This window comes from Hyla sarda, chromosome 11 (genome assembly GCF_029499605.1).
Source record: "Hyla sarda isolate aHylSar1 chromosome 11, aHylSar1.hap1, whole genome shotgun sequence".
Taxonomy (NCBI): Eukaryota; Metazoa; Chordata; class Amphibia; order Anura; family Hylidae; genus Hyla; species Hyla sarda.
In genome coordinates, this window is record NC_079199.1 from 106,972,304 (window position 1) to 107,044,392 (window position 72,089).

The 72,089-nt window shown below is 44.9% G+C and overlaps 1 protein-coding gene across 3 annotated transcripts; it reads right to left on the reverse strand.

Annotated features, from left to right (window-relative positions):
• Positions 1-8,711: 8,711 nt before the first annotated feature.
• On the reverse strand, positions 8,712-45,642 carry CGN (cingulin). 3 transcript variants are annotated; one of them, XM_056546002.1, is made up of 22 exons: positions 45,600-45,642; positions 21,921-23,037; positions 21,751-21,833; positions 21,599-21,668; positions 21,335-21,433; positions 21,064-21,212; positions 20,474-20,612; positions 19,913-20,125; positions 19,491-19,639; positions 18,196-18,337; positions 17,890-18,102; positions 17,295-17,507; positions 16,984-17,190; positions 16,523-16,780; positions 16,275-16,445; positions 14,399-14,560; positions 14,137-14,226; positions 11,291-11,374; positions 10,539-10,657; positions 10,204-10,312; positions 9,961-10,124; positions 8,712-9,733 (listed from the first exon to the last, which is right to left on the reverse strand). In XM_056546002.1, exons 2-22 carry the CDS (start codon positions 23,019-23,021, stop codon positions 9,616-9,618), a joined length of 4,053 nt encoding a protein of 1,350 aa, XP_056401977.1. In that variant the 5' UTR covers positions 23,022-23,037; positions 45,600-45,642; the 3' UTR covers positions 8,712-9,615. The 3 variants fall into 3 exon arrangements, with proteins under 3 accessions (XP_056401977.1, XP_056401978.1, XP_056401979.1); XM_056546003.1 differs by lacking the exon at positions 45,600-45,642 and adding an exon at positions 29,720-29,942; XM_056546004.1 differs by lacking the exon at positions 19,913-20,125.
• Positions 45,643-72,089: the final 26,447 nt, after the last annotated feature.

The window sequence follows — 72,089 nt, forward strand, 5'->3', positions numbered from 1 at the left end:
CCCTTTAAGGACCGGGGTTTTTTCCATTTTTGCATTTTCGTTTTTTGCTCCTTGCCTTTAAAAAATCATAACTCTTTCAATTTTGCACCTAAAAATCCATATGATGGCTTATTTTTTGCGCCACCAATTCTACTTTTTAATGACGTCAGTCATTTTGCCCAAAAATCTACAGTGAAACTGAATAAAAAATCATTGTGAGACAAAATTGAAAAAAACGCAGTTTAGTAAATTTTGGGGGCTTCCGTTTCTACGTAGTACATTTTTCAGTAAAAATGACACCTGATATTTATTCTGTAGGTCCATAAGGTTAAAAAGATCCCCTACTTATATCGGTTTGATTTTGTCGGACTTCTGGAAAAAATCATAACTTCATGCAGGAAAATGAATACGTTTAAAATGGTCATTTCTGACCCCTATAACTTTTTGCTATTTTTCCGCGTATGGGGCGGTATGAGGGCTCATTTTTTGTGCCGTGATCTGAAGTTTTTAGCGGTACCATTTTTGCATTGATAGGACTTATTGATCATTATTCATTTTTTTATGATATAAAAAGTGACCAAAAATGCACTATTTTGGACTTTGGAATTTTTTTGCGCGCACGCCATTGACCGTGCGGTTTAATTAATGATATATTTTTATAATTCGGACATGTCCGCACGCGGCGATACCCTATATATTTTTTTTTATGGGAAAAGGGGGGTGATTCAAACTTTTAATAGGGAAGGGGTTAAATGATCTTTATTCACTTTTTTTTCACTTTTTTTTTGCAGTGTTATATATAACACTGCACACACTGATCTCTTATACTGATCATTGTTATCCCATAGGGACCTATAACACTGCACACACTGATCTCTTATACTGATCATTGTTATCCCATAGGGACCTATAACACTGCACACACTGATCTTTTACATTGATCACTGGTTTCTCATAAGAAACCAGTGATCGATGATTCTGCCGCTTGACTGCTCATGCCTGGATCTCATGCACTGAGCAGTCATTCGGCGATCGGACAGCGAGGAGGCAGGTAGGGACCCTCCTGCTGTCCTGTAAGCTGTTCGGGATGCCGTGATTTCACCGCGGCTATCCCGAACAGCCCACTGAGGTAACCTGCACACTTTCACTTTAGACGCGGCATTCAACTTTGAACACCACGTCTAAAGGGTTAATAGTGCGCGGCCACGGGTCTCGGCCATTGTTAGAGGCCGGGCCCGACCCGCTATGACCCGGGCCACGTCGTGGCCCCGCGTTATAGATCGGGAGCGGACACATGCCTTTCCAGTACGTCATGTGTCCTTAAGGGGTTAAAGGGGTACTCCACTGGAAAACTTTCTTTTTTTTTTTTTTTTTTTTTTTAAATCAACTGGTGCCAGAAAGTTAAACAGATCTGTAAATTACTTCTATTAAAAAAATCTTAATCCTTCCAGTACTTATAAGCTTCTGTATGCTCCAGAATGTATGCTTTCTTTTTTAATTTCTTTTCTGTCTGACCACAGTGCTCTCTGCTGACACCTCTGTCTATTTTAGGAACTCTCCAGAGTAGGAGCAAATCCCCATAGCAAACCTCTCCAGCTCTGGACAGTTCCTGACATGGACAGAGGTGTCAGCAGAGAGCACTGTGGTCAGACAGAAAAGAAATTCAAAAAGAAAAGAACTTCCTCTGTAGCATAAGACAAGGTAAAAAGAACAAAAACAAGGCGCTCTCTTGTGTAGTATTGCGGGATCGAGTAGACGTGTCCCACCACCATACCTGTGGTGTCATACTAACCTGTTGAAGTTGTGCAACAGAGCAGGCACAACACTGTGATAGGCTTAGGGTGGAGCCAGTATATGCAGTTTGCAGCTCAATACCCCCTATCTGTATCCCCAAGGGTACGGAATATGGAACCCGGATAAACAGACAAAAATGGGGAATTGGTAGAGAACTACTGCTGGCAAGGAAAGGACTCTGAACGCCACAGATGCACAGGTCGGTTTATTAAAATAAAAGATAATGAACAACGGGTTTAGGCGCTGGCACGCGCCTTCCTCAGGTCCACAATTAATTAAATCTGATGCGTCCTGAAGTGTCTCCTGTGCGTTGGTGGCATGTCACACACCCTCCAACAGACTTGCATTGAGGAGGCGCATGTATGTGTTATATACTGTATGCCACATGTATGCATGCTATATACTGTATGTCACATGTATGCATGCTATATACTGTATGTCACATGTATGCATGCTATATACTGTATGTCACATGTATGCATGCTATATACTGTATGTCACATGCATACATGTTATATACTGTATAGCCCATGTATGTATGGATGTTATATACTGTATGTCACATGTATGTTATATACTGTATGTCACTTGTATGCCTTCTATATACTGTCACATGTATGTTATATACCGTATGTCACATGTATGTTATATACCGTATGTCACATGTATGCTATATACTGTATGTCACATGTATGCTATATACTGTATGTCACATGTATGTATGCTATATACTGTATGTGGCATGCAGGTATGTGTGTGTGTGTGTGTGTGTGTGTGTGTGTGTATATATATATATATATATATATATATATATATATATATTTGCTGTCCAAGTCACGGCAGTGCAACAAAACAAACCCCTCCCCAAATAAAAGTTTGAAATATCCCCCTTTCCCATTTTTGTAATAAAATAATGTAAACAAAAATAAACATAATGTAATCGCCACGTGCGAAAAAGTCCAAACTATTAAAATATAATGTAAATGACAGTCAGTGGTGTTAATGTAAGTCACTTTTGGTCACTTTATGTGTGAGATAAAAAAAATATATAAAAAGCTAATAAAATGGTCCCAATAAAATCTACAGCTCATGGTGCAAAAATGAGCCCTCATATGGATATTTAAAGAGCTATAGGTGTCAGAAGAGGACAATTCTAAACATGCTCATTTTATAGTGGGACATTTATCATTTACATTTATCTTTTTTTTTCTTTGCTTAGATACGTGCGACAATTCATGAGGTCCAGAACTTATGAAAGTGCTCTACGTGGGGAGATTTAGGAATTTAACTTTGCAGTGGTAACAAATTTATCAAATGTTACTTCTTCCGCATGAAATGTCGCACACCCAATTAAAAACACTGTAAATCTGCACCAGCCCTGACCTGGCTTACAAAACTACCTTTGGAGAGCAGTAAAAAATTCTGAAAAGTCGCAGAGGAGGAATCATACGAAATGGTGCACTGATGTCATTTATTGTTATTTTTATTACGGGAGTCAAATTCATCAACCCCCAAAGATCCAATAAATAATGTTCATGTTGTGCTCCCAGTACGATCAATTTTTGTATTATTCTAGTAATCAAGTTTTGTTTTATGACCCTAAAGACCTGAGTGTTCTGGACCTGAGTCTTCTTGTTCTGGCTCATTTACCCAGACATATTTTTTTGTAATTGATGTATCGGACCTTAGTCTTCTGGTTCTAGCTCATATACCCGGACCTATTCCTTTGGATTTGATGTATCGGACCTAAGTCTTCTGGTTCTGGACCTAAGTCTTCTGGTTCTCGACCTGAGTATTCTAGTTTTGGCTCATTTATACCTGGACATACAGTGGTCCCTCAACATACGATGGTAATTCGTTCCGAACGACCCATCGTTTGGTCGAATCCATCATATGTTGAGGCATCCGTGCAATGTAAAGTATAGGAAGCTGTACTCACCTGTCCCCGCCGCTCCGGACCAGGTCCTCACCGCTCCCGATGCTGTCCCGCTGCTCTTCTTCGCGATCCTCCGGCTTCTTCTGCATCTTCTGCAGGGTCCGGGCCTCGCTTTCTGGTGACGTTATTACGCTGCTGCGCCGGCGCGGCGTGCGTAGTGACGTAATAACAACGCCGGAAAGCGAGGCCCGGACCCTGGAGAAGATGCGCAAGACACCGGAGGATCGCGAAGTGGACCCGGAGCAGCGGGAATAGATGAGCGAACCTGCCAGGGATGCTTAAACTGCTATCCGACAGCAGCTTAAGCATTTTGCGCTGTCAGATAGCAGTTAATGCGATGGCCCCGACATATAAAAGCATTGTATGTCGATTTTATCATATGTCGAGGCCATCGTAGGTCGGGGGGGTTGCTGTATTCCTTTGTATCAGATGTATTAGACCTAAGTGTTCTAGATCCTGAGTCTTCTGGTTCTGGCTCATTTAACTGGATGAATTTCTTTGTATCTTATGTATCAGACCTGACAATGAAATGTTTTTTGATTGTAACCGTGTTGTCTCCAGTAAAGTCCTTGTACCGAATCCTTTGTGTCCTTTCTTCTTGGTAGTTCATTTGGATCTTGGTGTCTAAGGTTTGCACTAGAGTTGTGCCTGTGTTTCCAAAGCACCAATACATAAGCCTACAACCTGTTCAAACCCTCTTCATTGTGTCAGGTTTCACCCTATGGTGCACTATTTTTGGGTTATTTTGGCTTTGTTCCCATGTACCCTTATATAGCAGAAATCCCATTTATTGGTTGAAGCACCGCCATATTTACGTAATTCATTAATTTACGTAATGGCGGCTCTTAATTTATGCGGTGAACCATTGGTGCCAAGTAAGTGAACCCTGGAGAACAACACACAAACTTTCTAAGAAAAGGAAAATTCTCTGAAAAAAGTGTCAGCACCGTCTCCCCCCCCCATGTCTGCTGCGCTGTATTATGGGGGATCACAGAGTACAGCAGGATAAAGATTGTCCAAACAGTATGCTGCTGATGGACAAGAACATTGCAGTTTGTGCTTCTTTGCAAATAGTATTGCACATAATAGGATTAGATACAGATGCTCAGTAGAGAGTTTCACGCGTAATAGGATTAGATACAGTAGCTCAGCAGAATGTATCACATAACAGAATTAGATACAGATGCTAAGCAAACAGTATTACACATAGATGTAGATACATTTCAGCAGACAGTATCACACAAACTAGAATTAGATACAAAGGCTCAGCAGACAGTATCACACAAACTAGAATTAGATACAAAGGCTCAGCAGACAGTATCACACATACTAGGATTAGATTCAGCGGCTCAGCAGACAGTATCACATATGGTAGAATTAGATACTGCAGCTCCACAGACAGTGTCAGATAATAGAAATATAGCATCACTAAGATGGCCTTAGATACAAAATGTTGCTCTTGTGAATGACTGTAGAATGATATTCAGTAAGACGTTTTAGGATTGGCTGTACATGAATCACTTCTGAGATATTGGGACATTTACAGCAGAAGTTCAGGCACTTCACCTCTGGAACTTTCTTTGGTAGTCTGTTGCCCACTTGTTGTCCTGGAGCTGGGCGGCCCTGGGGGTGACCTCAGGCTTCTGGAATGTAGAAGAAGAAGCCCTGACCTCATGTCGCACCTCCCCTACTGACAACTCAATCTTCCTCATCTCTCTCAGCTATAGACTTGTGTTAGTAGCTGTTCTTTCCTGCACAATGTTGCTGGGCCTTTTAGTGCTCCAAGATCAGAGAGTCTTGTTTAGATTACAGCTTTGATCCATAGCAATCATTTTTTCCTTATTCTGTATATATGTACGTTGCATGGGGTGCATTCCTATGTGGTGTAGTATAGAGGATCTCTCCTGTCGGGTGTAATATAGAAGATCTCTCCTGTGTGGTGTAATATAGAATATCCGTCAGCGCTCCTGTGTAGTGTGGTATATGTGATCGCCCCTGATGAAGCTGTGTAAGGTGCAGCAATATGCATTGGGGATATCACCCTGAAAAAGCTGTGTGAGTTGCAGCGATGTGTGTGAGGCATCTATCACCCTGATGAAGCTGTGTGAGTTGCAGCGATGTGTGTGAGGCATCTATCACCCTGATGAAGCTGTGTGAGGTGCAGCAATGTGTGTGAGGCATCTATCACCCTGATGAAGCTGTGTGAGGTGCAGCGATGTGTGTGAGGCATCTATCACCCTGATGAAGCTGTGTGAGGTGCAGTGATGTGTGTGAGGCATCTATCACCCTGATGAAGCTGTGTGAGGTGCAGCATCTATCACCCTGATGAAGCTGTGTGAGGTGCAGCAATGTGTGTGAGGCATCTATCACCCTGATGAAGCTGTGTGAGGTGCAGCGATGTGTGTGAGGCATCTATCACCCTGATGAAGCTGTGTGAGGTGCAGTGATATGTGTGAGGCATCTATCACCCTGATGAAGCTGTGTGAGGTGCAGCGATGTGTGAGACATCCATCACCCCAATAAAGCTTTGTGAGGTGCAGCCATATGTGTGAGGCATCCATCACCCCAATAAAGCTGTGTGAGGTGCAGCGATGTGTGAGGCATCTATCACCCCAATAAAGCTGTGTGAGGTGCAGCAATGTGTGTGAGGCATCCATCACCCCAATATAGCTGTGTGAGGTGCAGCGATGTGTGAGGCATCACCCCAATAAAGCTGTGTGAGGTGCGATATGTGTGAGGCATCACCCCAATAAAGCTGTGTGAGGCATCACCCCAATAAAGGTGTGTGAGGTGCAGCGATATGTGTGAGGCATCTATCACCCTGATGAAGCTGTGTGAGGTGCAGCGATGTGAGGCTTCGCCCCAATAAAGCTGTGTGAGGTGCAGCCTTATGTGTGAGGCATCTATCACCCCAATAAAGCTGTGTGAGGTGCAGTGATATGTGTGAGGCATCTATCACCCTGATGAAGCTGTGTGAGGTGCAGCAATGTGTGTGAGGCATCTATCACCCTGATGAAGCTGTGTGAGGTGCAGCAATGTGTGAGGCATCTATCACCCCAATAAAGCTGTGTGAGGTGCCGCAATGTGTGTGAGGCATCTATCACCCTGATGAAGCTGTGTGAGGTGCAGCAATGTGTGTGAGGCATCTATCACCCTGATGAAGCTGTGTGAGGTGCAGTGATATGTGTGAGGCATCTATCACCCTGGTGAAGCTGTGTGAGGTGCAGCGATGTGTGTGAGGCATCTATCACCCTGATGAAGCTGTGTGAGGTGCAGCGATGTGTGTGAGGCATCTATCACCCTGATGAAGCTGTGTGAGGTGCAGCAATGTGTGTGAGGCATCTATCACCCTGATGAAGCTGTGTGAGGTGCAGCGATGTGTGTGAGGCATCTATCACCCTGATGAAGCTGTGTGAGGTGCAGCAATGTGTGTGAGGCATCTATCACCCTGATGAAGCTGTGTGAGGTGCAGCAATGTGTGTGAGGCATCTATCACCCTGATGAAGCTGTGTGAGGTGCAGCGATGTGTGTGAGGCATCTATCACCCTGATGAAGCTGTGTGAGGTGCAGCAATGTGTGTGAGGCATCTATCACCCTGATGAAGCTGTGTGAGGTGCAGCAATGTGTGTGAGGCATCTATCACCCTGATGAAGCTGTGTGAGGTGCAGCAATGTGTGTGAGGCATCTATCACCCTGATGAAGCTGTGTGAGGTGCAGTGATATGTGTGAGGCATCTATCACCCTGATGAAGCTGTGTGAGGTGCAGCAATGTGTGTGAGGCATCTATCACCCTGATGAAGCTGTGTGAGGTGCAGCAATGTGTGTGAGGCATCTATCACCCTGATGAAGCTGTGTGAGGTGCAGCGATGTGAGGCATCTATCACCCTGATGAAGCTGTGTGAGGTGCAGTGATATGTGTGAGGCATCTATCACCCTGGTGAAGCTGTGTGAGGTGCAGCGATGTGTGTGAGGCATCTATCACCCTGATGAAGCTGTGTGAGGTGCAGCAATGTGTGTGAGGCATCTATCACCCTGATGAAGCTGTGTGAGGTGCAGCGATGTGTGTGAGGCATCTATCACCCTGATGAAGCTGTGTGAGGTGCAGCAATGTGTGTGAGGCATCTATCACCCTGATGAAGCTGTGTGAGGTGCAGCGATGTGTGTGAGGCATCTATCACCCTGATGAAGCTGTGTGAGGTGCAGCAATGTGTGTGAGGCATCTATCACCCTGATGAAGCTGTGTGAGGTGCAGCAATGTGTGTGAGGCATCTATCACCCTGATGAAGCTGTGTGAGGTGCAGCAATGTGTGTGAGGCATCTATCACCCTGATGAAGCTGTGTGAGGTGCAGTGATGTGTGAGGCATCTATCACCCTGATGAAGCTGTGTGAGGTGCAGCAATGTGTGTGAGGCATCTATCACCCTGATGAAGCTGTGTGAGGTGCAGCAATGTGTGTGAGGCATCTATCACCCTGATGAAGCTGTGTGAGGTGCAGCAATGTGTGTGAGGCATCTATCACCCTGATGAAGCTGTGTGAGGTGCAGCAATGTGTGTGAGGCATCTATCACCCTGATGAAGCTGTGTGAGGTGCAGCAATGTGTGTGAGGCATCTATCACCCTGATGAAGCTGTGTGAGGTGCAGCGATGTGTGTGAGGCATCTATCACCCTGATGAAGCTGTGTGAGGTGCAGCGATATGGTTAAGATCTATCACCATGAAGGAGATGGGTAAGGTGCAACGATAGGTGTGGGGCATCTATCAACTACATGGCTTTGTGTAATCCTAACAACTGATCTCCATATTGATTTCTGGATTCCCTAACCTGTATATATTACACATTATCATTGTTAGGGTAGTGTTATTTATTGCATGAGATTTGCCAGTGGGTGTGGGCCCTGACCTTTTTGTAATTGTTTTACTAATGTGTTTATTGTACTGTACGAGATATTCCTATATACATCTTTCTCACATGTTGGCAACCAATAAGACCATGTAGAAAATCAGAGGTTCTTTTATTTAATGCATGACGTATACATCAGCAAAGAGAGCAGCACTCCTGGATCCGATACAAAACCAATTCCAATATACAAATAATTCCTCTGTAGAGAAAAAAAAGCAGTTCTCCTCAGGACACCATGCAAGACAAGGAGCGGTCCATGTCACCCGAGAGGTGCAAAACATGCAACCCCCTTCCCCAACATGAACTCCGCACCTCTGGCTGATGAGCTATATATTATTATATGCATTTGATTTATAGATCTTTACCCTCATGGATATGCAGGAATGTGCTTATCCCATCACCCATATATTATTTGCACTTTATAAACGCCCCTTTATAGTAACACGGATTGCACAGTCATATTACACACACCATTAGAAAATAACACACATGCAGCACACATGGCTCGGGTAGGTAAGTGTGAGTACAGACAGTAGCGGAGGCTCTTCTGGCCTCTACTCGCAGTCAGTCGTGCAGTGGTATAGAGGCACTCATTGGATGTAGCTGGATACGTGGCATCTAGCACCTTATAGGTTCCTATACTTAGGCACGACAGGTCATGTGTAGGGCCAAACGCAGCTGGACGGCCTCGAAGCTTTTAGAGAGTGCGGTTATGGATTAGCAGAGTGTCCAAAGACTTAGCAGTGGAAACCCCGCCTGGAAAGGCACGGTGGGCTACATTCTCCACAAGTCCTCCTGCCATACACCTGTACAGCAGATGTGCAGACAATAAAGATCTGGATGGAGGTACCATCCCACCATGCAGCATCACATGACAGTAATATCCAGGAGGGGCCGATCTCATTGCAGGCTCCTACATGGATGCACATGGAGGCAATGTAATACTCGGGGATCCACAGCAGGGTCACCTCCTGTCTGACATTAAAGCTTTATGTCTTTCATATGGTCAGCAGGAACTGGTCTGAAGGTTACTCTCGGTGAGGAGGGAGGCGATGGAGCTGGGATCATACGACCCATCATCTGAACTGAGGTCATCATCTGCAGCAGGACGGACTGGCTTACGACTGTGAAGGAGAAGAGTGGAAGTGAATGTTAAGAAAGACCATAAAGAACAAACTCAACATTGTCCCTGAATCTCTGTTTCTCAGGAATTGTTTCCATGGACAGCGAGTAGTTGGTGACTGCGCAGCATGTTCCATCACCTTCGCCCTTTCATATTGACCCACTTGCATTTACTCTTCTGGACCCAGATGCCAGGTGGAAGACATGCCAGGACGGGCACAGTTCTTACCGTGACTCTTTCTCCATAGCTTTCAGGCGGCCCTGGAGCTGCTCATTGATCTCCAGCTGCTCCTCCAGCTCTCGCTGGGCTTTCTTCCTAAGCGCCTCCATTCTCTCTATCTCCTCCTCGGCCTCATCCACCTGCCTCTTCAGAGCCTTCACCCTCAGGTTGAGCTGAGAAGACAACATGGAAGAAGCCAGTTATTCCTGGGCTATGCTGAGAGGATAGCACTGGAGGGGGTATGCGTCCTACCTGGTCCTTCTGGTCATTGACATGGAGTCTTTCGTCTTCCAGCTGAATGTTTAGCTCTTTCAGCTTCCTATCTAGTTTGCGGTTCGAGGATTGTAATGTGTTTTTCTCCCTGGAAAGCAACAGAAATGACAACTAAATTAGGCACCTTTTATGATGTAATATGCAATCCTCCATATTATCCCTCCTGAGCCATAGCCTGATATATGAAGCATTATAGGGGGCGACACTGTGCTGCAAGAAGTCGCTGCCTATCCTATTCTATCAGAGAGGTCACAATTGTTCATGAATGGTCATTGGTAAAGCCAGGCCATTACACCAAATAGAAACCCCAGTACCTTTCTTCCATCTGCAGCCGCTCCTGGACCTCCTGCAGTTTGGCTTCCAGGTGGGACAGACTGGCATTGGGTTTCTGCTGCCCCTCCACGTCTGCCAGACGGTTCCTTAACTCTTTGTTCTGAGAGACAAAGATCAATGGAGGGTAAGTATATAAATGGATCAATATGCACTTTACATGCCACAAAACATAACTTAAACCTAGAAAGCAGTGATCCATCCCCAGGGCAGTCACTATCACCTAGCATCCATGGCGCAAGCCCAGGATGTTACCCTGTGCCCCAGATCTACATGCACATGGCGCATTACACTAATATTCTGCAGAAACGAAGGCCCAGGGGGTATCACGATTGTCTGGAGGCACCTGGCGCATTACACTAATATTCTGCAGAAACGAAGGCCCAGGGGGTATCACGATTGTCTGGAGGCACATGGCGCAATACACTAATGTGGACACCATTCTCTGCCTTAAAGCTCATGCCCCGATCTTAAGATCCTAGTAACACCCCTGACAGGTCAATAGCACTGAGCCTTCGTACGGTCACTGACCGCTAATATCCTTAAGGGGTGGCAGTAACTCACTGGACTAGATCCCAGATTTCTCGCAAGGAGACGTAATATGGGATGGAATAGTTTTCGATTAGGTAATGGATGCCCACATGGTGAACACTTCTGTAGCACTACCGCCACCTACAGGTAGAGACCAGTATTGTGGTTTCTAGAAAGTTCATACACATAGTTGACAGCTTCTCACCTGTCTCTCCAGGGAGATCTTGTCACACTCCAGGTCCTGGCTTCTGGTTCTCTCCTGCATGAGCTCCCCTCGAAGCTGCTCCATCTGTAGAGGACAGTAAATGGAACAGATATGGACTCACCACAAGGAAAAATTATTAGGGTCAGGAATAAAAGGGTTAAAAAGTTGTGTAGCTGTCTCTAGGGAGCCGTCCTAGACTGACATACATGAGAATTCACAGACATTCTAGGTTATCAGATAAATGCTAGGAGTCGGCCAGCTGTCCTACACCAGTGTTTTCCAGACAGTGTGTCTCCAGCTGTTGCAAAACTACAACTTCCAGCATGCCCAGACAGCCTTTGGCTGTCTGGGCATGCTGGAAGTTATAGTTTAGCAACAGCTGGAGACACACTGTCTGGAAAACAGTGCCATACACCTTCAATAGAAGCCAGGCAACAGGTATTTCTTCTGATTCCTCCCATATATATGCATGCTCAGTTTAGCCGATCATGTATGTGTTCTCAGTCTCTCTCCAGGCCCCTTTGGCAGCAGTTCACCTCCCACATAAAGCAAAGGATCTGTCCTAAAATTTGCCATGCTCAATCCTTCTCTCCTTCACACCTCCATACACGAGGTAGCCCCAGAGTCAGTGAGTTTGGATAACTTTGCTCTTATGTATATATGGCCACTTTTATATGACCCCCCATGTCTGTGCAGATGTGATTTTTTTTTTTTGTACCTAAAATCACACCTGCACAGACCATCCATACCCTCTGCTAGAATCACACCTGCACAGACCATCTGCTAAGATCACCCTGCACAGACCATCCATACCCTCTGCTAAAATCACACCTGCACAGACCATCCATACCCTCTGCTAAAATCACACCTGCACAGACCATCCTTACCCTCTGCTAAAATCACACCTGCACAGACCATCCATACCCTCTGCTAGAATCACACCTGCACAGACCATCCGTACCCTCTGCTAAAAGCACACCTGCACAGACCATCCATACCCTCTGCCAGAATCACACCTGCACAGACCATCCTTACCCTCTGCCAAAATCACACCTGCACAGACCATCCTTACCCTCTGCTAAAATCACACCCGCACAGACCATCCGTACCCTCTGCTAAAATCACACCTGCACAGACCATCCTTACCCTCTGCCAAAATCACACCTGCACAGACCATCCTTACCCTCTGCTAAAATCACACCTGCACAGACCATCCGTACCCTCTGCTAGAATCACACCTGCACAGACCATCCTTACCCTCTGCTAAAATAACACCTGCACAGACCATCCGTACCCTCTGCCAGAATCACACCTGCACAGACCATCCGTACCCTCTGCTAGAATCACACCTGCACAGACCATCCGTACCCTCTGCTAAAATCACACCTGCACAGACCATCCGTACCCTCTGCCAGAATCACACCTGCACAGACCATCCTTACCCTCTGCCAAAATCACACCTGCACAGACCATCCTTACCCTCTGCGAAAATCACACCTGCACAGACCATACTTACCCTCTGCTAAAATCACACCTGCACAGACCATCCGTACCCTCTGCTAGAATCACACCTGCACAGACCATCCTTACCCTCTGCTAAAATAACACCTGCACAGACCATCCGTACCCTCTGCCAGAATCACACCTGCACAGACCATCCGTACCCTCTGCTAGAATCACACCTGCACAGACCATCCGTACCCTCTGCTAGAATCACACCTGCACAGACCATCCTTACCCTCTGCTAAAATCACACCTGCACAGACCATCCTTACCCTCTGCTAAAATCACACCTGCACAGACCATCCGTACCCTCTGCTAGAATCATACCTGCACAGACCATCCGTACCCTCTCCTAAAATCACACCTGCACAGACCATCCGTACCCTCTGCTAGAATCACACCTGCACAGACCATCCATACCCTCTGATGAAATCACACCTGCACAGACCATCCGTACCCTCTGCTAGAATCACACCTGCACAGACCATCCATACCCTCTGATGAAATCACACCTGCACAGACCATCCGTACCCTCTGCTAGAATCACACCTGCACAGACCATTCGAACCTCTGCTAGAATCACACCTGCACAGACCATCCGTACCCTCTGCTAGAATCACACCTGCACAGACCATCCGTACCCTCTGCTAGAATCACACCTGCACAGACCATCCTTACCCTCTGCTAAAATCACACCTGCACAGACCATCCGTACCCTCTGCTAGAATCACACCTGCACAGACCATTCGAACCTCTGCTAGAATCACACCTGCACAGACCATCCGTACCCTCTCCTAAAATCACACCTGCACAGACCATCCATACCCTCTGCTAAAATCACACCTGCACAGACCATCCGTACCCTCTGCTAGAATCACACCTGCACAGACCATCCGTACCCTCTGATTAAATCACACCTGCACAGACCATCCATACCCTCTGCTAAAATCATACCTGCACAGACCATCCATACCCTCTGCTAAAATCATACCTGCACAGACCATCCTTACCCTCTGCTAGAATCACACCCGCACAGACCATCCGTACCCTCTGCTAAAATCATACCTGCACAGACCATCCGAACCTCTGCTAAAATCACACCTGCACAGACCATCCATACCCTCTGATGAAATCACACCTGCACAGACCATTCGAACCTCTGCTAGAATCACACCTGCACAGACCATCCGTACCCTCTGCTAAAATCACACCTGCACAGACCATCCGTACCCTCTGATGAAATCACACCTGCACAGACCATCCATACCCTCTGATGAAATCACACCTGCACAGACCATCCGTTCACACTATGCGGTCAGCACACATGACAATGTCAGCAGTACCTGGTCCCGGCTGCGGTTGACCCGGTCAGTGAGAAGCTCCACAGAATTCTTCTCCTCATCGAGCTCGGCCTCCAGACGCTTCATCTTGTCCTGTACAGAACAAACAATTCATCAATATCCACGTCTTTCAGTATCTCCAGGCTGATTACCCCATTCAGGATACTCCACAGCCCTGGTGTATACCCTCATCTGGACCCAGGTGTTGCTGGGGTACCTGTACCATCTGACTTTAAAGAGCACAAAAGAGATTAATCTTACCCACCTCCATGACTTTCACCTGCCTGGATCGGTCATCTTGAAAGCGTTTCTTGGTGTCGATGTCCTGCTGTATACTCTGTAGCCTCTGACTAACCAGCTCCTTATCCAGCACGGCACTCTCCTTCTCTGCCTGAGTCTCCTGAAGTGCTTGCTTCAGACGCTGCACCTGAGGATATAGTTAAACGTATACAGTCATGGCTGTAAATGTTGGCACCCCTGACATTTAAAAAAAAAAAAAAATTTGTATTTCTCACAGAAAAGGATTGCAGTAACACATGTTTTGCTATATACGTTTAGTCCCTTTGTGTGTATTTTAACTAAACCCAAAAAAAGGGAGGAAAAAAAAAGCTAATTGGACATAACGTCACCAAACTCAAAAAATGGTCTGGACACAATTATTGGCACCCTTAACTTAATATTTGGTTGCAAAAAATAAGTGAAATCAGTGTTTTCCTATAAGCATCAATAAGCTTCTTACACCTCTCAGCCGGAATGTTTGACCACTCTTCCTTTACAAACTGCTCGCGGTCTCTCTTATTGGAAGGCACCTTTTCCTAACAGTAATTTTAAGATCTCTCCACAGGTGTTCAATGGGATTTAGATCTGGACTTATTGCTGACACTTCAGAACTCTCCAGCGCTTTGTTGTCATCCATTTCTGAGGCTTTTTGACACGTTTGGGGTCATTGTCCTGCTGGAAGACACAAGATCTCGGAAGCAAACCCAGCTTTCTGTACAGTGCGACCCAAAATCCATTGGTGAGCCTCAGATTTCATGATGTCTTGTACACATTCAAGGCCCCCAGTGCCAGAGGCAGCGAAACAACCCAAAACATCACTGACCTCCACCATATTTCACTGTAGGTACTGTGTTCTTTTCTTTGTAGGCCTCAATCCGTTTTCGGTAAACAGTAGAATGATTTGCTTTACCAAAAAGCTCTCTCTTGTCTCATCTGTCCACAAGACGTTTTCCCAGAAGGATTTTGGTTACTCAAGTTCATTTTGGTAAATTGTAGTCTTGCTTTTTTCTGTCTCTGTGTCAGCAGTGGAGTCCTCCTGGGTCTCCTCCATAGTGGGGTCCTCCTGGGTCTCCTCCATAGCGTTTAATTTCATTTAAATGTCGACTGATAGTTCGGGCTGACACTGATGCTCCCTGAGCCTGCAGGACAGCTTGAATATCTTTGGAACTTGTTTGGGGCTGCTTATCCACCATCCGGACTATCCTGCATTGACACCTTTCATCATTTTTTTTTCTTCCATCCACACTCAGGGAGATTAGCTACAGTGCCGGGGGTTGCAAACTTCTTGATAATGTTGCGCACTGTGGACAAAGGCAAATCTAGATCTCTAGAGATGGACTCTTAACTTTGAGATTGTTGATATTTTTCCAAAATTTTGGTTCTCAAATCCTCAGACAGTTCTCTTCCCCTCTTTCTGTTGTCCATGCTTAGTGTGGCACACACAGACACAATGCAAATACTAAGGGAACTTCTCTCCTTTTCATTTGCTTTCAGGTGTGATTTTTATATTGCCCACACCTGTTTCTTGCCCCAGGTGAGTATAAAGGAGCATCACATGCTTGAAACAATCTTATTCTTCCACAATTTTGAAAGGTGCCAATAAATTTTGTCCAGCCCATTTTTGGAGTTTGGTGACATTATGTCCAATTAGCTTTTTTCCTCCTTTTTTTGGTTTAGTTCAAATACACACAAAGGGAATAAACGTGTATAGTTAAACATGTTACTGCAATCCTTTTCTGTCAGAAATATTTAATTTTCTAGAAAAATGTCAGGGGTGCCAACATTTACAGCCATGACTGTATATCTTTACATAGCAGAGCACCCCTGAGCACCACTTCACCATTATACACACTCCACCTTACCTCTTCCTGCAGTCTGCTGATATTAATCTGCAGTCTCTCGGCTTCGGCTGTTTTTTCCTTCGCTTGTTTTTGCGAGTCGTTCATCTCCTTGCGAGACTTCTCCTTGTATTCTTCTAACTGCATCTGCAGGATCTGCAAGGAGTCTCGCGATTCATTTGACATATTGTCCAGCTGTGGGAGAAGAGACGGTGGTCAGGGAAAAGCTCTTCATTCTACACCCCCCAGGGTCGCTCCTCACCAGCCCTCACCTCTCTGGTCAGTTTATCCATTGCCTTGTCCAGCAGCCTCTTCTGCTCTTCAAGCTCATTCTTGGTCTTCTTGAGCTGGTCCTTCTGTTGTATCTCCTGCTGGTAACATTCCTGCAGCTCTTCATACTCCAGCGTCAGACGTTTCAAGTTCCTTTGAGCCTCGTCCAGCTTGTTCTCCAGATCCCTTCTCACTAGTGCAAACTCTTGGCTCTGGTCTGTGGCTTCTCCAAGAGTCTCCTCCATCCTCTGCCGCTCTGCCTTGAATGGGAAAACCAAACATTTTACTACCTCTATAGACCCTTATGGAAATATCTGTGCACAGAGTACAGCATGAAGAACTTTAATCTCATCTATCAGCACACTCATAACAGTGCTCTATACATGTGTCACACTGACAGGCTTCTAGTGCTTGACCCTCCACATCTGGCCTCCTCCTTCCCCACAGTAAAGACCACACTCACTTCCATTCTTCCGATTTTGTCCTTGACTCTCGTCTCTGCCCTCTGGAGATCATCACAAAATGTTTTCAGCTCCTTCACCTGCGCCTCCAGCCCCAGAATCTTTCTGCGGAGATCATCATTCTCATCGCGAGTGTCCTGCAGGGTGTTCTCCACCACTTGTCGCATGCGCTCCGCATCAGCCTTCTCATCCTCCACCTTCTTCTGAACCTGAAAAGAAGAAAATCTCTTCAGCCATCATATCTTCCACCACCGGACTTTTCTGGTCAGGGGATTCCTCACAGAACTCCCAGTGTTTGAGCTTGATTCCTCACCTTGAAAAGCTCCTCATAGTCTCTCTTGGCTTGCTGTAGTTCCCTGTTGAGCAGTTCGCGCATCTTCTCTGCTTCACGGTCCTGACCGGAAACTTTATCCTTTAGCACCCCCTTCAGAGCAGATAGCTCCCTGTCCCGTTGGAAGAGAGTCTCTTCCAGATGGTGTTTCTCCTGCATCAGAGGCTTTACTTGGTCCTGGACTTTCTGCAGCTCCTGTGGGACATAGCACAGAAGCATTATCATAAAGCATGCCACTAGAGTCCTGCATCGGAAGTGGGATCTCACAGAAGCCAATAAAAAAACCTGGCTGGCGAGGGTGGTGGTGAGGTTGTTGCGTCACAGAACATACAGCTGGTCCCATAAAATTCGGCAAACCTCTGAAATTCCACAGGGGGCTAATGAAATGGAATGGAGGGTAATATTTCTAAAAGCTGTGACAAAATGTTTGCGGGAGCGGGTGGGATTGGACACACGTGTTGCAGGAACGGGCGGTAGTGGAACACACACCTCAAGAATTAAGAAATCAATCCCACGCAGGGCTCCACATGCCGCATCACATACCTCGGTGCCAGGAGTGACCAATGGAGCTCCTTACCCGCATGTGCTCCTCATACTCTTTCTTGGCCTGTTGTAGCTCTCGGCTGAACTGTTCGCGCAGTTGTTCCAAGTCATGGTCGCGTCCAGACACTTCATCCTTCAGCGCCCCCTTCAGGGCAGACAGCTCCCGGTCTCGCTGGCGCAGAGTCTCTTCCAGTCTTTGCTTCTCTTGCATAAGCTGCTTCACCTGCTCCTGAAATCTCTGCAGCTCCTGAAGGTAAATACAGAACAATGATGAGAACTAACCTGACTAGATAAAAGCCCGTCCCTGTACTATCCTCCTGCAAGCAGGAAAACAACAAACCTTCCTGGCGAACTCTGCTTCCCCGGCGTTCACGGAGTCCTTTTTGACTTGGCCCAGCTCAGACTGCACCAGGGAGAAGCGATTCTTCATCTCGTTCAGCTCATCTTCAAACTCTTCTTTCTCCAGCTTCAACTGCAAAACCCTAAAAACAGAGAAAGTACTGTGAGATGACACCACTACAACCATATGTCTACCAAGGACTTGTGGGAACTGCCATCTTTACTAATGGGAGATTGTGGAAAAGTTTTAGGGTAAATTGACCAGTGTGGAACTTCACACAGTAAATCCGCAGCAGATTACTGTAATAGCAAATTAGATGCAAATTTATAAATTTCACACAGTGGAAAATTTTCCGCCTGAGATTTTAAAATCTGCAACGTGTCAAGTTATGTTGCAGATTTTCCCTTTGAAAATCAATGGGGAAGGTAATATCTGCACCAAATATGCATATTTATTTCTGCAAACAATCCATCTAATGCAGTGTTTCCTGACCAGTGTGCCTTCAACTGTTGCAAAACCACAACTCCCGACATGTCCAGGCAGCCAAAGGCTACAGCTGGAGGCCCCCCTGGTTCGGAAACACTAACTCTTGACAAAAATGTAATATTTCTAGCTAAGCTACTTGGCTTCAGGGCAGCAATTACATTGCGATTTTTGCAAATTGTGACATGCCGATATAGCTCCCTGGGAAAAATCTGCGATTACCTGAGAAATAGTAGGTCAGTGTTTTTCAACCAGGGTGCCTCCAGCTGTTGCAAAACTACAACTCAATGCTGGGAGTTTGTTTTGCAACAGCTGGAGGCACCCTGGTTAGGAAACACTGGTCTAAGTAGTAATAAACCTGTTGCTCACCTAGTCCCTGTCCCCCTAGATCTGCCGCAGATCCCGTTCTCCTCCCCGTGTGGCCCCGGTATCTTATCCCGACAATCAGCTGGTTCCAGGACCTTTCCTGTTCAGCCAATGGCCGCAGCAGTGTCAGGTCAGTATCAGATTAGCTGAGCAGGAAGGTCCAGTAAGCAGTAGAATGGATCTGCGGCAGACCTACAGGGACCAGGTCAAGGTGAGCGTCAGGTTTATTCTGTTTCCCCTGAGCCCCGGCACAACATTAATGGGGGGGGGGGTTGGTTGGAGTGACATGGAATCAGGGATAGAAATTAAATGGGGTAGACTGGACATGAAATTGGGGAATTTTATTATTTGTTATATTGCAATCTCACATTTTCCCTACTCAACTTTAGTAATAGGTATTGTAGTGTGACGTGGGGTCTTACTGCCCGCCTCTCAGTCATACTTACTCCTCCTTTGATTTGCGGAGCTCCTCTTTATTCTTCTGGAACATTTCCTTCCATTGGTTGATCTCTTCGCTGCTCTCCTCCACCTCTCGCTGCAGGTTTCTCACAACCTGGTTTATCTTCTGCCGTTCAGACTCCAGACTCAGCTGGTCCTGTGGGAGTGAACATAATTGACTACAGCCGGGGACAAAAGACGGATACACAAAGCAGTAAAACGAACATACATTGGATAAAACATTCAAAAGGATGAGAGCCAAGGAAGGAAGAATGGCTGGATGCAGAGTAAGTGTTTAGTGGAGTAGATAGAGGGCAAGGAGAAGACAACTAGAGAGGACACCAAACACACTGCAGTATAGTGCATAGCCCCCCGCACCAGTACAGGCCACACATATATGGGCAGGTGTATGCCTGTCTCTCGCTGGTACCTGGGATACGTTGTCCATGTTTTTCCTTAGTTGCTGCATGTCATTTTGGTACTGCTGCCTGACTCGCTCCATCTCCTGGTCATGATTGGCCACCTCGTCTTTCAGCGCCCCCTTCAGGGCTGTGAGTTCTCGCTCCTTTTGTCTCAGCAGATCATCCTGCCTGTTCCGAATCTGCAGCACCGTATCCAACTCCTCCTGCATTTCTTGCAGCTCCTAAAGGGGCGGATTGAGTTTGGTGGGACCTGACATGTGTAGATGGGAATTTCATACAGATGTCACCGATCGGCCCAGTCCACCCAGATGATTAGACTATCCAAGGCCTGACATACATTGGTCACAATCTGCTAGGCTTTTACATTTTATAATCTATGGTTGTGGAGAATTAAGCATAATGTAGACGATATATGGGCCCTTAGAACCTTAAGGCTTTATATTAGTGAGGATGCATAGGCTCTGTTTTAGCCAGCAATGTAAAACAGGCTTTAGTATCAGCAGCTCAAGCAAGCCAAAGTGTGACCAGGAAAAGCTCAGAAGGAATAAGTATCAGGAGGAACAGATTACCTTCAGCAGAGCATGCTTATCCCCGCTTGCTCCTTTTAATTGCATTTGGTTCACCTCTTCCTTAGTATCTTGAAGTTTTCCTTCCAGGGACCTCAGTTTAGTGTCCACCTGTTCTTTGCTCATCCGCACTTCAATCAACCTGTATAACCGAGAGAGGAAATCAACAAGATGATATAGCCCCTCCCCCTTTGCAGGTACAAATCAGTGCTACACTTTATTCCCACAATAAAAGTCTACAGAGATCTCCGGTCCAACACAGGAGCATATTAGCACCATAGACCATAAAGTTTCATGATCTGAACACCAGCAGTACACATGAAGTGCCTACAGGTGGTGCCACAGACCATATAATACACACTACTAGCATGGATCTCTACTTGGTGATTTATGAGGCATAAAAGTGCATAGAATATTGACCAGGGGACAATCGAATCCATTCACCCAGGAAACTGTAAATGTCTATTCTTTTCCCATTAGTAGGGCATGAGACAGGTTTATATGACTAGACAGTGATAATACTAGCTCCGCCCCCTCATTTATATACATCAAGTGACGTCTATAGGCCACAATATACAGACCCCGTGACTTACTCCTGAGACATGGCGTTCAGCTCATTCTTCTTCTTCTCCAGAAGCTCCTTCAGCTTCTTACATTCCTCTACTGATTCTTCCAGCTGGATCTCCAGCCTCAGGGTCGAGGCCCTTGGACGTTCTTGAGAAGCTTCTTGCCTCAATCTTTGCTGCAGAAATGACAGATTTGAGACTGTTAGAGTCACTCGGTATTGTCTGGACTGTGCAGACACATCTGGATGTGTAGAGGGCAGGAGCAAGTGTTAGTAGTTGGGCTGTTCTTGGCTCTTACCTTCATCTCAATGTCCAGTTGCTGCTGAAGCTCAGAAACTCTCCTTTCCAGGTCCTTCTTCTGAGAGACCAATGTCCTGGTGTCCTCTCCTGGTGAGGCCTACAGCGAAATTACAATATCACCACCAGCAGCCAAGCTACAAGTCATACAAATGGGATAAGGCCTAGGCTACAAGCTAGTGAAATAACCAACTTTGTATTGGAAAGGAAGTCCGGGAAGATCATAAAGGTGAAAGGTTTGCAGACAATGTTCTCTCATACGTACTTGGAAAGACTGAATTTTTTCCAGGAGGAGACTGGTCTTCTTCCGCAGAAAGATGTCACTCTCATTAGACCTGAGTAGATCAAAAACATGCATTTAACCTGGACACTTCTGACACATGTAACAGAGTGGAGGAATCACTCAGAAGCACTGACCCGTCCCGGAGGATGCTGTAGATCATCTCACGAGTGGGGTCATCTTGCTGCTGGTCCTTCAGGAGGTCTGGTGTGCTCTTCAGCTACGAGAGAAAAACAGGAAACAGTCAGGGAGATGTGATTAGTAACAATTATATAATAATACTGAGCAGGACAACAAGTCATGATACCTGAAGTTCCGCCTGGACCGTCCTCTGCTGTGACTGAGACAATGGATCTTCCAATGTCTGCGCCAACCATTCTTTGGTCAGCCTGGGCTTGTTGACGCTCTCTCTCTCTAAGGAAGCTCTATCATACGACATGTCTAAGGGGCGGCTCTGTGTGCGCTCCTGCTGCACACTTCTTTCTGTGGTCTGTACTTCTCTGTAGTCAGCAGTGTCTTGGTGAGAACTCCGTCCATCAAGGCTCTGTGATCGCTTACGTTCATCTTTCAAGGCCTGACTCCTTCTTGCTGTCCTTCCTCTCATCTGGACCTTAGTATCAAATTTATTGATAAGAGAATCTACAGAGGAGAGTGGCTTGGTGTCGATGTCTTCACTTGGCAGCTTTGGAGAAGAAGACGTTGAGAGGCCACTCTTCCTCTGTAGGGAAGTTGAGAAGGAGGTAGGTTGTTGACTAGTTGCCGGCTTATATTTTCCCGTTGTCACCTCTCCATTATCTGCAGTCTTCAGGCTTCCACGGCTGCCTGATGATTGGGAGTATGTAGTGTCCAGGGTGGAGGAACGCTCACTGTAGTGCCCATCATAGCCATAGGAATCCTCTAATTCAGCATCTACTAAAGAACCATGGGACTGGGACCTCCGGAGCTCCTCCCTGCGTGCAGGCTGTAGGGCCCGTGGCTTACTGCGCGGTCTGGAGTTCTGTTCCTCGTCCGAAGTACTGCTGTACTGAGAACCGACTTGGGAGTAGGTCCTATTGCCATAGGGGTTTTCCGGCACATCCGACTCTGGACTTAAGGAGTGAATTGTCCGGCTTGCCTTGCTGGCAAGTCCCTGGTAATCAGGTGTGGGGTTGGCGGAGGAGTTCCCATAAGCATTGTTAGTTTTGATCTGAACCCCATATGAAGATTTGGATTTGTCTCCGCTGTTAAGAACCACAAAAGGTTGCCCATCGATGCCCTGAACACGGATGGCCACTCCGTATGAGTCATGCTTGGACCTTATGCTCCTTGGTTTCTTGTTCTCTTTCAGGTCATCAATAAAACGGATTTGGACACCCTGACCCACGGGCAAGTGCTGCTCGGCCATGTCTCCATGAACTCTCCTTTCCATTCACCACAGGACTTGTCTGCAAAAAGAAAAATAGGACACAATGAGAATGACAGCAGGCAAAAGCAATACACAAGGTGCTGGCCATCATCGTATGGGACGGGAAGGAAAAAAAAAAGGTGAAATACCAGAAATATTCAACCAACGTAACAAGAGGCTCCAGGGAGAGTGTGGCTCCGCCTCTTACATGATGGCTGCTCCATGTGGGAGGAGCCATTTACAGCTACAAACTGGGCGTGCTGCATTTTTTCCCCATATTGTATTGCTATCACCTGTGACCTGGAATCACAGGTGCATTCTCAGTACTATTATACACACTAAAGAACCAACATGTAAAACCTGTGCGTGTACTTTGGTCCCATGTAAGGACCTCTTTGTGGTTTAGCTGTCCACCATCGTCTGTCACCTGCACCAAAGGTTTAGGCAGATACGATATAACGCAATATCTTGGCACCTCAATGTGACTCCTCGGGGTGTCCCCAGCAGGTGACTGGATGCAGCAAAGTCTTATATTAAATTAGGACAGCGGTAGCAAGTGCCTCACTACATTGTCCTCCATCAGTGTGGATGTCTTATTACCCTGTTCTTGCCCTGTGATCCACATGTTTTTGACCAGAAAACTGTTCGCTGCAGCGATTTCCATATAAATGTAGAGTATGATGGGCTGCACGCCTGCCGTCAGGAGAGGATATTTGTGATGTTTGCAGCTGCCGATGGTAATTAAATACGTGAAGTCGTCATTATCCTGGTGTCTTTTCTCTGTCTTTAGCTTGTGCTATAAAATAAATGACTGCGGCTGAGAATGAGCAGGAGGCGCCCGTTGAACCCTGCGCACAGTGCGCCGCTAAAGTCATAGTCATGTCTAAGGCTAATATAGAGAAGGAAAACGGTACAGAGAAATGTCTCACCATAGATGGGGACTATGTCACACGTGAGGGCACCACAGTCAGTGGCCACTCAGAGACAGATCTGCTGCAAAGTAAGGTCTATATTCCGATTTTTGCAAACTGCAATATATCATCCCTGTGAAAATTTGCAATGACCTGCGGCCAGCACTATATCACGAACGCATGCAGGGTCTGGGCCGCTGCAGAAATTCAAATGCTTAGTCAGTGTTTCCCCACCAGGGTGCCTCCAGCTGTTGAAAAACTACAACTCCCAGCATCCCCGGACAACCAATATTTGTCTGGGCATGCTGGAAGTTGTAGTTTTGCAACAGCTGGAGGCACCCTGGTTGGGAAATACTGTCCTAAATAATAATAGGATCGTGGGGGAAACATAAAAACTTGATACTCACCTAGCTCCAGTCCATGTAGGTCTGCCGCGGGAGAGGGGATGTGACAAGGGGATGGACTGACATGAAATAAAGGGTGTGGACGTGTGGCTATGAAATGGGGGAGTTGTGATACAGAGGGAGGGAGATGCGACATGGAGGACTGACATGAAATGGGGGAGATTGGACATATAATTGGGGAATTTCACCATTTATTATATCGCAATATTAACCTCCATAATGGTAATCGCACATTTTCCCCTAATTGTGCGCCATACTGCAAACATACATCTCAGTTTTATAGAGTTACTTGCCACCTTTCCCTCCCTAAGAATCTTGTATACAAATCACCTCGAGTGGCTTCACAATTGCCCCTTGGCCAGACAGCGCAGTAACATTCACCAATTCCTCTCTCTAGAGAAAATAAACTGTATTCACCCGTCCTACAGTCAGCACCTCCAAAACTCCCAGTCACAAGAACTACAACTCCCAGGAATGAAGCTGGCAAGACTTACGTGAGGTGATCCAGACACTGATGTGTGGAAGGTGAAGGTGCATTGCACACTCCTCACATTCCGAGCACCGTCAATCATTAACCTGCTGCACTCCGGAGAGGAAGTGCGAGCAGATCTCACGCCTCCGCCAAGATGAAACTGCTCGGCATGTTCTATATCCCTTTCACCAGCCTAGAGCCTGAAATGTCAACACAAGCGACCAACACTGCCAAACCTCAGTAGAGGAGATCGGTCACCTGAAGCCAGGGCATTTGTCGTCTCGTGGGTCAGCATCAGAAGGAAGCTGTACACTTGTTGGTGCGTGCTAGCGCTGCACGATATCGCAATTGCATCACAATTTTTTCAAATTTACGACTCGGCACCATATCACGCACGCATGCAGGACCTAATTCAGTGTTTCCCAACAAGGGTGCTTCCAGCTGTTTCAAAACAACAACTTCCAGCATGACTAGACAGCTGTTGGCTGTCTGGGCATGCTAGGAGTTGTAGTTTTGCAACAGCTGAAGGCACCCTGGTTGGGAAACACTGTCCTAAGTATTAAAACCTGATTGCTCGCCTAGCCCCGGTCCCCGTAGGTCTGCCGCAGATCCCATTCTCTTCAATGCAATCCTGGTATCTTCTCCGACAATAAGCAGTTCTAGGACCTTTCCCACTCAGCCTAATCAATGGCCGCAGTGGTGTCATGTGTCAGGCCAGTTATTGGCTAAGCAAGAAGGTCCTGTAAGTCCCAGAAGACACTGGATTGCATGGAGGAGGAGAACAGGATCTGCGAAAGATCTACGTGGAAATTGGGCAAGGTGAGAAGCGGGTTTTATTACGTTTCTCCTGCGCCCGGCACAACATTAATGCAGAGGGATGTGACATGGGGAAGACTGGACATGAAATTGGGGGATTTCACCGTTTATTATATTGCAATCGCAATATTCACCTCCATAATCGCACATTTTCCCCAAAATAGTGAAGCCCTAATAACAAACCAAGGAGTATGCGAATAAAATAAGAGTCTACATCATAGACACAACCCCTGGCAGTACCCGCACGAGCCCAGGACATCACCCAGAAACTCCATACCAGTCACCACAACACTCGCAGAACACTAAACAGCTGGCAGCCCGGTCCTGAGGTCTCAGCTGTGTAAACCTGCAGAACGAGCAGTGGATGCCACCCTAAGAGTCACACCATGGCACCAGGGCCCCCCCATCAACAGCGGCAGCTCCCCGACCTGTATGCAGAGGGTTCCATTCTATAACACGTCTTACCCAGCAGCAGCCATGAGACGCTCTGCCAGCCTGGCCACAATCCTGCTCTGCTGAGAGATTATTTACCTGCTCATATTGACAGAGCCCAGCCAAGCATTTAACCCCTCACATTCCAGTACAGTCCGCTCTGCTCACCTTACAGCAGGAGAGATAACACTGAGGTGCTGATCAGCCTCTGAACATCAGGCACTGAACATGGTAACGCGTGAGCTCTTATGTCACAGGGAGCTATATATCAATGCAGGGAGCTATATATCAATCCCTGGTTAACCATCTACATCGAGTCCATCTTTCCTTGGAGCCACAAGGGCGAGGCGGCCATCAATCACTACACCCGCCACTGGCCGTGCCAAACAACAGCAGCCTGAGCACATGAAGTCTGTTGTGGTTTGTAGGAGTTGGCAGCGGCTGAATAGAGGCCGTAGAGAGTGCTCAGTATTAATACTCCATCGCTGTGATCTCCAACCTGCTGCTCTCCAGCTGTTACGCTACAACTCCTAGCAGGCCCCAACACCTGAAGGCATTTGGGCAGGAAGTGGTTACATACAGCGCCAACTCCCCTGGACTCCTGGAGTCATAGAACTCTACATACAATGCGGATTATGGGATCTACATTAACCTGGAATGTACTGGCCAGAACAAGTGTACGATGAGAACCAGCCTGCAGCAGATCATCCGCCATGTGCCAAACCTCCAGCAGATCATCCGCCATGTGCCAAACCTCCAGCAGATCATCCGCCATGTGCCAAACCTGCAGCAGATCATCCGCCATGTGCCAAACCTGCAGCAGATCATCCGCCATGTGCCAAACCTCCAGCAGATCATCCGCCATGTGCCAAACCTGCAGCAGATCATCCGCCATGTGCCAAACCTGCAGCAGATCATCCGCCATGTGCCAAACCTCCAGCAGATCATCCGCCATGTGCCAAACCTGCAGCAGATCATCCGCCATGGTCTAGAGGTGTAGTAGATTACCTGCTATGGTCCAAAACTGAAGCTGTTCAGATCAGTCACCACCATATAGCAGATGTACATATATCACAGAAAATCCAGTCCCAAGATACAAAGACCAAAATGTATTAGATTGGCTAACATTACATATGGGAGTCTCTACATTACAGATAAATAGGGGGTAGACTGTTCAACATTACATATGGGGGTCTCTAACCAGGTAGACAGTAGTGGGTGATCCCCAACATTACAAAAAGGGGTCCCTATATTATATATAGATATGTAGAGTTGAAGGATCCCTAGACTTACATATGGGGGTTTCTTTTACAGATAGGTATGGTTGGGGTGGATCTCTAAAATTACATATGGGGGGTTTCTACATTACAAATAGAGGGTTGGGTGATTCCTAGCATTACATATGGGGATCTGTACATTCAAGTAGGCAAGATTGGGGGGGGGGGGGGGCCTAACATTGCCCCTGGGGGTCTTCACGTTACACATAACCATACTGATGAAGGGATTTCACTTCCACGGAAATTCTTTCGCTCCCGATTTGGAGACCTGTCATGAGTCACCATAAATGTTTAATGTGTGAGGAATTCACCCTCGCTGCTCTTATCCAGGCCGCCGCTGATAAAGGATGCGGAGTAACACTATATCTATACTCCACCCAAACCTTGCAACAGGAGAACAGGGGGAGGGGAAGAATACTCTGCATTGCTGAACATTATCATACAATACATTATTTCTCTGGCTTCACACCACCTGTAATAGATCAGCGGTTGTCAAGTATGGTCGACAACCAGAGGGGCCAGCTTGGCCAAGCGCGCCTATATTTTCATTGGGGAGAGTGAGCGCCTCATGACTGCTTCGATCACCATCTGATAACATTATGCGTCCCCCCATTGTGGTGTGGTCTACCTGGGTAGCATGTGACTATGTGAAATACACAGTATCTCCTTGTCCTGTCTCCCCCCTCCAGGAAACCTGCAATTAACCTTGGCCGGGTGTTTATCTGCTCCTAATCTATCATTACACACAGCATAATAACCTCCAGGAAGATGAACAACACACACAAGGGCCCGGACTGACAAGAGCTGAGGTGTCGTGTCAACCAGGCGGCGGGAACAACACAGCAGCTAAGTAATGCAGCAAAGTAACCCCCCGGGGATATATGAGGAGCCTTCACCTTTGGTAACAATGTCGTCCATTGATAGAATTCATGGAGGTCGTCCCATTGGCCCCCAAACGTTTACCACAAAATACTCAAGATCAGTTGGAAGCCGTAGGAGTTTTTTGGTGCACAACAATAATAAGCAGGTCCATGGTATAAGTAATGCGCAGTTGCCACCAAAGATTTGATCAGTGGTAATTTCTCCCAATGTTCTGCTCTTCTGCGACGTTGCGTTGCTCTATGCAGCCGCATGGGAGGGAGCACTGGGAGTAAGTGACTTTCCTTCCCTAGCCAGAATGCTTTCAATTTTCATCCTACAGACTTATGAGGCTTATTTTGTGTGTTCACCAATTGTACTTTGTAAGGACATCACTCATTTTACCCCCAACATCTATGGTGAAACAAAAGAATAAATATAAATATAAATAAATATATATATGTTTTGGGGAGAAATTGAAAAACTACTTTTTAGCAAATTTTTATTTTTGTGGGGGGGGGGGGGGTTATTCTACAGAGTGCACTGTTTGGTGAAAATTACACATTGGGGGGGATTTATAAAGACATTTAGAAAGCTTTTAAACAACTTTTTTGTCGCACAATGTGTCTGTGCGACTTTTTGTGCGACAATTGCTTTAGAAACGTTTCCATGATTTTTACCCATTTAGAGCACTTTGTGCAGTGATCACTGATTTGCTATGTGCGAATGTTACAAAATTGTCGCAAGGTCCCAGAAAGACAGTTTTTCAGGTCAATTCAGCCCTGCCCTACATTTCCTGTGTATTTGTGCCTTTTCACACAAAAGTCGCATGTCTGCACAAAATCTGCAACGTTTTTAGCTTTTTAAGTTGCATCAGCAAAATGTATCAAAGTCTGTGTGCTGTTTGATAAATCTGGCGCAAGTCCGCAACTATCACCGCAACTTTTGTGCTCTAAAATAGTTAAAGAATTTACACCACTCTTTGTAAATGCCCCCTTATCTTTATTCTGCAGGTCCATACAAATTACAACAATACCTAGTTTATATAGGTTCAGCTTTAATTTACTACCTAAAAATTACACATTTTTTGTAATGAAAAAAAAAAAAAAAAAAATTAGTATGCTTAAATTGTCCCCTTCTGACCCCTATAGCTTTATAATTTTTCCATATACGGGGCTGTATGGGGGGCTAATTTTTTGTGCCGTGATCTGTACTTTTTTTCTTGATACCACATTTGCGTATATGAAACTTTTAAATCGCTTTTTATGAATTTTTTTGAGGAATAAATTGTGACAAGAAAGCTGCAATTTTGGATTTTGTTTTACGTTTACGCCGTTCGGGATCATTAACATTATGGGGGAGATTTATCAAACCCTGTCCAGAGGAAAAATTGCTGAGTTGCCCATAGCAACCAATCAGATCGCTGCTTTCATTTTTCAGAAGCCTTTTCAAAAATTAAAGAAGCGATCTGATTGGTTGCTATGGGCAACTCTGGACAGATTTTGATAAATCTCCCTATATATTTTGATAGTTGGGACATATACGCACGTACCTGTCCTCCGAGCATTCACTTGAGAGCACTCCCTGCCCCCCACCATACCAGCCAATCAATGACTACATCAGTGTATTGAAAGGGCAGAAGAGCAATGGCTCATAGTGGTGAAGGTTCCCTCAGATGTTATATAGACTGCACGGTCCCTGTATCTTTTGGAGATCTGAACCTTCTTTTGCCTTCAGAACCACAGCAAATGATAGCAGATAGATCACACTAAGTGGTGAAATGGATCGGCAGTAGTTCGGCCCATGTGGACAGGATCACTTCTCATAGCAGATGGAGGTGCTGACACTCTCAACAGCCCGTCCTACCTCATCCCAGAGATATCAATAGGACTAAGGCTCCTTTCACACTATGAGCATTCATCCGTTATTAAACATCAGTTTTCTGTGTAAAAACGGATGTATAATAACGGGTGCTAAAGGCTGAATAAATATTCATTCATCTGTTAAGACCCGTTATAACATCCCTCCTGTACGGCCGCTTTAACACCTCTGCATACGGACTCCCACGGCTGGGACTACTACTATTCCCATCATAGAACAGACTTCTATCCATGATGGGAGTAGCAGTTCCCTGGCTGCGGGAGTCTGCCGGTGGCTGGGGAGGCTACATTAGTGTTTGTACTACAACCCCATCGTGGAACAGACTGTTCCATGATGGGGGTTGTAGTACAGGGGCTGAGGGATTGATCGCATCTCATCAGAAGTGAGACCCGATGCAATTAGAAGTTATTAAACAGGGGAGAGGGCGGCATGCTGCGCTCCCCTGCGATGTACAATGTATTTACTGTACTTTCATTTTTAAATTCCCCGCTGGAAGCCCTTAATGGCCGGTAATGAGGAGCCATTCAGGGCTCCCGGTGGGGTTTTCAAATAGAAGCACTGTGGTGGGGGTATGATATATAGAATCGCTGGGGGGGTATATATCTTGTCCCTGCAGCGCGTGCGTGTATAATTATATAGTCCCCCAGGGACTTATGATAGCACTTACCTTGCTCCGTCGCGTCCGATCGGCGTTTGATTGCTCAAAGCCTGAGCTACAGGCTTGAGAAATCAACCCCCTATTACACTGATCCCTGCAAAGCTATGGCTTTGCAGTGATCAGGGTAAAAGATCAGTGTGTGCAGTGTTATAGCCCCCTATGGGATAACAATGATCAGTGTGTGCAGTGTTATAGCCCCCTATGGGATAACAATGATCAGTGTGTGCAGTGTTATAGCCCCCTATGGGAGCTATAACACTGCAAAAAAAAAAAAAAAAAGTTAATAAAGGGCATTTAACCCCTTCCCTAATAAAAGTTTGAATCACCCCCCTTTTCCCATAAAAACAAAACAAAAAAAATGTAAATAAAAATAAACATGTGGTATCGCTGCGTGCATAAATGTATGAACTATAAAAATATATAGTTGGTTAAACCGCACGGTCAATGGCGTACGTGCAAAAAAAATTCCAAAGTCCAAAATAGCGTGTTTTTGGTCACTTTTTATATCATAAAAAAATTTAATAAAAAGCGATCAAAAAGTCCTATTAATACAAAAATGGTACCGATAAAAACTTCAGAACACTGCGCAAAAAATGAGCCCTCATACCGCCCCATACACGGAAAAATAAAAGTTATAGGGGTCAGAAGATGACAATTTTTAACGTATAAATGATTAATGATTTTTTTCAGAAGTACGACAAAATCAAACCTATATAAGTAGGGGATCATTTTATTCGTATGGATCTACAGAATAAAGAGAAGGGGTCATTTTTACCGAAAAATGTACTACGTAGAAACAGAAGCCCCCAAAAGTTACAAAATGACATTTTTTCTTCAATTTTGTCGCACAATGAATTTTTTTTTCCGTTTCGCCGTGGATTTTTTTTGTAAAATAATGTCACTGCAAAGTAGAATTGGTGGCGCAAAAAATAAGCCATCATATGGAATTTTATGTGCAAAATTGAAAGCAATATGATTTTTAGAATGTTATGAGGAAAAAAATTTAAATGCAAAAACGGAAAACGCTGAGTCCTTAAGGGGTTAAAACAAAAGATGTTAATTAGTTATGGGAACTGTATGCGTTGTTTTTTCTTAACTTAAACCTCAGTATTTTGATTTAATTGCTGTGCTGGCACTTGGCGTGCAAAAGTTGGCGTGCATTACGGTTTGGGCACTCGGGCTCAAAAAGGTTCGCCATCACTGGTCTAAAAGTGGGCCCTCAAGTTACAATATTAATTGGTTCCAGGACGACCATTGTATGTTGAAACCAGAACTCTATGGAAACCTGGTAATTGGTTCTGAAGCCCCAAAATGTCATCCAAAAATAGGAAAAAGTGAGGATTAAAGGGGTAGTCCAGTGGTGAAAAACGTATCCCCTATCCTTAAGTTTGAGATCGCGGGGGGTCCGACCGCTGGGGCCCCCTGTGATCTCTCTGTACGGGGCCCCGGCTTTCCGGCCAGATAGCGGGTGTCGACCCCCGCACGATGCGGCGGCCGACACGCCCCTTCAATACATCTCTATGGCAGAGCCGGAGATTGCCGAAGGCAGCGCTTCAGCTCTGCCATAGAGTTGTATTGAGGGGGCGTGTTGGCCGCCGCTTCGTGCGGAGGTCGACACGCCCCCTTCCCGTGGGCTGTCGGGGCTCCGTACAGGAGATCGCAGGGGGCCCCAGCAGTCAGACCCCCCACGATCTCAAACTTATCCCCTATCCTTAGGATATGGGATAAGTTGCTCACCACTGGGTCACCACTGGACTACTCCTTTAAAGAAAATAAAGTAGATAATAAAGCAAGTCCTTACATATAAAAGTAAGAAAGATCTGCTGGGAGCTGTAATCACTGTGTCAGTGTTTCCTAACCAGGGTGCCTCCAGCTGTTGCAAAACTACAACGGGAGTTTTAGTTTTGCAACAGCTTGGGGGCACCCTGGTTGGGAAACAATGGTTTATGTAGAGGACAGGAGCTTCTTCAGGGTCCTATACAGTACACACAGTGTCCCAAATGGAGCCACTAACCCTGGCACAGGTAAGGAGTAGTACAGAACTTGTAGTTCCTCCCTGTACTGTAGGGGGCGCTACCAGACACCAGTCAGTGCTTGTACTTCAGTAATACAGGTGATTTACCAGTAAAATGCCCATTCTTATTGGTCAGTTCCTCCAGTTGTGACACGTTTCACAGATCTGGACTGTCCGGAGCATTGTATGTTGAGTCTGGTTTCAAGTTACAATGGTCCAGAAAAGACCATTGTATGTTGAAACTATTGTATGTTGAGTCCATTGTAAGTTAAGGGATCACTGTACAATAAGAGCAGGACATCACCCTGAGCCCACAATCACCTGCCGGGGGTCTGAAGTGAGGGCAACGAGCAAAAAAAAAAGGTAAGAAGCAATGGCCCAGTGCACAGGTAAGTGTCCCCAGGAGAACACGTGACCATCAGCAGTGAACAGGACAGACGGGATGTTATTGGCCTAGATCTGGCGATCCATGGTGGAGGTGACTGCACCCAGAGGAATGCTCTGCAGATGACACTATCAGGACAGACGGGATGTTATTGGCCTAGATCTGGTGATCCATGGTGGAGGTGACTGCACCCAGAGGAATGCTCTGCAGATGACACTATCAGGACAGACGGGATGTTATTGGCCTAGATCTGGTGATCCATGGTGGAGGTGACTGCACCCAGAGGAATGCTCTGCAGATGACACTATCAGGACAGACGGGATGTTATTGGCCTAGATCTGGTGATCCATGGTGGAGGTGACTGCACCCAGAGGAATGCTCTGCAGATGACACTATCAGGACGGGCAGGGATGTTATTGGCCTAGATCTGGTGATCCATGGTGGAGGTGACTGCACCCAGAGGAATGCTCTGCAGATGACACTATCAGGACAGGCAGGGATGTTATTGGCCTAGATCTGGCGATCCATGGTGGAGGTGACTGCACCCAGAGGAATGCTCTGCAGATGACACTATCAGGACGGGCAGGGATGTTATTGGCCTAGATCTGGTGATCCATGGTGGAGGTGACTGCACCCAGAGGAATGCTCTGCAGATGACACTATCAGGACAGGCAGGGATGTTATTGGCCTAGATCTGGCGATCCATGGTGGAGGTGACTGCACCCAGAGGAATGCTCTGCAGATGACACTATCAGGACAGGCAGGGATGTTATTGGCCTAGATCTGGCGATCCATGGTGGAGGTGACTGCACCCAGAGGAATGCTCTGCAGATGACACTATCAGGACGGGCAGGGATGGGCTAGTTTCACTGCACTGCAATTAGTTTCACTGTCAGGAGAAGCAGCCGCCTGATCCGCGGCCTCTGTGGAGCATTAACCTCTTCCCAGCCAGGATATGAACCTAGTATATCCCAGACTCAGGACTGAACACTCCGAGAGCCAAAGTAACGCAAAAGAAACAGATGTAAAACTTTCAGAAATTATGAAGCCATTTTATTTAGAATAACATTTAAAAAAAATCAATGCGCTATTGTTCTGACCATTTTACCGAAAGGAGGAAAATAGGCAAATAGTCCATTATCAGTGATATTGGGGGGGGGGGGGGACGAGAACGTTCTCGGTGATGGAGGGGGGCGAGAACGTTATCGGTGATGGAAGGGGGCGAGAACGTTATCGTGATGGAAGGGGGCGAGAACATTATCTGTGATGGAGGGGGGCGAGAACGTTATCGTGATGGAGGGGGGCGAGAACGTTATCGGTGATGGAAGGGGGCGAGAACGTTATCGGTGATGGAGGGGGGCGAGAACGTTATCGTGATGGAGGGGGGCGAGAACGTTATCGTGATGGAGGGGGGCGAGAACGTTATCGTGATGGAGGGGGGGCGAGAACGTTATCGGTGATGGAGGGGGGCGAGAACGTTATCGGTGATGGAAGGGGGCGAGAACGTTATCGGTGATGGAAGGGGGCGAGAACGTTATCGGTGATGGAAGGGGGCGAGAACGTTATCGGTGATGGAAGGGGGCGAGAACGTTATCGGTGATGGAAGGGGGCGAGAACGTTATCGGTGATGGAAGGGGGCGAGAACGTTATCGGTGATGGAAGGGGGCGAGAACGTTATCGTGATGGAAGGGGGCGAGAACGTTATCGTGATGGAAGGGGGCGAGAACGTTATCGTGATGGAAGGGGGCGAGAACGTTATCGGTGATGGAGGGGGGCGAGAACATTATCTGTGATGGAGGGGGGCGAGAACATTATCTGTGATGGAAGGGGGCGAGAACGTTATCGTGATGGAAGGGGGCGAGAACGTTATCGTGATGGAGGGGGGCGAGAACGTTATCGTGATGGAGGGGGGCGAGAACGTTATCGTGATGGAGGGGGGCGAGAACGTTATCGTGATGGAGGGGGGCGAGAACGTTATCGTGATGGAGGGGGGCGAGAACGTTATCGTGATGGAGGGGGGCGAGAACGTTATCGTGATGGAGGGGGGCGAGAACGTTATCTGTGATGGAGGGGGCGAGAACGTTATCGGTGATGGAGGGGGGGCGAGAACGTTATCGCTGATGGAGGGGGGGCGAGAACGTTATCGCTGATGGAGGGGTCGAACACATTATCTGTGGCTGTGATGGGGGGCAGACCACATAGCTGCAATTGGAGGGGAACATTAGCAATTAGCTGTCATGGAGTAGACAACATTAGCTATAGCTATGATGGGGGGGGGGAGACCATTAGCTGTTATTAAGAATAGACGATTACCTGTGATGATGGGGGGGGGGGGGACATTATCTGTGATGGGAGACCATTAGTAGGAGCAAGATAGATATATATACAGTGACCCCCCGACTTACGATGGCCCCGACATATGATCATTTCAACATATGATGGCCTCTCAGAGCCCATCGTATGTTGAAGGCAGCCTCGAAATATGATGCTGCTGTGTGTCGGGTCCATCGTACAAACACCTATCTGACAGCGCTGACAACTTCACCAAATGACAGATAGTTGTATAATGTCCCCCGTGTGCCCCGTTCTGCCTCCTGTCACTCACATGCTGTCCTGCTAACTCATACAGGCTTCCACTGTGAGCTCCGTGTAAGCCCCGCCCCCAGTGCAGCCATAGCCAATAGCCTGCTGCATCTTGCTGCAGGCATCCAATGAGCTGCTGGCTGCCCTCCCCTTCCTTTCCTATAGAGCTGTAGTCGGCAGGATGGTAATGGAGGACATTCTGTCCCCCCTGAAGGTATATAAAGAACTGTACAGTCCTGTATACAATGTCACACATCACATACAATACATATACACACTATACACCCCATACATCAATGTTTCCCTATCAGTGTGCCTCCAGCTGTTGCAAAACTATAACTCTCAGCATGCCCAGACAGTCAATGGCTGTACATGCATGCTGGGAGTTGTAGTTATGCAACAGCTGGAGGCACCCTGGTTTGTTAAACACTCCCCATACACTCCACATACAATGGTCATCCCAGAACCAATCAGCAGTTTCCCATAGAGAAATGTATTCAACATACAATGGTTCCGAGGCCCCAGAACCAATTACCATTTATACATAGACATATGTACTCGACATATGATGGTTTCAACATATGATGGTTCTCCTGGAACCAATTAATATCATATGTTGAGGGACCACTGTATATATGTCCATTAAAGGGGTACTCAGACGGAAGAAAACTTTTTTTTTCTCTCTTTCAAATCAACTGGTGCCAGAAAGTTAAACAGATTTGTAAATAACTTCTATTAAAATATCTTAATCCTTCCAGTACTTATCAGCTGCTGTATGCTCCACAGGAAGTTGTGTAGTTCTTTCCTGTGTGACCACAGTGCTCTCTGCTGCCATCTGTCTGTGTCAGGAACTGTCCAGAGCAGGAGGGATTTGCTATCGGGATTTGCTCCTACTCTGGACAGTTTCTGACATGGACAGAGGTGTCAGCCGAGAGCACTGTGGTCAGGCTGGAAAGGTCTACACAACTTCCCGTGGAGCATACAGCAGCTGATAATTACTGGAAGGATTAAGATTTTTTAATAGAAGTAATTTGCAAATTGTTTAACTTTCTGGAACCAGTTGAGCCAATCTGAGAACAGGAACATCAGCTACTGTAATACCAGAATATGGAGTTCAGCCACAACCAAACTAAACTGAGACCTTTTCCCTGCAGCGCCCCTAGAGGCAGAGTTGTGAATTGCTCATCTAGAAATAATGATATTCTCAGGTCAGACTGAAGAACATGTAAAGATTCTCAGAAGTCTTTTATGAAGGTCTTGATGTTCTGTAGTGTGAACACAGTGTTATATACAGGTTATTTATCATCATAAAACATATTCCATACTCCTTTTTGTTTCTCAATTTTTCCATAAAAAAAGCCCAAAACACATCTTTAGAAAGAAATGGAAAAAAAATGGTTTTCAGAATTTTTCTCTAGGCCGGCAGGGCAATGGGATACAATCTAGTGCTCCCTGTTATCAGCCATGTATGTATTGCTTATCAATGAGATGGGTGGCAAGAAGTGCAGTTCCCTCCATGATCCACACATCACATGACCCCCCCCCCCCCCCCGAGTGCTGAGAACAATCTTTATATGTGATGATATCATCCGCTCCTCTTATAACGCTCCAGTACTGATATAACCTCTATATATTACATCATATGTGATATCAGCCGCTCCTCTTATAACGCTCCAGTACTGATATAATCTCTATATATTACATCATATGTGATATCAGCCGCTCCTCTTATAACGCTCCAGTACTGATATAACCTCTATATATTACATCATATGTGATGATATCAGCCGCTCCTCTTATAACGCTCCAGTACTGATATAACCTCTATATATTACATCATATGTGATATCAGCCGCTCCTCTTATAACACTCCAGTACTGATATAACCTCTATATATTACATCATGTGATATCATCCGCTCCTCTTATAACGCTCCAGTACTGATATAATATCTATATATTACATCATATGTGATATCAGCCGCTCCTCTTATAACACTCCAGTACTGATATAACCTCTATATATTACATCATATGTGATATCAGCCGCTCCTCTTATAACGCTCCAGTACTGATATAACCTCTATATATTACATCATATGTGATATCAGCCGCTCCTCTTATAACGCTCCAGTACTGATATAACCTCTATATATTACATCATATGTGACTGATATCATCCGCTCCTCTTATAACGCTCCAGTACTGATATAACCTCTATATATTACATCATATGTGATGATATCAGCCGCTCCTCTTATAACGCTCCAGTACTGATATAACCTCTATATATTATATCATATGTGATATCAGCCGCTCCTCTTATAACGCTCCAGTACTGATATAACCTCTATATATTACATCATATGTGACTGATATCATCCGCTCCTCTTATAACGCTCCAGTACTGATATAACCTCTATATATTACATCATATGTGACTGATATCATCCGCTCCTCTTATAACGCTCCAGTACTGATATAACCTCTATATATTACATCATATGTGATATCAGCCGCTCCTCTTATAACGCTCCAGTACTGATATAACCTCTATATATTACATCATATGTGACTGATATCAGCAGCTCCTCTTATAACGCTCCAGTACTGATATAATATCTATATATTACATCATATGTGATTATATCAGCCGCACCTCTTATATAGAGGTTATATCAGTACTGGAGCGTTATATTACATCATATGTGATGATATCAGCCGCACCTCTTATAACGCTCCAGTACTGATATAATCTCTATATATTACATCATATGTGATATCAGCCGCTCCTCTTATAACGCTCCAGTTCTGATATAACCTCTATATATTACATCATATGTGACTGATATCAGCCGCTCCTCTTATAACCTCTATATATTACATCATGTGTGATATCAGCCGCTCCTCTTATAACGCTCCAGTACTGATATAACCTCTATATATTACATCATATGTGACATATCAGCCGCTCCTCTTATAACCTCTATATATTACATCATATGTGATGATATCAGCCGCTCCTCTTATAACACTCCAGTACTGATATAACCTCTATATATTACATCATATGTGACTGATATCAGCCGCTCCTCTTATAACCTCTATATATTACATCATGTGTGATATCAGCCGCTCCTCTTATAACACTCCAGTACTGATATAACCTCTATATATTACATCATATGTGATGATATCAGCCGCTCCTCTTATAACACTCCAGTACTGATATAACCTCTATATATTACATCATATGTGACTGATATCAGCCGCTCCTCTTATAACCTCTATATATTACATCATGTGTGATATCAGCCGCTCCTCTTATAACACTCCAGTACTGATATAACCTCTATATATTACATCATATGTGATGATATCAGCTGCTCCTCTTATAACGCTCCAGTACTGATATAACCTCTATATATTACATCATATGTGATATCAGCCGCTCCTCTTATAACGCTCCAGTACTGATATAACCTCTATATATTACATCATATGTGATATCATCCGCTCCTCTTATAACGCTCCAGTACTGATATAACCTCTATATATTACATCATATGTGATATCAGCCGCTCCTCTTATAACGCTCCAGTACTGATATAACCTCTATATATTACATCATATGTGACTGATATCAGCCGCTCCTCTTATAACCTCTATATATGACATCATATGTGATGATATCACTATATCCTCTTATAAGGTTGACCGGCCGTATCTTTCCTCAGGTGGTTGCGGTGAGTGATATATATTACAGCTGCTCTATCTATAGAATTGCTGACACTATAACTGTACGTGAAGCTGTCCCCACTGCAGTCTGATGACATCATAGGGACAGAATTTGTTGCATGTCGTCATCGCTCCTGTAAATAAGGGAGCAGTAGAGAGCACTGTGCACTGACCATTGCTCTGCTGTATAATGTTAAGGAAGACGCATTCACCTGGGAGAGCCGGACAGGACAGATCCACAACACTGCGCAACTCATGGCCCGAGATCAATCCAAAAGAATTTACTTTTCAACAAATTATGAAGATTTGTAACATTCTGTGATCACTTTGTTGGATTGAGGGCAGAATGATGGGGAACACAAGAAGCAACAGAACAAGATGTGACAGAAGTAACCGGGGGTGAAGACTTTCTGGATACATTGTATACAGTGGGGATCAAAAGTTTGGGCACCCCAGGTAAAAATTTGTATTAATGTGCATAAAGAAGCCAAGGAAAGATGGAAAAATCTCCAAAAGGCATCAAATTACAGATTAGACATTCTTATAATATGTCACAAAAAGTTACATTTTATTTCCATCACTTTCACTTTCATAATAACAGAAAACAAAAAAATGGCGTCTGCAAAAGTTTGTGCCCCCTGCAGAGTTTATTGCATGTACTGCCCCTTAGGCAAGTATCACAGCTTGTAAACGCTTTGTAGCAGCCAAGAGTCTTCCAGTTCTTGTTTGAGGTATCTTTGCCCATTCTTCCTTACAAAAGTCTTCAAGTTCTTGGAGATTTCTGGGCTGTCTGTCACACACTGCTCTTTTAAGGTCTGTCCATAGATTTACAATTATGTTGAGGTCAGGAGATTGTGAAGACCATGGCAAAACCTTCAGTTTACGCCTCTTGATGTAATCCCTGTGGATTTCGAGGTGTGTTTAGGATCATTAACCATTTGTAGAAGCCATCCTCTCTTTAACTTCAGCTTTTTCACAGATGGCATCAAGTTAGCATCCAAAATTTGCTGAAATTTTATTGAATCCATTTTTCCTTCTACTCGTGAGATGTTCCCTGTGCCACTGGCTGCAATACAACCCCAAAGCATGATTGATCCACCCACATGCTTAACAGTTGGACAGAGGTTCTTTTCATTAAATTCTGTTCCCCTTCTTCCCCAAACATACCTTTGCTCATTCCGGCCAAAAAATTCAATTTTAACCTCATTGGTCCACAGAACTTGTTTCCAAAATGCATCAGGCTTGTCTATATGTTCATTTGCAAAGTTCAAATGCTGATTTTTGTGGTGAGGACGTAGAAGAGGTTTTCTTCTGATGACTCTTCCATGAAGACCATATTTGTACAAGTATCTCTTTATAGTGGAATAGTGAACCACAAATCCAGTGTCTGCCAGATCTTTCTGGAGGGATTGTGCAGTCAAACGTGGGTTTTGAATTGTTTTTCTCACAATCCTGCGAACTGTTCTGTCTGATATTTTTCTTGGTCTTCCAGATCTTGCTTTAACTTCCACTGTTCCTGATGATTGCCATTCCTTAATTACATTCCGAACAGAGGATATTGACATCTGAAAACGTTTTGCTATCTTCTTATAGCCTTCTCCAGCTTTGTGAGCGTCAACTAGTTTCAGTTTCAGATTTCTAGACAACTGTTTAGAAGAACCCATGGTGCTGATTGTTGGGGCAAGCTCAGGCGAGTCTGGGCATTTAACACCTTTGAGATTGACTTCACCTGGTCTTCCCAGATGATGATTGAGAACAATCCATGACACTGACAGGTCTCAGCTTTGCAAAGGGGGCAGTGCATGCTATAAATTCTGCAGGGGGCACAAACTTTTGCAGACGCAATTTTTTTGTTTTCTGTTATTTTGAAAGTGTAAATGATGGAAATAAAATGTAACTTTTGTTGACATATTATAAGAATGTCTAATCTGTAATTTGATGCCTTTTGGAGATTTTTCCATCTTCCCTTGGCTTCTTTATGCAGATTAATACAAATTTTTACCTGGGGTGCCCAAACTTTTCATCCCCACTGTATAGTGACTTTTTAATCTTTTCTGAATTCCGCTTGAAAACGATGTCGGGCAGAATTTTTTTTTACCATTGACTTCTATTGGTTTCTGCTTGTGGATTCCTCTTGAAGGATGAACATGTTCTTTCTTCAAGCAAAAAGGAATTCAGCGTTGGAATTTTTGGATTTTTCTAATAGCCATTTTAACCCAGTATTTTGTGACAGAAGAAATAGTGCATGCAGGATGGGGCTATATCTACACCAGACAGGTATATACAGTATATACTGCATATTGTGTTCTGTCCTCACAGCATGAATAATACACAGGATAAGAATATAATATACAGACAGGTATATACAGTATATACTGCATATTGTGTTCTGTCCTCACAGCATAAGAATATAATAATACACCAGACAGGTATATACAGTATATACGGCATATTGTGTTCTGTCCTCACAGCATGAATAATACACAGGATAAGAATATAATACACAGACAGGTATATACAGGATATACTGCATATTGGGTTCTGTCCTCACAGCATGAATAATACACAGGATAAGAATATAATATACAGACAGGTATATACAGGATATACTGCATATTGTGTTCTGTCCTCACAGCATGAATAATACACAGGATAAGAATATAATACACAGACAGGTGTAATATAAAAGGACGACCATAAAATGACACAGGATAAGAGATCATATATGTAGGGACTGCTGTAACCCACCGGATGGGGAGATAATCCACATGGACCGGCATATGCTAATGTGTATAGTAATACACAGGGAAAGAAGTAATAAATAAGACATACGGTAGATGTAATACACAGGGATAAGTAATACAGCAAAAAAATAAAATAAAAGTACAAACAGACAGAGGTTATTTAGAACACAGTATAAAATTTATACTGACAGGTGTAATACACAGGATGGGTATAATATAATACTGTATATAGTGACAGGTGTAATATACAGGACAGGGTATGAAATAATACAGTATATAGTGACAGGTGTAATACACAGGACAGGGTATAACATAATACTGTATATAGTGACAGGTGTAATACACAGGACGGGGGTATAAAATAACACAGTATATAGTGACAGGTGTAATACACAGGACAGGGTATATAATAATACAGTATATAGTGACAGGTGTAATACACAGGACAGGGTATATAATAATACAGTATATAGTGACAGGTGTAATACACAGGACGGGGTATATAATAATACAGTATATAGTGACAGGTGTAATACACAGGACGGGGTATACAATAACAGTATATAGTGACAGGTGTAATACACAGGACATAGTATATAATATAATACTGTATATAGTGACAGGTGTAATATACAGGACAAGGTATGAAATAATACAGTATATAGTGACAGGTGTAATACACAGGACAGGGTATATAATAATACAGTATATAGTGACAGATGTAATACACAGGACGGGGTATAAAATAATACAGTATATAGTGACAGGTGTAATATACAGGACAAGGTATGAAATAATACAGTATATAATGACAGGCGTAATACACAGGACAGGGTATATAATAATACTGTATATAGTGACAGGTGTAATACACAGGACGGGGTATATAATAATACAGTATATAGTGACAGGTGTAATACACAGGACGGGGTATAAAATAATACAGTATATAGTGACAGGTGTAATATACAGGACAAGGTATGAAATAATACAGTATATAGTGACAGGTGTAATACACAGGACAGGGTATATAATAATACTGTATATAGTGACAGGTGTAATACACAGGACGGGGTATATAATAATACAGTATATAGTGACAGGTGTAATACACAGGACGGGGTATACAATAACAGTATATAGTGACAGGTGTAATACACAGGACGGGGTATATAATAACACAGTATATAGTGACAGGTGTAATACACAGGACATAGTATTTAATAATACAGTATATAGTGACAGGTGTAATACACAGGACGGGGTATATAATAACAGTATATAGTGACAGGTGTAATACACAGGACGGGGTATATAATAATACAGTATATAGTGACAGGTGTAATACACAGGACGGGGTATATAATAATACAGTATATAGTGACAGGTGTAATACACAGGACGGGGTATATAATAATACAGTATATAGTGACAGGTGTAATACACAGGACGGGGTATATAATAACACAGTATATAGTGACAGGTGTAATACACAGGACGGGGTATATAATAACACAGTATATAGTGACAGGTGTAATACACAGGACGGGGTATATAATAACAGTATATAGTGACAGGTGTAATACACAGGACGGGGTATATAATAACAGTATATAGTGACAGGTGTAATACACAGGACGGGGTATATAATAATACAGTATATAGTGACAGGTGTAATACACAGGACGGGGTATATAATAATACAGTATATAGTGACAGGTGTAATACACAGGACGGGGTATATAATAACAGTATATAGTGACAGGTGTAATACACAGGACATGGTATATAATAACAGTATATAGTGACAGGTGTAATACACAGGACGGGGTATATAATAATACAGTATATAGTGACAGGTGTAATACACAGGACGGGGTATATAATAACAGTATATAGTGACAGGTGTAATACACAGGACATAGTATATAATAACAGTATATAGTGACAGGTGTAATACACAGGACGGGGTATATAATTACAGTATATAGTGACAGGTGTAATACACAGGACGGGGTATATAATAATACAGTATATAGTGACAGGTGTAATACACAGGACGGGGTATATAATAATACAGTATATAGTGACAGGTGTAATACACAGGACGGGGTATATAATAATACAGTATATAGTGACAGGTGTAATACACAGGACGGGGTATATAATAATACAGTATATAGTGACAGGTGTAATACACAGGACGGGGTATATAATAATACAGTATATAGTGACAGGTGTAATACACAGGACGGGGTATATAATAACAGTATATAGTGACAGGTGTAATACACAGGACGGGGTATATAATAACAGTATATAGTGACAGGTGTAATACACAGGACGGGGTATATAATAATACAGTATATAGTGACAGGTGTAATACACAGGACGGGGTATATAATAACAGTATATAGTGACAGGTGTAATACACAGGACGGGGTATAACAGTATATAGTGACAGGTGTAATACACAGGACGGGGTATATAATAATACAGTATATAGTGACAGGTGTAATACACAGGACGGGGTATATAATAACAGTATATAGTGACAGGTGTAATACACAGGACGGGGTATATAATAACAGTATATAGTGACAGGTGTAATACACAGGACGGGGTATATAATAACAGTATATAGTGACAGGTGTAATACACAGGACGGGGTATATAATAATACAGTATATAGTGACAGGTGTAATACACAGGACGGGGTATATAATAATACAGTATATAGTGACAGGTGTAATACACAGGACGGGGTATATAATAATACAGTATATAGTGACAGGTGTAATACACAGGACGGGGTATATAATAATACAGTATATAGTGACAGGTGTAATACACAGGACGGGGTATATAATAATACAGTATATAGTGACAGGTGTAATACACAGGACGGGGTATATAATAATACAGTATATAGTGACAGGTGTAATACACAGGACGGGGTATATAATAACACAGTATATAGTGACAGGTGTAATACACAGGACGGGGTATATAATAACAGTATATAGTGACAGGTGTAATACACAGGACGGGGTATATAATAACAGTATATAGTGACAGGTGTAATACACAGGACGGGGTATATAATAACACAGTATATAGTGACAGGTGTAATACACAGGACGGGGTATATAATAACACAGTATATAGTGACAGGTGTAATACACAGGACGGGGTATATAATAACACAGTATATAGTGACAGGTGTAATACACAGGACGGGGTATATAATAACAGTATATAGTGACAGGTGTAATACACAGGACGGGGTATATAATAATACAGTATATAGTGACAGGTGTGATATAATGAGGCAGATGATAACCGCAGTATTAGCCGCCGTTCCCGCAGCCCTCAGGCCCGGCCTCCCCCCTCCTATCCCGGTCCTTCCCCGCTCCTCTCCCGCTCTCACCTCCTCAGCTCCGGCTCCCGTCTTCTCCAACCTGACACTAACCTGCACCTCCAGCCGCACAGCAGCCCCTCCCTGTGACCACGCCCCTCCACATACCGGTGCCAATCACATTCCTCAATTCTCGGTCCCTGCGCCCTTCCCTCACTCTCATTGGTTAAGAGCCTGAGGAGGCGGGGACAGAAGGTGAGCTCACGCATAACCTGAAGCAGAGCGGGTACAGGTCATGTGACGTGCGGCTGGCAGCCGCCATGTTTCTAGTTGTTAAGCAACCATGGTTTGGAGACAGCCATCCTGTAGCGCAGTGTGAGGGAGCAGTGGCCTGCTGGGATATGTAGTGCCTGATCATGGTGGGAGCTCAGTGCTAGAGGATTACTGCTGGGATATGTAGTGCCTGATCATGGTGGGAGTTCAGTGCTAGGGGATTACTGCTGGGATATGTAGTGCCTGATCATGGTGGGAGCTCAGTGCTAGAGGATTACTGCTGGGATATGTAGTGCCTGATCATGGTGGGAGCTCAGTGCTAGAGGATTACTGCTGGGATATGTAGTGCCTGATCATGGTGGGAGTTCAGTGCTAGAGGATTACTGCTGGGATATGTAGTGCCTGATCATGGTGGGAGCTCAGTGCTAGAGGATTACTGCTGGGATATGTAGTGCCTGATCATGGTGGGAGTTCAGTGCTAGAGGATTACTGCTGGGATATGTAGTGCCTGATCATGGTGGGAGCTCAGTGCTAGAGGATTACTGCTGGGATATGTAGTGCCTGATCATGGTGGGAGTTCAGAGCTAGAGGATTACTGCTGGGATATGTAGTGCCTGATCATGGTGGGAGTTCAGTGCTAGGGGATTACTGCTGGGATATGTAGTGCCTGATCATGGTGGGAGTTCAGTGCTATAGGGTTACTGCTGGGATATGTAGTGCCTGATCATGGTGGGAGTTCAGTGCTAGAGGATTACTGCTGGGATATGTAGTGCCTGATCATGGTGGGAGTTCAGAGCTAGAGGATTACTGCTGGGATATGTAATGCCTGATCATGGTGGGAGCTCAGTGCTAGAGGATTACTGCTGGGATATGTAGTGCCTGATCATGGTGGGAGCTCAGTGCTAGAGGATTACTGCTGGGATATGTAGTGCCTGATCATGGTGGGAGTTCAGTGCTAGAGGATTACTGCTGGGATATGTAGTGCCTGATCATGGTGGGAGTTCAGTGCTAGAGGATTACTGCTGGGATATGTAGTGCCTGATCATGGTGGGAGTTCAGTGCTAGAGGATTACTGCTGGGATATGTAGTGCCTGATCATGGTGGGAGCTCAGTGCTAGAGGATTACTGCTGGGATATGTAGTGTCTGATCATGGTGGGAGTTCAGTGCTAGAGGATTACTGCTGGGATATGTAGTGCCTGATCATGGTGGGAGTTCAGTGCTAGAGGATTACTGCTGGGATATGTAGTGCCTGATCATGGTGGGAGTTCAGTGCTAGGGGATTACTGCTGGGATATGTAGTGCCTGATCATGGTGAGAGTTCAGAGCTAGAGGATTACTGCTGGGATATGTAATGCCTGATCATGGTGGGAGCTCAGTGCTAGAGGATTACTGCTGGGATATGTAGTGCCTGATCATGGTGGGAGTTCAGTGCTAGGGGATTACTGCTGGGATATGTAGTGCCTGATCATGGTGGGAGTTCAGTGCTAGGGGATTACTGCTGGGATATGTAGTGCCTGATCATGGTGGGAGTTCGGTGCTAGAGGATTACTGCTGGGATATGTAATGCCTGATCATGGTGGGAGCTCAGTGCTAGGGGATTACTGCTGGGATATGTAGTGTCTGATCATGGTGGGAGTTCAGTGCTAGAGGATTACTGCTGGGATATGTAGTGCCTGATCATGGTGGGACTTCAGTGCTAGAGGATTACTGCTGGGATATGTAGTGCCTGATCATGGTGGGACTTCAGTGCTAGAGGATTACTGCTGGGATATGTAGTGCCTGATCATGGTGGGAGCTCAGTGCTAGAGGATTACTGCTGGGATATGTAGTGCCTGATCATGTTGGGAGTTCAGTGCTAGAGGATTACTGCTGGGATATGTAGTGCCTGATCATGGTGGGAGTTCAGAGCTAGAGGATTACTGCTGGGATATGTAGTGCCTGATCATGGTGGGAGTTCAGTGCTAGAGGATTACTGCTGGGATATGTAGTGCCTGATCATGGTGAGAGTTCAGAGCTAGAGGATTACTGCTGGGATATGTAGTGCCTGATCATGGTGGGAGTTCAGAGCTAGAGGATTACTGCTGGGATATGTAGTGCCTGATCATGGTGAGAGTTCAGAGCTAAAGGATTACTGCTGGGATATGTAGTGCCTGATCATGGTGGGAGTTCAGTGCTAGAGGATTACTGCTGGGATATGTAGTGCCTGATCATGGTGGGAGTTCAGAGCTAGAGGATTACTGCTGGGATATGTAGTGCCTGATCATGGTGAGAGTTCAGAGCTACAGGATTACTGCTGGGATATGTAGTGCCTGATCATGGTGGGAGTTCAGTGCTAGAGGATTACTGCTGGGATATGTAGTGCCTGATCATGGTGAGAGTTCAGAGCTAGAGGATTACTGCTGGGATATGTAGTGCCTGATCATGGTGGGAGTTCAGAGCTAGAGGATTACTGCTGGGATATGTAGTGCCTGATCATGGTGAGAGTTCAGAGCTAGAGGATTACTGCTGGGATATGTAGTGCCTGATCATGGTGGGAGTTCAGTGCTAGAGGATTACTGCTGGGATATGTAGTGCCTGATCATGGTGGGAGTTCAGTGCTAGAGGATTACTGCTGGGATATGTAATGCCTGATCATGGTGGGAGCTCAGTGCTAGAGGATTACTGCTGGGATATGTAGTGCCTGATCATGGTGGGAGTTCAGTGCTAGAGGATTACTGCTGGGATATGTAATGCCTGATCATGGTGGGAGCTCAGTGCTAGAAGATTACTGCTGGGATATGTAGTGCCTGATCATGGTGGGAGTTCAGTGCTAGAGGATTACTGCTGGGATATGTAGTGCCTGATCATGGTGGGAGCTCAGTGCTAGAGGATTACTGCTGGGATATGTAGTGCCTGATCATGGTGGGAGTTCAGTGCTAGAGGATTACTGCTGGGATATGTAGTGCCTGATCATGGTGGGAGTTCAGTGCTAGGGGATTACTGCTGGGATATGTAGTGCCTGATCATGGTGAGAGTTCAGTGCTAGAGGATTACTGCTGGGATATGTAGTGCCTGATCATGGTGGGAGTTCAGTGCTAGAGGATTACTGCTGGGATATGTAGTGCCTGATCATGGTGGGAGTTCAGAGCTAGAGGATTACTGCTGGGATATGTAGTGCCTGATCATGGTGGGAGTTCAGTGCTAGGGGATTACTGCTGGGATATGTAGTGCCTGATCATGGTGGGAGTTCAGAGCTAGAGGATTACTGCTGGGATATGTAGTGTCTGATCATGGTGGGAGCTCAGAGCTAGAGGATTACTGCTGGGATATGTAGTGCCTGATCATGGTGGGAGCTCAGTGCTAGAGGATTACTGCTGGGATATGTAGTGCCTGATCATGGTGGGAGCTCAGTGCTAGAGGATTACTGCTGGGATATCTGTAGAGAGGTCAGAGGTGTAATAATCTGCAGGATATATCACTATGTATCTATAGAGAGGTAAGAGGTGTAATAATCTGCAGGATATATCACTATGTATCTATAGAGAGGTCAGAGGTGTAATAATCTGCAGGATATATTACTATGTATATAGAGCTCAGAGGTGTAATAGTCTGCAGAATATATCACTATGTATCTATAGAGAGGTCAGTGGTGTAATAGTCTGCAGGATATATCATTATGTATCAGGAGGTAGAGAGGACAGAGCGATGTTCTGTAGATCTTTAGAGAGGTCAGAGGTGTAATAGTCTGCAGGATATATCACTATGTATATATATATATAGAGAGAGATCAGAGGTGTAATAATCTGCAGGATATATCACTATGTATCTATAGATGTCACAGGTGTAATAATCTGCAGGATATATCACTATGTATAAGGAGGTAGAGAGGACAGAGCGATATTCTGCAGATCTGTAGAGAGGTCAGTGGTGTAATAATCTGCAGGATATATCACTATGTATCTATAGAGAGGTCAGAGGTGTAATGATCTGCAGGATATATCACTATGTATCTATAGAGAGGTCAGAGGTGTAATAATCTGCAGGATATAGCACTATGTATTTATAGAGAGGTCAGAGGTGTAATAATCTGCAGGTTTTATCACTATGTATCTATAGAGAGGTCAGAGGTGTAATAGTCTGCAGAATATACCACTATGTATCTATAGAGAGGTCAGTGGTGTAATACTCTGCAGGATATATCACTGTATCTATAGAGAGGTCAGAGGTGTAATAGTCTGCAGGATATATCACTATGTATCTATAGATGACAGAGGTGTAATAGTCTGCAGGATATATCACTATGTTTCTGTAGAGAGGTCAGTGGTGTAATAATCTGCAGGATATATCACTATGTTTCTGTAGAGAGGTCAGAGGTGTAATAATCTGCAGCATATATCACTATGTTTCTGTAGAGAGGTCAGTGGTGTAATAATCTGCAGGATATATCACTATGTATCTATAGAGAGGTCAGAGGTGTAATAGTCTGCAGGATATATCACTATGTATCTATAGAGAGGTCAGAGGTGTAATAATCTGCAGGATATATCACTATATATAGAGAGGTCAGTGGTGTAATAATCTGCAGGATATATCACTATGTATCTATAGAGAGGTCAGAGGTTTAATAGTCTGCAGGATATATCACTATGTATCTATAGAGAGGTCAGAGGTGTAATAATCTGCAGGATATATCACTATGTATCTATAGAGAGGTCAGAGGTGTAATAGTCTGCAGGATATATCACTATGTATCTATAGAGAGGTTAGAGGTGTAATAATCTGCAGGATATATCACTATGTATCTATAGAGAGGTCAGAGGTGTAATAATCTGCAGGATATATCACTCTGTATCTATAGAGAGGTCAGAGGTGTAATAATCTGCAGGATATATCACTGTTTCTGTAGAGAGGTCAGAGGTGTAATAGTCTGCAGGATATATCACTATGTATCTATAGAGAGGTCAGAGGTGTAATAGTCTGCAGGATATATCACTATGTTTCTGTAGAGAGGTCAGTGGTGTAATAATCTGCAGAATATATCACTATGTTTCTGTAGAGAGGTCAGTGGTGTAATAATCTGCAGGATATATCACTATGTATCTATAGAGAGGTCAGAGGTGTAATAATCTGCAGGATATATCACTATGTATCTATAGAGAGGTAAGAGGTGTAATAATCTGCAGGATATATCACTATGTATCTATAGAGAGGTCAGAGGTGTAATAATCTGCAGGATATATTACTATGTATATAGAGCTCAGAGGTGTAATAGTCTGCAGAATATATCACTATGTATCTATAGAGAGGTCAGTGGTGTAATAGTCTGCAGGATATATCATTATGTATCAGGAGGTAGAGAGGACAGAGCGATGTTCTGTAGATCTTTAGAGAGGTCAGAGGTGTAATAGTCTGCAGGATATATCACTATGTATATATATATATAGAGAGAGATCAGAGGTGTAATAATCTGCAGGATATATCACTATGTATCTATAGATGTCACAGGTGTAATAATCTGCAGGATATATCACTATGTATAAGGAGGTAGAGAGGACAGAGCGATATTCTGCAGATCTGTAGAGAGGTCAGTGGTGTAATAATCTGCAGGATATATCACTATGTATCTATAGAGAGGTCAGAGGTGTAATGATCTGCAGGATATATCACTATGTATCTATAGAGAGGTCAGAGGTGTAATAATCTGCAGGATATAGCACTATGTATTTATAGAGAGGTCAGAGGTGTAATAATCTGCAGGTTTTATCACTATGTATCTATAGAGAGGTCAGAGGTGTAATAGTCTGCAGAATATACCACTATGTATCTATAGAGAGGTCAGTGGTGTAATACTCTGCAGGATATATCACTGTATCTATAGAGAGGTCAGAGGTGTAATAGTCTGCAGGATATATCACTATGTATCTATAGATGACAGAGGTGTAATAGTCTGCAGGATATATCACTATGTTTCTGTAGAGAGGTCAGTGGTGTAATAATCTGCAGGATATATCACTATGTTTCTGTAGAGAGGTCAGAGGTGTAATAATCTGCAGCATATATCACTATGTTTCTGTAGAGAGGTCAGTGGTGTAATAATCTGCAGGATATATCACTATGTATCTATAGAGAGGTCAGAGGTGTAATAGTCTGCAGGATATATCACTATGTATCTATAGAGAGGTCAGAGGTGTAATAATCTGCAGGATATATCACTATATATAGAGAGGTCAGTGGTGTAATAATCTGCAGGATATATCACTATGTATCTATAGAGAGGTCAGAGGTTTAATAGTCTGCAGGATATATCACTATGTATCTATAGAGAGGTCAGAGGTGTAATAATCTGCAGGATATATCACTATGTATCTATAGAGAGGTCAGAGGTGTAATAGTCTGCAGGATATATCACTATGTATCTATAGAGAGGTTAGAGGTGTAATAATCTGCAGGATATATCACTATGTATCTATAGAGAGGTCAGAGGTGTAATAATCTGCAGGATATATCACTCTGTATCTATAGAGAGGTCAGAGGTGTAATAATCTGCAGGATATATCACTGTTTCTGTAGAGAGGTCAGAGGTGTAATAGTCTGCAGGATATATCACTATGTATCTATAGAGAGGTCAGAGGTGTAATAGTCTGCAGGATATATCACTATGTTTCTGTAGAGAGGTCAGTGGTGTAATAATCTGCAGAATATATCACTATGTTTCTGTAGAGAGGTCAGTGGTGTAATAATCTGCAGCATATATCACTATGTATTTGTAGAGAGGTCAGAGGTTTAATAGTCTGCAGGATATATCACTATGTATCTATAGAGAGGTCAGAGGTGTAATAATCTGCAGGATATATCACTATGTATCTATAGATGTCAGAGGTGTAATAGTCTGCAGGATATATCACTATGTATCTATAGAGGTCAGAGGTGCAATAATCTGCAGGATATATCACTATGTATCTATAGAGAGGTCAGAGGTGTAATAGTCTGCAGGATATATCACTATGTATCTATAGAGAGGTCAGAGGTGTAATAATCTGCAGGATATATCACTATGTATCTATAGAGAGGTCAGAGGTGTAATAATCTGCAGGATATATCACTATGTATCTATAGAGAGGTCAGAGGTGTAATAATCTGCAGGATATATCACTATGTATCTATAGAGAGGTCAGAGGTGTAATAATCTGCAGGATATATCACTATGTATCTATAGATGTCAGAGGTGTAATAGTCTGCAGGATATATCACTATGTATCTATAGAGAGGTCAGAGGTGTAATAATCTGCAGGATATATCACTATGTATCTATAGAGAGGTCAGAGGTGTAATAATCTGCAGGATATATCACTATGTATCTATAGAGAGGTCAGAGGTGTGATAGTCTGCAGGATATATCACTATGTATCAGGAGGTAGACAAGTCGTTGTACATTTATCAGAGAAGACATCTGAGCCGGTCCGGGCCCTTCTTCGCCCCTCGTGTGGTTCGAGGCTTATGGCCCCATAAAGCTTAATCCCTCGCTCGCTTCACGTCTCATTAATCCCGTAAACATGTAATGATCCGCCATAAACACAAGTGGCTGTCGGGAAGGATTAGCGGACCCCCCTGTAATTGGCGCAGCATCTCGTCATGTCTGGGCGGCCGTCAGCGCCTTATAATTATCCTCTTCTTATACAATAGAAAGTGTATGACCTGAACATTAGTCATAATACCTTAATAACTTCCGGGGCCCCAAACTTTGACCAGCATAGTCCCATCCATAAAGACAACCCCCGTCCATAAAGACAACCCCCGTCCATAAAGACAACCCCCGTCCATAAAGACAACCCCCGGCCATAAAGACAACCCCCGGCCATAAAGACAACCCCCGGCCATAAAGACAACCCCCGACAACCCCCGTCCATAAAGACATCCCCCGTCCATATAGACAACCCCCGGCCATAAAGACAACCCCCGACAACCCCCGGCCATAAAGACAACCCCGTCCATAAAGACAACCCCGGCCATATAGACAATCCCCGTCCATAAAGACAACCCCGGCCATAAAGACAACCCCCGTCCATAAAGACAACCCCCGTCCATAAAGACAACCCCCGGCCATAAAGACAACCCCCGTCCATAAAGACAACCCCCGACAACCCCCGTCCATAAAGACAACCCCCGTCCATAAAGACATCCCCCGTCCATATAGACAACCCCCGGCCATAAAGACAACCCCCGACAACCCCCGGCCATAAAGACAACCCCGTCCATAAAGACAACCCCGGCCATATAGACAACCCCCGTCCATAAAGACAACCCCCGTCCACAAAGACAACCCCCGTCCATAAAGACAACCCCCGTCCATAAAGACAACCCTCGTCCATAAAGACAACCCCCGTCCATAAAGACAACCCCCGTCCATAAAGACAACCCCCGTCCATAAAGACAACCCCCAGCCATATGTCCTATGTCCAGAACAAGACCTGAGGACCTGAGCTTTATTATTTGTGGGATTCCACCAGCACAATCAGCTGTATGCCCGAGTGCCAAGACTGTGTTCTAGGACAATCACCTGTATGCCAGAGTGCCAAGACTGTGTTCTAGGACAATCAGCTGTATGCCCGAGTGCCAAGACTGTGTTCTAGGACAATCAGCTGTATGCCCGAGTGCCAAGACTGTGTTCTAGGACAATCCTCTGTATGCCCGAGTGCCAAGACTGTGTTCTAGGACAATCATCTGTATGCCCGAGTGCCAAAACTGTGTTCTAGGACAATCCTCTGTATGCCCGAGTGCCAAGACTGTGTTCTAGGACAATCCTCTGTATGCCCGAGTGCCAAGACTGTGTTCTAGGACAATCATCTGTATGCCCGAGTGCCAAAACTGTGTTCTAGGACAATCAGCTGTATGCCCGAGTGCCAAGACTGTGTTCTAGGACAATCACCTGTATGCCCGAGTGCCAAGACTGTGTTCTAGGACAATCACCTGTATGCCCGAGTGCCAAAACTGTGTTCTAGGACAATCAGCTGTATGCCCGAGTGCCAAGACTGTGTTCTAGGACAATCACCTGTATGCCCGAGTGCCAAAACTGTGTTCTAGGACAATCAGCTGTATGCCCGAGTGCCAAGACTGTGTTCTAGGACAATCAGCTGTATGCCCGAGTGCCAAGACTGTGTTCTAGGACAATCCTCTGTATGCCCGAGTGCCAAGACTGTGTTCTAGGACAATCATCTGTATGCCCGAGTGCCAAGACTGTGTTCTAGGACAATCACCTGTATGCCCGAGTGCCAAAACTGTGTTCTAGGACAATCAGCTGTACGCACGAGTGCCAACACTGTGTTCTAGGACAATCAGCTGTATGTCCGAGTGCCAAAACTGTGTTCTAGGACAATCATCTGTATGCCCGAGTGCCAAAACTGTGTTCTAGGACAATCGTCTGTATGCCCGAGTGCCAAAACTGTGTTCTAGGACAATCATCTGTATGCCCGAGTGCCAACACTGTGTTCTAGGACAATCATCTGTATGCCCGCGTGCCAAAACTGTGTTCTAGGACAATCAGCTGTATACCCGAGTGCCAAAACTGTGTTCTAGGACAATCAGCTGTATGTCCGAGTGCCAACACTGTGTTCTAGGACCATCATCTGTATGCCCGCGTGCCAAAACTGTGTTCTAGGACAATCAGCTGTATGCCCGAGTGCCAAAACTGTGTTCTAGGACAATCATCTGTATGCCCGAGTGCCAACACTGTGTTCTAGGACAATCATCTGTATGCCCGAGTGCCAAAACTGTGTTCTAGGACAATCGTCTGTATGCCCGAGTGCCAAAACTGTGTTCTAGGACAATCAGCTGTATACCCGAGTGCCAAAACTGTGTTCTAGGACAATCAGCTGTATGCCCGAGTGACAAAACTGTGTTCTAGGACCATCATCTGTATGCCCGCGTGCTAAAACTGTGTTCTAGGACAATCAGCTGTATGCCCGAGTGCTAAAACTGTGTTCTAGGACAATCAGCTGTATGCCCGAGTGCCAAAACTGTGTTCTAGGACAATCAGCTGTATGCCCGAGTGCCAAAACTGTGTTCTAGGACAATCAGCTGTACGCACGAGTGCCAACACTGTGTTCTAGGACCATCATCTGTATGCCCGAGTGCCAAAACTGTGTTCTAGGACAATCAGCTGTATGTCCGAGTGCCAACACTGTGTTCTAGGACAATCAGCTGTATGTCCGAGTGCCAAAACTGTGTTCTAGGACAATCACCTGTATGTCCGAGTGCCAAAACTGTGTTCTAGGACAATCGTCTGTATGCCCGAGTGCCAAAACTGTGTTCTAGGACAATCAGCTGTATACCCGAGTGCCAAAACTGTGTTCTAGGACAATCAGCTGTATGCCCGAGTGACAAAACTGTGTTCTAGGACCATCATCTGTATGCCCGAGTGCCAAAACTGTGTTCTAGGACCATCATCTGTATGCCCGCGTGCTAAAACTGTGTTCTAGGACAATCAGCTGTATGCCCGAGTGCCAAAACTGTGTTCTAGGACAATCAGCTGTATGCCCGAGTGCCAAAACTGTGTTCTAGGACAATCAGCTGTACGCACGAGTGCCAAAACTGTGTTCTAGGACAATCAGCTGTATGCCCGAGTGCCAAAACTGTGTTCTAGGACAATCAGCTGTACGCACGAGTGCCAAAACTGTGTTCTAGGACAATCAGCTGTATGCCCGAGTGCCAACACTGTGTTCTAGGACAATCAGCTGTATGTCCGAGTGCCAAAACTGTGTTCTAGGACAATCAGCTGTATGCCCGCGTGCTAAAACTGTGTTCTAGGACAATCAGCTGTATGCCCGAGTGCCAAAACTGTGTTCTAGGACCATCATCTGTATGCCCGCGTGCTAAAACTGTGTTCTAGGACAATCAGCTGTACGCACGAGTGCCAAAACTGTGTTCTAGGACAATCAGCTGTATGCCCGAGTGCCAAAACTGTGTTCTAGGACCATCATCTGTATGCCCGCGTGCTAAAACTGTGTTCTAGGACAATCAGCTGTATGCCCGAATGCCAAAACTGTGTTCTAGGACAATCAGCTGTACGCACGAGTGCCAACACTGTGTTCTAGGACAATCAGCTGTATGTCCGAGTGCCAAAACTGTGTTCTAGGACAATCAGCTGTATGTCCGAGTGCCAAGACTGTGTTCTAGGACCATCATCTGTATGCCCGAGTGCCAACACTGTGTTCTAGGACAATCAGCTGTATGCCCGAGTGCCAAAACTGTGTTCTAGGACCATCATCTGTATGCCCGAGTGCCAACACTGTGTTCTAGGACAATCAGCTGTATGTCCGAGTGCCAAGACTGTGTTCTAGGACCATAATCTGTATGCCCGAGTGCTAAAATTGTGTTCTAGGACCATCATCTGTATGCCCGAGTGCCAAAACTGTGTTCTAGGACAATCAGCTGTATGCCCGAATGCCAAAACTGTGTTCTAGGACAATCAGCTGTACGCACGAGTGCCAACACTGTGTTCTAGGACAATCAGCTGTATGTCCGAGTGCCAAAACTGTGTTCTAGGACAATCAGCTGTATGTCCGAGTGCCAAGACTGTGTTCTAGGACCATCATCTGTATGCCCGAGTGCCAACACTGTGTTCTAGGACAATCAGCTGTATGCCCGAGTGCCAAAACTGTGTTCTAGGACCATCATCTGTATGCCCGAGTGCCAACACTGTGTTCTAGGACAATCAGCTGTATGTCCGAGTGCCAAGACTGTGTTCTAGGACCATCATCTGTATGCCCGAGTGCTAAAATTGTGTTCTAGGACAATCATCTGATCTGGAAATTGAGCAGCTCCAGAGCACCAGGCGGGTACCTGTGTGGGTGTCTGGTGGATTGCTATGGCCGGTTTCCCATTACCTCTGCAGATTTTAAAACAACAACATTTTATTGTAGTAAAATCAAAGGCCCCAATAATTGACCCCTCATATATACTGCATGGATAACCCCACCTCTAGTAGCGTTGGTTTTCACAGCAGTTTGTCAGGGCATAGACTCCACTACAGTGTTTCCCAACCAGGGTACCTTCAGCTGTTGCAAAACTACATCTCCCAGCATGCATTGACATCCAAAGGCTGTCTGGGCATGCTGGGAGTTGTAGTTTTGCAACAGCTGGAGGCACCCTGGTTAGGAAACACCGCTCCACTAAGTAGTGAAATCATTCTTGGATTAGCCCACATGGACAGGATTACTTCACACAGTTGCCCCACAAAGAATCAAGATCTGAGGACTTTAAAGAACAGGGAAGCAAGAACTCACCGTTATGTTCCAGAAGCCAATACATGACTATACAAATGCCCTGCTGACAGTCTCCTTTTGCCATAGGGAAAACAGCTACTATGAAGGGATAAACTTCATTGGCCACACTGCTAACTTAACCACTGCTGTCCAGGTGTCAATCCACTCCTACCAGATGACCAAGGTGTGCCACGAAAACATTCCCAACACCATTACACCACCTTGCCATCTTGAACTGTTCACACATGACAAGGTTCATCGATTCATGCTGCTTGTGCCAAAATCTGCCCCCTATGAGCATGTTCTACAAAGGTCCATGGATCCATCTGACCAGGCCATGTTTCTCTATAGAGATCTGGATCCATCTGACCAGGCCATGTTTCTCTATAGAGATCTAGATCCATCTGACCAGGACATGTTTCTCTATAGAGATCTGGATCCATCTGACCAGACCATGTTTCTCTATAGAGATCTGGATCCATCTGACCAGGCCATGTTTCTCTATAGAGATCTGGATCCATCTGACCAGGCCATGTTTCTCTATAGATCTGTATCCATCTGACCAGGCCATGTTTCTCCATAGAGATCTGGATCCATCTGACCAAACCATGTTTCTCTATAGAGATCTGGATCCATCTGACCAGGCCATGTTTCTCTATAGAGATCTGGATCCATCTGACCAGGCCATGTTTCTCTATAGATCTGGATCCATCTGACCAGGCCATGTTTCTCCATAGAGATCTGGATCCATCTGACCAGGACATGTTTCTCTATAGAGATCTGGATCCATCTGACCAGGCCATGTTTCTCTATAGAGATCTGGATCCATCTGACCAGGCCATGTTTCTCTATAGAGATCTGGATCCATCTGACCAGGCCATGTTTCTCTATAGAGATCTGGATCCATCTGACCAGGTCATGTTTCTCTATAGAGATCTGGATCCATCTGACCAGGCCATGTTTCTCTATAGAGATCTGGATCCATCTGACCAGGCCATGTTTCTCTATAGAGATCTGGATCCATCTGACCAGGCCATGTTTCTCTATAGAGATCTGGATCCATCTGACCAGGCCATGTTTCTCTATAGAGATATGGATCCATCTGACCAGGCCATGTTTCTCTATAGAGATGTGGATCCATCTGACCAGGCCATGTTTCTCTATATAGATCTGGATCCATCTGACCAGGCCATGTTTCTCTATAGAGATATGGATCCAGCTGACCAGGCCATGTTTCTCTATAGAGATCTGGATCCATCTGACCAGGCCATGTTTCTCTATAGAGATCTGGATCTATCTGACCAGGTCATGTTTCTCCACAGAGATCTGGATCCATCTGACCAGGTCATGTTTCTCTATAGAGATATGGATCCATCTGACCAGGCCATGTTTCTCTATAGAGATCTGGATCCATCTGACCAGGTCATGTTTCTCTATAGAGATGTGGATCCATCTGACCAGGTCATGTTTCTCCACAGAGATCTGGATCCATCTGACCAGGTCATGTTTCTCTATAGAGATATGGATCCATCTGACCAGGCCATGTTTCTCTATAGAGATCTGGATCCATCTGACCAGGCCATGTTTCTCTATAGAGATCTGGATCCATCTGACCAGGTCATGTTTCTCTATATAGATCTGGATCCATCTGACCGGGACATGTTTCTCTATAGAGATTTGGATCCATCTGACCAGGTCATGTTTCTCTATATAGATCTGGATCCATCTGACCAGGCCATGTTTCTCTATAGAGATCTGGATCCATCTGACCAGGACATGTTTCTCTATATATATCTGGGTCCATCTGACCAGACCATGTTTCTCTATAGAGATCTGGATCCATCTGACCAGGACATGTTTCTCTATAGAGATCTGGATCCATCTGACCAGGATCTGTTTCTCTATATAGATCTGAATCCATCTGACCAGGCCATGTTTCTCTATAGAGACCTGGATCCATCTGACCAGGCCATGTTTCTCTATAGAGACCTGGATCCATCTGACCAGGCCATGTTTCTCTATAGAGAGCTGGATCCATCTGACCAGGCCATGTTTCTCTATATATATATATCTGGGTCCATCTTACCAGACCATGTTTCTCTATAGAGATCTGGATCCATCTAACCAGACCATGTTTCTCTATAGAGATCTGGATCCATCTGACCAGACCATGTTTCTCTATAGAGATCTGGATCCATCTGACCAGACCATGTTTCTCTATAGAGATCTGGATCCATCTAACCAGACCATGTTTCTCTATAGAGATCTGGATCCATCTGACCAGGACATGTTTCTCTATAGAGATCTGGATCCATCTGACCAGACCATGTTTCTCTATAGAGATCTGGATCCATCTGACCAGACCATGTTTCTCTATAGAGATCTGGATCCATCTGACCAGACCATGTTTCCCCACAGAGATCTGGATCCATCTGACCAGGCCATGTTTCTCCATAGAGATCTGGATCCATCTGACCAGACCATGTTTCCCCACAGAGATCTGGATCCATCTGACCAGGCCATGTTTCTCCATAGAGATCTGGATCCATCTGACCAGGACATTTTTCTCTATAGATATCTGGATCCATCTGACCAGACCATGTTTCTCTATATATATCTGGGTCCATCTGACCAGACCATGTTTCTCTATAGATATCTGGGTCCATCTGACCAGACCATGTTTCTCTATATATATCTGGGTCCATCTGACCAGACCATGTTTCTCTATAGAGATCTGGATCCATCTGACCAGGTCATATTTCTCTAGATATATATCTGGATACATCTGACCAGGCCATGTTTCTCTATAGAGATCTGGATCCATCTGACCAGGTCATGTTTCTCTATAGAGATCTGGAATACATAGGGGATAATAGTATTATAAGTGATAGCCAGCATGGGTTTACTAAGGATAGAAGGTGTCACCAATCTAATCTGCTTTTATGAAGAGGTGAGTAGAAGCCTTGACAGAGGAATGGCTGTGTATATAGAGGGGGGCTGTGTATATAGAGGGGGGCTGTGGATATAGAGGGGGGCTGTGTATATAGAGGGGGGGGCTGTGTATATAGAGGAATGGCTGTGGATATAGTGTTTCTGGATTTCCCTAAAGCGTTTGATACTGTCCCTCACAGACGTCTGACAGGTAAGTTAAGGTCTTTGGGTTTGGAATCTTTAGTTGTAACTGGATTGAACACTGATCATGGATCGTACCCAGAGAGTGGGGGTCAATGATTCGTACTCTGATTGGTCCCCGGTTATTAGTGGTGACCCCAAGGTTCAGTACTGGGACCGCTGTTGTTTAATTTATTTATCAATGATATAGAGGATGGTATTAACAGCTCTGTATATAGAGGGGGGCTGTGTATATAGAGGGGGGCTGTGTATATAGAGGGGGGGCTGTGTATATAGAGGGGGGGCTGTGTATATAGAGGATGGTAATAACAGCTCTGTTTCTATCTTTGCAGATGACACCAAGCTTTGTAGCACGGTACAGTCTATAGAGGATGTGCATAAGTTACAAGATGACTTGGATAGACTAAGTGTCTGGGCCTCCACTTGGCAAATGAGGTTCAATGTGGATAAATGTAAAGTTATGCATCTGGGTACTAATAACCTGCAGCATCGTATGTCTTAGGGGGGCTGTGTATATAGAGGGGGGGCTGTGTATATAGAGGGGGGGGGGTGTATATAGAGGGGGGGCTGTGTATATAGAGGGGGGCTGTGTATACTAATAACCTGCAGCGTCGTATGTCTTAGGGGGGATTAAACTGGCAGAGTCACTGGTAGAGAAGGATCTGGGTGACTTGTAGATCACAGACTACAGAATAGCACAATGTCAGGCTGCTGCTTCCAAAGCCGGCAGGATATTGTCATGTATCAAAAGAGGCCTGGACTCAAGGGACAGGGACATAATACTCCCCCTTTATAAATCATTGGTACGGCCTCACCTGGAATATGCTGTTCAGTTTTGGGCACCTGTCCATAAAAGGGACACTGCGGAGTTGGAAAGGGTGCAGAGACGCGCGACTAGCTAATATGGGGCATGGAACATCTTAGCTATGAGGAGCGATTAAAGGAGTTACAATTGTTTAGTCTTGAGAAGAGACGTTTAAGGGGGGATATGATAAACGTATATAAGTATATTAATGGCCCATACAAAAAATATGGAGAAAAACTGTTCCAGGTTAACCCCCCCAAAGGACGAGGGGGCACTCCCTTCGTCTGGAGAAGAAAAGGTTTAGTCTAAAGGGGCGACACGCCTTCTTTACCGTGAGGACTGTGAATTTATGGAACGGTCTACCTCAGGAACTGGTCACAGCAGGAACAATTAACAGCTTTAAAACAGGGTTAGATACATTCCTGGAACAAAATAACATTAATGCTTATGAAGAAATATAAAATCTCATCCCTTCCCCAATATCGCGCCACACCCCTACCCCTTAATTCCCTGGTTGAACTTGATGGACATATGTCTTTTTTCGACCGTACTAACTATGTAACTATGTAACTATGTAACCTTTCCCCTCCTGCTGCAACCCCATCCAGACGGTTGTCAGTTCATCAATTCTTTACCCCCATCAGTACACCACAAACCATCCAAAGCCCCAACAACACCCCGTCATCATCAGAAGACTCCCCTTCTAACAACTCCACGGTTTTTTAGGGCTCCCACCATCAGTGCCCCTCACTCCTCCCCTCACTCAACTCAGACTTTAAACAGGAGAAGGTCCATATTGCACCCCCACTGATAACAAAAAGAAAAAAACAAGAAAGAGGGGATACAGAGGAAGGCGTCTCACAAGGAAAAGAAAAGAGGAAGAAAAAAAAGAAAAAGTCAGACAAAACAGAAAACCCCTTAAATTTGGTGAAAATGTTCACCCTGTCCAGCTATGTTCTAAAAGAAACAGAACAAAAAGTTTTAGAACATGGTTTATCGTTTTGTCCCACCAATAAAAGCAACAATTTCAATTTATTTCTTGACCTAAACCACTTAATCCGTAAACTAACCTTAAATGGGCACTGTCATGAAGTAAAAAAATTGATATGTTGTAGTACTTAAGTACTACAACATATCTCTAATATACTTTAATTAAAAAAAGTGATTTTAAACAAGTTTAAAATCACTTTTAAATTCGGCCACTAGGGGTCGCCCTCCTAGTGGCCGAATGCATTCAGCAGTGACGTCACTACTGGATTTCGACTCATTTCAGCCTGGCAATGAGTCGAAATCCAGGCACTGCTGTGCTCGCTCCCGCCTGTCAATCAAACAGGCGAGAGCAAGCACACTGATAACTGGGGCTACGCGCATTGGCCAGCTCCACTGGCCTCGCGCGCGGCCCCGCCCGCCCCCGTTACCCTGTCCGGAGGCAGCGCTCGCACTCATTGCTGCGCTGATCCTCCGGATGGGTAAGTTATTTAGAATAGCTACCATTATTGTAATCGGTCCCGGGTCTCGGCAGTATTATCGTGCACGGCAGGCCGGCGATGCTCCTCTACTCCTCCTCCCTGGATAGCACATGCACAGGTAAACAGGGAGGAGGAGACCCCGGAGCTGCCTGCCGTGCTATTGGCAGATCATCTATGCGCGCTCCCGACAGAAGCGCTGCATAGACGATCTGAGGGCGGAAGCAAGCGCCCAGCAAGGCATCAGTGACGTTGCGCTTGCTAGGACGCGCTGCTTCCTGCCCTGCTTTATAGAGCAGATTTAGAAGCACTAAATCTGCTCTATTAAAGCGATTTAATTTTTTTTAAAGCCAGGTTGGGGGTTAGGGCTAGATTACTAATAGGTAGGGACAGATTATATTATATATTATTTGGTGGGAGCTACACTTTAAGGGTACGTTAAACTGGGATTTGGGACACAATGAGGTTTGGATGGGTGGAGGATTGAGAGTGGAGGTGCAGGGTATTGGAGCAGGGTCAGAGGTGGTGTCTTGTGCATCTTTGATTGCAAAAAACCTTTTAAGGTTACGTTCCCACCTGGCGTATACGCAGCGTATTTCACGCTGCACAAGATCTGCAGCAGCAGCGGGAAATACCCTGAGTATCCCAAGCTCACCATACACACAAGGCATTCCGGTGGCAGTCCTATGTAAGTAGTGAGTTTTGGAGGTGGAGCCGTGTGCCACTGTGACACGTGGCTCCGCCTCCAACACTCACTACACATATAGGGCTGCTGCCGGAAAGCGCCCTTGTGTGTATGGTGAGTGAGAGATATGCAGCGTATTTCCCGATGCTGCTGCAGATTTTGCATGGCGTGAAATACGCTGCGTATACGCCAGGTGGGAGTGTACTCTTAAAAGGTTTTTTGCCATTAAAGATGCACAAGACACCACCTATGACCCTGCTCCAATACCCTGTACCTCCACTCTCAATCCTCCACCCATCCAAAAATCATTATGTCCCAAATCCCAGTTTTATCCCATACACGCGAAAGGTAATTTTATTGATACCTTCTCATCTTTAGTACAGTCCGACTTTGACCACCTTTCCAAAACCAACAAAAACAATAAGAACAATCTCTCCTAATCAGAAAGATCAGCTCCAAAAACACTGAGCAACAATGAATCCATTATCATCCATGCAGCAGATAAAGATGAAGGTATAGTCATTCTAGACAAAAAGGACTATATTGCCCAAGCTCTCAGACTATTATCTGATACTAAATATTATAAACCTATCTCTTCTAATCCCACAAAAATATACAAGGAAGAATTCACCCACCTTATTTCAGACGGACACAAAAGAGGTATTATCAATACAGCAGAAAAAGATGACATCCTAATCAATGAACCCGCACTTCTAATATTCTACTACCTCCCGAAAGTTCATAAAGATCCACTATATCCCCATTGTCACCCCATTGTTCCTGGCATCAACTCCATTTCATCCAACTTATCCCACCACGTTGATTTAATGTTACAAAAATATGTCACGTAACTTCACTCATTTCTCAAAGATAACACTGATTTCATTCAATCCATTTTAAGAACAACATGGGAACCGCATTACCTACTAATCCCTATGGATATATCCTCTCTGTACACAGTTATCAACCACGACCTAGGAATCCAAGCCATTTCAAACTATCTTCACAAAGATCCAGATATGCCCCTGAACAAAAAGATTTCATTCTAAATGGCATCCATTTTACCATCATGCATAACTATGTTGAATTCAACAACCAGATTTACATTCAGCACAACGGAATTGCGATGGGGACAAAAATGGCGCCAAGTTTTGCAAACCTTTTGGTTGGACTATTCGAAGAACAATACATCTATCCCAACCCACTTTTCAACAACTGTACCTGCTATCGCAGATACATAAATGATATTTTCTTCATATGGAAAGAATATATGTGATGATTGTGAAGGCCTCACCACGTCAAAGCCAAGTCTCCAATCTCATATCCAGCAAATCTAAATCACAAATAGCAAACGCAAAAAACAAAAAACGTGTAGGGATATGTGCCTAAAATTGTCCACTTAAAATGACATGCATAAAGTGCACTGTGAAGTAAAAATGATAATTTTTTGGATACTGTGATCCACACCCCTGAGCTAATTGTACCACGTGCACAGCTCCAAAGGGGACTAGTATTTACTACAGATAATTGCAGAAGTAAGATTTTATCAGTACAGAGCTTTACTCAAACATTTTTACGCTTAATAGTCACCAAACGCGTTTCTGCTGCCTGATGCTGAGCAGCTTCATCAGTGGTGACATATCACTCATGGCTTAAGGTGATATGGTATTCTATTACCAGCATTTAATATTAGTCCACTTCCACCTGTAAAAGAAAGTTTCTTCTATCATACAGATTTAGACTTATTCAGCTCCATTTTGCCACCATTTTATAAGTGGAATATCATTTTTCCTGCAAAGAACAAATAGTATCCCAGGACACCCGGGCTGTAGGCTCTTGTGTGCCTGTCCACAGCCATACAGTTATGTAGATGGTTATTCGTCTCCGGGGCTGAGCGCTACCAGGTGTCATGCAGGGAGCCCTGGTTACATGGCTCATACACACCATATTTCACTTAATCTAAATCCCCATTGAATCGCACCACATCTCAATAGTCTCACGTCAGCAGAGTCTCTGTTACGCCGAGGGCTCCGGGTCCCTGCTCCTCCCCGGAGCGCTCGCGGCGTTCCTCTCTCTGCAGCGCCCAGGTCAGACCCGCTGACCGGGAGCGCTGCACTGACACTGCCGGTGGGGATGCGATTCGCATAGCGGGACGCGCCTGCTCGCGAATCGCATCCCAAGTCACTCACCTGTCCCGATCCCCGGCTGTCTTGTCCTGGCGCGCGCGGCTCCGCTCCTTAGGGCGCGCGCACGCCAGCTCTCTAAGATTTAAAGGGCCAGTGCACCAATGATTGGTGCCTGGCCCAATCAGTCTAATTAGCCTCCACCTGCTCCCTGTCTATTTAACCTCACTTCCCCTTCACTGCCTTGCCGGATCTTGTTGCCTTTGTGCCAGAGAAAGCGTTACAGTGTTTGCCTTACCAGTGTACCTGACCTCTTGCTATTGCTATTGACTACGAACCTTGCCGCCTGCCCCGACCTTCTGCTACGTCTGACCTCGCCTCTGCCTAGTCCTTCTGTCCCACGCCTTCTCAGCAGTCAGCGAGGTTGAGCCGTTGCCGGTGGATACGACCTGGTTGCTACTGCCGCAGCAAGACCATCCCGCTTTGCGGCGGGCTCTGGTGAATACCAGTAGCAACCTAGAACCGGTCCACCGACATGGTCCACGCCAATCCCTCGCTGACACAGAGGATCCACATCCAGCCAGCCGAATCATAACAGTCTCATCACTACCATGTCTGTTTTTCTGTGCCATTCGAGCCCCATTGTCTCCCTCCATCCTTATATTCTCCTCAATGCATAACATGCTTTATTCTACATCGTCTCCACAGATATCGTACTCATAGCGCTCCATACTACCTTGTACATATCATACATTGCATCAAAGTTTTACCATATCCTATGCACCTTTTTTATATAGAATACTACTATATCAATAATTTTTGTTACAATTTATCAATGTGCACTGTCACTTTATACCTGCCTACTACTGTCACTTTGTACCTAGGTTCCAGTCCTAATAACTCTGGTCTATTCCATTTATAGATATACTCCCTGTCATGCCTTCCGATACTGAGTGTTTTTATTACTGCTTCATTCCCCCTCTTATGCACTAATACTTGTTTCCTGAGACCTTACTCTAATATACTTTGCATGTAATACTATTTATGGTTTTAATCTGCGGGATCCCATGTTCTCCAACAGCGGATCAGAGTTGTCCGCACCCTTCTCAGACAGCTGATCCCATCTCCGCTGTCATTCGGAGCGCTGTTTATTACGAGACACGGAGCTAGACACGCCCCATACCCGATTGGCTTTGTGCAAATCACTTGACCGGCTTCCATAACAATGCGTCCCTAGCGACGCAAGCGCCGGCGCAGACGCCAGTAACCTCCGTTACAGACAGAGGAACTCCGGAACTTGACTGACACCTCCGTTCTTCTGCAATTTTTATCATTTCTACACAGTATATGAAGCACTTGTCTCTCAACGTGATGTTATACACATTGGCCCTCATTTACTATTCTAAACCCGACTTCTTTTGTCGGGTTTTTTTGTCGCATCTTTGTCTGCGCCATGTCGCAGACATGGTGCCCCAGTCTGCGACACGATGCGACATTTTTTCCCGACGGACCCGATGTGGATTCTCCCAAACCCGAAAAAGGGGCGTAACCCGACATTTCTGAGCTTTCCCACGTATTTATTAAGGTTTCCAACCCGAATTTGTTGAATTGTTGTGGATTTTTTCCCGACAACTCAGAGGAGTTGGAAACCAAAACCAACAAAACGCACGAGCGACAAACAGGATGCGACATAATAAATACCAGGGGAAAAAAGCAGTCGGGTAAGAAAGCAAGATAGACTTACAACCCGATTTTCTAAGTAAATGAGGGCCATAAATGTACTGTTTTTACTACTATGCTTTGTAATTTATGAGTTTGTTTTTAACATTTGTGTCATCCCACGTCTGGGCCACGCCCCCTTTTATGTGTTTGGCGCCCTTTTTGTTTTTAAATATGCCTCCCTTACACTATGTTTGTATACCTGATCTGAGGAAGAGGGAGTTCCCCCTTGAAACGCGTCATCCTATTCTGCAGCAGTTTGTATTTTAACTGTGACTATCTTCAATAAAACCTCTTGGTTTATCAAACCACGTTTCCAAGTTTGGATTCCATCTCTCCTGGTAACTATACAGCAGCGCCTACCAAGTGAGATCCTGTTTCTTCGCTCTTCTCTTCTTGTTTTAGTGGCTTAAATGCTTTTTTTGTCATTTATTTCCCCATAACATTGTTATTCATCCTCATTGGTTTTCTCCTGTTCCTGACCCTTTTATTTCCATATGGTATGAACCTCTTAGTGTTTGTTCTCTTGTTTTTGAGGATATTGATGGAGACTTATTAAAACCTGTGCAGAAGAAAGTTGACCAGTTGCCCATAGGAAGAAATCAGATCTTTCTTTCATTTATAGCAGAAGCCTTTTTAAAAATGAAAGAAATGATCTGGTTGCTATGGGAAACTGATCAACTTTTTCTCTGCACAGGTTATGATTAATATCCCCCATTTTCCCAATTTAAAATATTAGGGGCTTCTCTGAGCTGATCAGACTTTGCCTTTCTAAAGTGCATTGTTCTTTGCTCTATCTCTGGCTCTCCCATAGAGATACATGGAGGGGGGTGTTGGCCAGACAGAGGCGGTTCTCTGATTAGGTGAGTTAGGTGGCCACCTAAGGCTTCGCGCTGGAGGAGGCCTCGCAGCTGCCTAACTCACCCCCTATGTGAGAGGTGATGCATACTATATACGCATTGGCACTCTGGATGACGCATCTATAGTTAAATGGGCACTGTCACCAACTTTTTATTTTTGATATGTTGTAGTACTTATTTACTACAACATATCTCTAATATAGTTTCATTATTTATTTATTTTTTATTAATATGGTGTAATTTACGTTTGAAAACCGGCCACTAGGGGTCTCCCTCCTAGTGGCCGGCTGCAGCCTGGCGTGACGTCACGGCTGAATTCGGACTGATGCGGCCGGGCATCGGTCCTTTTCATTCAGCCTGCGCTCGCTCCCTGCCTGTCAATCAGACTCCCTGATTGGCTCCCTGTCCTCACACACCGGCCCCGCCTCCCGGCATACGCCGCTGCTGCTGCCTCAGGAAGGACTCAGCACAGCATTTGCTTATGTCTGCTTTGGGTGGGGGAATTTAGCACCCGGGGTGGGGGGTTTGCATAGTGCCGTGGCCATAACAAATGTATTGCTGTCAGCAGGGCGGGCAGGGGTTAGCGCCGCATGTATTGCTTTCACCGGGGCGGGCGGGGGTTAGCGCCGCATGTATTGCTTTCAGCGGGCAATCTGATGTCAGGGCAATCTGGGAGTTGTAGTGGTAAAACAGCTGGAGGCACCCTGTATAGGTGAACTAAGGGCGGAAGTGCCGGCCCCAGCAGGCATCAGTGACGTTGTGCCTGCTGGGGAAGTCTGCCTGGTAGTGAGGACACTACCAGGCAGACAAAAAGGCATTTCTAAAATAGTAAAAAAAAAAAAAAAAAAAGGCAGGGAGGGGGTTAGGGAAAGATGGGCAATAGGCAGGGAAAAAAAAAAAAAGGATGGTGGGAGCTACTCTTTAAATGGCCGCTTGGCTGTGTTGACAGAGTGAAGAGCCATTGGCTTCTTGCTCTGTCAATCACTCTTGTGGGCTCCCACATTACATGGGCAACCACAAGAGGCACAGCGTCCTTCCTCTGCGCTCCAGTGCATGAGTGACGTCATCATGCGCCGAAGCACAGAGTGGAGAGGACATGCCACTAACTACAGGAGACAAGTGAGTATCTTAGTCTTTTTTTTTTTTTTACCATTGTCAAGGGGGCTGCTGCTACCTTAAGGGGACTGCTGCTGCTATCTAGAGAGGGTTGCTGCTGCTACACAAAGGGGTCTGCCGTTGTTACATAAAGGGGTTACTGCTGCTACCACTACTACTACCTAAAGGGGGCTTCTGCTACCACTACCTAATGGGGGTCTGCTACTACTATATATGGGGGAGGATGGGCTGCTGCTACTATATTTGGGGGGCCATTCTCTTAAGTTTGTAGGCTGGGGGCAATGGTTCTCAGCCTTCCTCATGCTGTGACCCTTTAACACAGTCACTTATGTTGTGGTAACAGAGTCCAACATTGTCACAAACATTAATAAAATATTTATCGTTTTCTTGTGAAACAATAAAGAACATTTTGGAGAGGGGAAAGTCTACATGTTGTATCTTCTATGCACAGGAAGAAGCTGAATGACAACAGAATTGTCTCTTCTGAGGCCGCACTGACCCGTGATGCCCATTGTCTAGATGGCTTTAGAGGCCATTTTATTGACCCCCCCCCCCCCTGCCCTGATTGGTGAAGCTGTGTGTGGGTGGAGCCATGGGGCGGGGTTTGAATGTCAATTGAGGAGACTCATTCTGGGCTTTAGGAAGAGGAACATAAACTGGTGACAAAGAAGAAAATGGAGGAAAAAGCAGGAAGGCAGAATGTGAACGAGACACCAGATCCAGATATGTAACAAACATCTACGGCCGTGTTCTATTAATTCTGCTCCAAAAACAAGATAAAGAGGACATTGGGGGAGATTTATCAAAACCTGTGTAGAGGAAGGGAGGTGCACATGGACATAACAACCAATCAGATCGTTTCTTTCATTTTTTAAAAGGCTTCTGAAAAATGAAAGAAGCGATCTGATTGGTTGCTATGGGCAACTGCTCAACTTTTCCTCTGCACCGGTTTTGATAAATCTCCCCCATTATATTCTCCCCCATCTGTCTACTATAGGAAAAAGTGTAAAAATATAAAAAACATTAGGAACCAACCCCGTATTATACATAGATAATGAAGACAGGAGGAGGAAGCCTGGACATGAATATACACTATATACAATGTATCCAGAAAGTCTTCACCCCCCCCGGTCACTATATACATTGTATCCAGAAAGTCTTCACCCCCGGTCACTATATACAATGTATCCAGAAAGTCTTCACCCCCCCCGGTCACTATATACATTGTATCCAGAAAGTCTTCACCCCCGGTCACTATATACAATGTATCCAGAAAGTCTTCACCCCGGTCACTATATACAATGTATCCAGAAAGTCTTCACCCCCCGATCACTATATACAATGTATCCAGAAAGTCTTCACCCCCGATCACTATATACAATGTATCCAGAAAGTCTTCACCCCCGGTCACTATATACAATGTATCCAGAAAGTCTTCACCCCCCCCCCCCGATCACTATATACAATGTATCCAGAAAGTCTTCACCCCCCCGGTCACTATATACAATGTATCCAGAAAGTCTTCACCCCCCGATCACTATATACAATGTATCCAGAAAGTCTTCACCCCCCCCCCCCGGTCACTATATACAATGTATCCAGAAAGTCTTCACCCCCCGGTCACTATATACAATGTATCCAGAAAGTCTTCACCCCCCGGTCACTATATACAATGTATCCAGAAAGTCTTCACCCCCCGGTAACTATATACAATGTATCCAGAAAGTCTTCACCCCCCGGTCACTATATACAATGTATCCAGAAAGTCTTCACCCCCCCCCCCCCCGGTCACTATATACAATGTATCCAGAAAGTCTTCACCCCCCCCCCCCCCCCCGGTCACTATATACAATGTATCCAGAAAGTCTTCACCCCCGGTCACTATATACAATGTATCCAGAAAGTCTTCACCCCCGATCACTATATACAATGTATCCAGAAAGTCTTCACCCCCGGTCACTATATACAATGTATCCAGAAAGTCTTCACCCCCGGTCACTATATACAATGTATTCAGAAAGTCTTCACCCCCCGATCACTATATACAATGTATCCAGAAAGTTCTCACACACACCCTATCACTATATACAATGTATATACACTGCTCAAAAAAATAAAGGTAACACTTAAACGCCACAATGTA

What these genes read in the sequence shown, in the direction of transcription:
- CGN (XM_056546002.1), bottom strand. Translation starts at nt 23,021, where the DNA reads ATGGAAAGGAGAGTTCATGGAGACATGGCCGAGCAGCACTTGCCCGTG. An exon ending in ACATGGACAACGTATCCCAG is followed by an intron (nt 19,640 to 19,912) that starts GTACCAGCGAGA and finishes TCACTCCCACAG; the next exon opens with GACCAGCTGAGTCTGGAGTC. An exon ending in CTCCGCAAATCAAAGGAGGA is followed by an intron (nt 18,338 to 19,490) that starts GTAAGTATGACT and finishes CTCTGTTTTTAG; the next exon opens with GGTTTTGCAGTTGAAGCTGG.